At 48.3% G+C, this 69,280-nt stretch overlaps 10 protein-coding genes across 13 annotated transcripts; 8 read left to right on the forward strand and 2 right to left on the reverse strand.

The window, feature by feature from the left end:
* Positions 1-279: 279 nt before the first annotated feature.
* On the reverse strand, positions 280-1,054 carry LOC122207083 (keratin-associated protein 4-2-like). The gene has a single exon (XM_042916843.1). It carries the CDS (start codon positions 1,041-1,043, stop codon positions 402-404), a length of 642 nt encoding a protein of 213 aa, XP_042772777.1. The 5' UTR covers positions 1,044-1,054; the 3' UTR covers positions 280-401.
* Positions 1,055-7,268: 6,214 nt separating this feature from the next.
* On the reverse strand, positions 7,269-13,733 carry LOC122207075 (keratin-associated protein 4-3-like). 4 transcript variants are annotated; one of them, XM_042916833.1, is made up of 3 exons: positions 13,593-13,733; positions 12,829-12,832; positions 7,269-7,903 (listed from the first exon to the last, which is right to left on the reverse strand). In XM_042916833.1, exons 1-3 carry the CDS (start codon positions 13,727-13,729, stop codon positions 7,391-7,393), a joined length of 654 nt encoding a protein of 217 aa, XP_042772767.1. In that variant the 5' UTR covers positions 13,730-13,733; the 3' UTR covers positions 7,269-7,390. The 4 variants fall into 4 exon arrangements, with proteins under 4 accessions (XP_042772767.1, XP_042772766.1, XP_042772765.1 ...); XM_042916832.1 differs by having other exon boundaries at positions 12,829-12,836; positions 13,567-13,733; XM_042916831.1 differs by lacking the exon at positions 12,829-12,832 and having other exon boundaries at positions 7,269-7,911; positions 13,552-13,733.
* Positions 13,734-28,292: 14,559 nt separating this feature from the next.
* On the forward strand, positions 28,293-33,763 carry LOC122207073 (keratin-associated protein 9-2-like). The gene is given in 4 exon segments (XM_042916826.1): positions 28,293-28,984; positions 29,106-29,133; positions 29,234-29,421; positions 33,234-33,763. Coding segments are annotated over 4 exon segments (825 nt in total). The 5' UTR covers positions 28,293-28,794; the 3' UTR covers positions 33,653-33,763.
* A 2,515-nt stretch (positions 33,764-36,278) lies between these two features.
* On the forward strand, positions 36,279-38,152 carry LOC122207076 (keratin-associated protein 9-1-like). The gene has a single exon (XM_042916834.1). The coding sequence runs from the start codon at positions 37,312-37,314 to the stop codon at positions 37,972-37,974; it is 663 nt and encodes a 220-aa protein (XP_042772768.1). The 5' UTR covers positions 36,279-37,311; the 3' UTR covers positions 37,975-38,152.
* A 2,446-nt stretch (positions 38,153-40,598) lies between these two features.
* Positions 40,599-42,472, forward strand: LOC122207080 (keratin-associated protein 9-1-like). Its single transcript, XM_042916839.1, has one exon. It carries the CDS (start codon positions 41,632-41,634, stop codon positions 42,292-42,294), a length of 663 nt encoding a protein of 220 aa, XP_042772773.1. The 5' UTR covers positions 40,599-41,631; the 3' UTR covers positions 42,295-42,472.
* A 2,444-nt stretch (positions 42,473-44,916) lies between these two features.
* Positions 44,917-46,722, forward strand: LOC122207081 (keratin-associated protein 9-1-like). Its single transcript, XM_042916840.1, has one exon. The coding sequence runs from the start codon at positions 45,950-45,952 to the stop codon at positions 46,610-46,612; it is 663 nt and encodes a 220-aa protein (XP_042772774.1). The 5' UTR covers positions 44,917-45,949; the 3' UTR covers positions 46,613-46,722.
* A 2,513-nt stretch (positions 46,723-49,235) lies between these two features.
* Positions 49,236-51,041, forward strand: LOC122207079 (keratin-associated protein 9-1-like). Its single transcript, XM_042916837.1, has one exon. The coding sequence runs from the start codon at positions 50,269-50,271 to the stop codon at positions 50,929-50,931; it is 663 nt and encodes a 220-aa protein (XP_042772771.1). The 5' UTR covers positions 49,236-50,268; the 3' UTR covers positions 50,932-51,041.
* A 2,508-nt stretch (positions 51,042-53,549) lies between these two features.
* LOC122207078 (keratin-associated protein 9-1-like) lies at positions 53,550-57,813 on the forward strand. The gene has a single exon (XM_042916836.1). It carries the CDS (start codon positions 54,591-54,593, stop codon positions 55,251-55,253), a length of 663 nt encoding a protein of 220 aa, XP_042772770.1. The 5' UTR covers positions 53,550-54,590; the 3' UTR covers positions 55,254-57,813.
* Positions 57,814-57,871: 58 nt separating this feature from the next.
* LOC122207077 (keratin-associated protein 9-1-like) lies at positions 57,872-59,575 on the forward strand. Its single transcript, XM_042916835.1, has one exon. The coding sequence runs from the start codon at positions 58,913-58,915 to the stop codon at positions 59,573-59,575; it is 663 nt and encodes a 220-aa protein (XP_042772769.1). The 5' UTR covers positions 57,872-58,912.
* A 2,612-nt stretch (positions 59,576-62,187) lies between these two features.
* LOC122205869 (keratin-associated protein 9-1-like) lies at positions 62,188-63,891 on the forward strand. The gene has a single exon (XM_042914483.1). It carries the CDS (start codon positions 63,229-63,231, stop codon positions 63,889-63,891), a length of 663 nt encoding a protein of 220 aa, XP_042770417.1. The 5' UTR covers positions 62,188-63,228.
* The last annotated feature ends 5,389 nt before the right edge of the window (positions 63,892-69,280 follow it).

The raw sequence follows: 69,280 nt of genomic DNA on the forward strand, positions 1-69,280 counted from the left end.
AAGGAAAAAAGAATGAGACACGATTCTTTATATTTAATGCCTGGGAAGTTAAGATTTATTTGCTATATAGAAACATCTCCATACAGAACATCTGGCAGTAACAGATACATCAGTTGGGATGATATGTTATCGTATATCAGGGAAAATACAACCTTTGTACTGACTTGGGATGGACATCATAAGAAAGAGGTGGGAGGGAATTGGGCGGTGGGGTGGTATATTCCAAGGCCAACCAGTTGAAAAATCACCGGGAACTGAGGTTTTACAGTTGGCCTCACATGATTCAGCTCCCAGTTGGACGACATGAAGGAGATTGGCTGATGAAAACAGCAGGGTGCAGGTCAGGGCACTGAGCAGCAGCAAGAGCCACTAGAGCAGGTTGGTGGGTGGTGGCAGGGGGTCTAGCAACAGCTGGGGCGGCAGCAGCTGGACACACAGCAGGTGGGGCGGCAGCAGGTGGTCCGGCAGCAGGTGGTCTGGCAGCAGGTGGGGCGGCAGCAAGGCTGGCAGCAGCTGGAGCCACAGCAATTAGAGCCACAGCAGCTGGAACCCCCACAGCAGGGGCGGCAGCAGCTGGACACACAGCAGGTGGGGCGGCAGCAGGTGGTCCGGCAGCAGGTGGTCTGGCAGCAGGTGGGGCGGCAGCAAGGCTGGCAGCAGCTGGAGCCACAGCAGCTGGAACCCCCACAGCAGGGCCGGCAGCAGCTAGAGATGCAGCAGCTGGGGCGGCAGCAGCTGGAACCACAGCAGCTGGAACCACAGCAGCTGGGGCGGCAGCAAGTGGTCCTGCAGCAGGTGGTCTGGCAGCAGGTGGGGCGGCAGCAAGGCTGGCAGCAGCTGGAGCCACAGCAGCTGGGGCGACAGCAGGTGGTCCTGCAGCAGGTGGTCTGGCAGCAGCTGGGGCGGCAACAAGTCTGCTGACCACAGCCCTGGTCAGAGCAGACGGAGCCACAACAGGAGTTGACCATGGTGTCAGAGGGTGGAGGTTCTGGGATGGTTTCCAGGAGAGTGAGGGGCTTGAGTCTGACGTCTCCTCGTGCCATGGCCTCTTATATACTGCCCGTCCATGGTGAGTTGTCAACACATCTTCCTTGTGTTTGTTTACCTAATATTTAAGTAATTATGATATTTTACTTCATTGTTTGTCTATGTAATGGTTTAAACTCGAGGGAAACAATATTTGCTTTTCTAGATTTGATGAATTCTATCTGGTCTACTTTTCCTTCTGACTTATACCCTGTGGCATCTTCCGGACCAGTCTTTCCTCATGTTTCTCCCAGAGGGCTTCATGTGATAGGTGGCACTTGCAATTACATCTTTCTGTTCCCTGCTACATCCCCCAGCAGGATGGGATGATGGCAATCCTGCTTTTGGTTGTGCATTTCTTCCAGTGATCAGTGGGGAGGAAATCACATCCGAGGAGGATGTAGTAGGCATGCGAGAAGCGGAAAAGTTCCAATTTTGTGGGTCATTGTTGATCAGTGAGGAAGGGAGCAGCTGCCTATGAGCATGTGATGTTGCTGACCTCTACCACTGGAATGGGTTTTCTTGGATGTTTCTAACTTTGGATCATGCTGTCTACCCCCAATTATGGCAGACAGTTACCTTTATGGTTCCCGTCACTGTCATGATTTGTAGTTCATTGAGCATTAATGTTGCCATCATGTATTTTGTGTTGCATTTCTCTGGATGGTTTTGAGATTCTGGAAGACACAGCCTCCTTTTTATTCTTATCTCATTCTTAATTAAAAATATTCTTCAACGGAGCAAAGCAGATGTTGAATAATCAGAATGTGCCTATCCTCAGAACTTATCTTTGTAGTTAGGAAATCTGTAGCACACTTTTGTTTGGATACATTCAAAATGTTCGTGGATTTTAGTCAATTCAAGTTCATTTAGTTACTGTTTCTAATTATTCTCCATTTAGTGATAATCCAACTTGAGTATGCAGCAAATCATCTGAAGGGCTTATTAAATATGGTTGGGACAAATCCCAGAGGATCTGAAGACAGGGGGAGCCTGAGGTTCAGCATTTCTAACCAGTACCCAGCTGGTGTTGATCCTGAATGCCCAAGGACCACACATAGAGACCTACTCCTTTCTTCTGTTTGTTGAAGCTTTGAGGACATGCCTCTATCAAGTTCATTCCTGTTTATGAAGCCACCTTGTTGAGTGGATTATCTGAGATACACACATTGCAGTTATTGATGTCACAAATATGATTTTGGGTCTCTTCCCCAGGAATTTACAGACTGCTGAGAAGCCCCACTGCACACACACATATAGATAACTGCAACATAATATGGAGAGATACATCAAAGGAGTTCACAGTTGTGTAATTTAAAAGAATTGTGTTTAAGGCAAATCAGCCAGGATAACGTTTTGCTAAAGACTTAGGTTTATTCATAAATTAATAAGTCACGGTTTCTTGTTTACCTTTTATGATGTATTTTACAAATTAAGTGGAGTTTACACAGACTGAAATACACAAATTCTAAGTTTAGTCATCTGTAGTGTTAAGTTTTGATACACAGAAGCAGGACCTTGCAATCCCCACATCTTTCAAATGAACATTTCCATTATATCAGAAAGTTCCATATTAAAGTCCCCAATACCATAGAGGCAGTCAGTGTTTTAATATATTTTTCATTATAGATTTGTTTTGATATAGACTTTCCAATAATATGTAGTATATACAGCAAAACCTTGGACTGCTAGTAACTTGTTCTGCAAAAGTTCTGCAAAATGAGCAAACATTTCTAATAAATTTTAACTTGATAAAGGAGCGATGTCTTGCAACACAAGTAGTATGTGATGCCAAATTTCACATACTCACAACTGAGCCCAATGGTTCTTGAAATTCACTTTGATACAGGAGTACTTTGGATTACATGCATGTTTCCAGAATGAATTATGCTCACAAACCAAGGTTTTACTGTATACTAGTACTATAGTGTATGTAATACCTCTTCTTTTTGATACTGTTAACTTGTCTTATACCTGTGAGAATCATAAACGTTGATGCATATATCACTAGTTCATTCAGTGTTGTACTAGAGAAGTACCAAGACTTACCTTAACTATTACCAATAAAATTCATGGTAGGGAAACCAGCATTCCTTAGGCTTGTCTTTCATTTTATTAAAAAACAAGTTTTTTAATGTTTATTTATTTTTGAGAGAGAGAGAGGCAGAGTGTGAGCAGAGGAGGGGCAGAGAGGGAAGGAGACACAGAATTGAAAGCAGGCTCCAGGCTCTGAGCTGTCAGCATAGGGTCCGGTGTGGGGCTCGAACCCATGAACTGTGAGATCGTGACCTGAACTGGAGTCCGACGCTCAACTGACTGAGCCACCCAGGCACCCCACGCTTGTTTTTCATTTTAAATCTTCAATAGAGTATGCATTTCAGTTCACCCTAAATTTTTCAAAAAACGATTTCATGTTATGTAAAATGCACATAAACTGAAAAACATACAAAATATAAGCATGAATGATAAAAAATAGTTATGGAGCAAACATCTATGCACCCATAGCTTGACTCAAGAAATAGAACATTGTTACAACTAAGAAGACTTTTGAAATGCCTTCTCTTAACCACAGTCCTTTTTCTACCCTACAGATGAGTACTGTACTGACTTTTCAAGTAACCCTTTAATGTATTTTCCTTACAGTTTTATGACCTAGGTATACACACCTAAAAATATAGTTTCATTTCCCATGTTTCTGAATTTGTATATGAATGAAATCTTACTGTAAATGTGTTTTAACTCTTTCACTCAGTATTATGTAAGAGTTCTGATAGGCAGACTCCAAGAAGACCCAATGATTTCTACCTCTTGGTGTTCAGGGTCTCATGTAACTCCTTCCCCTTAAGTAACTGGCTTCTAAGCCACAAGATATGACAGCATCATCAAGTGATTGAGTTATAAAAGATTGTGACTTTCATCTTAATGCGAACTCTTTCTCTCTCTGTCACTGGCTTTGATGAAGCCAGGTCCTATGTGGGAGAGATCCTTGCAGCAAAGAACTGAGCACAGTCTCCATTCAACAACGAGCAAGGAATTGAAGTCCTCCCTCCTATAGCCTGTGAGGAAATGAATTCTGCTGATGACCAGATAAGTGAACTTGGAAGTGGATTCTTCCCCAGGCAAGGCTTCAGATGAGACCCCAGCGCCAGCCAGCACCTTGAGTGCAGCCTTGTGAAATCCTATGAAATAGAGAGTCTGGGTAGGCCATACCTGGATTTTGGATCCACAGAAACAGAGAAAATAAACGAGTGTTACTCTAAGCTGCTAAATTTTGAGGTAATGTTACATAACAATAGATAACCAGTACAGATTTACCTAGGACCACGGCACACACAGTTGAGAAGGGAGGGATCAAAAGGTACAGAGAGAAATAGAAATGCTAAAATGGATATAGTCATAAGGTCACAAAGCCCACATAGCCATTCCCTAGGAGAGTCTGGGGTACTCTGTTTACCATGCTAGTAAGGAATCATCAAGTACCAATGTCAGCAGCATCTTTGGGAAAGGAGTGCCTATTCTCTAAAGTTAGAGGTTGTGGTAGGGAATACTGTGACCAAAGTATGCTCCCTAAGAGTAATGGGGATGGTCATACCTCTGAATGACAGAGTCCATGCAGCAGCACTTAATTGTAGGAAGTAATGTGGGTATAATTATGTGCTTGCCAACAAGGTTGGAATGACAAAGGGGGCAGAATGATATGTGACTCTCAGGGATCTATCAATATGGATAATAGAGCATGATGTCCCTCATATAGGATATAGGCAGCCAACTCAGATACACCTTTATAGAAAGAGAGAGAGAGAGAGAGAGAGAGAGAGAGAGAGAGAGAGAGAGAAATTAAAAGAACATAAAAATAAAAGAACAAAGGCTGAGGTCATTGATCCCATGGAAAGTCATGATTCCTGACACAGTTTGCAGACCTCAAGTTATACTTTTCACAGACCTGGAAACAATTAACACAAAGATAGAGATGGCTAAGATGAGGTCCTCTCGAGACTGAAGACCATAGGAAGTGTACATCATAGAATTTTTAGTCCTTGCCCAAGGAATCTACAGCCATTGTCTCAGAGCAAGCTGAAATACTCATGTTTGCAGGCTGTTGGACACGGGATCTGAGTTGAACTCATTGCTGGATACCCACAATCCTTCATGGCCCCTATTTGAATACACTGATCTAGATGTGAGAGTTAAAGGAGCAGTTTCCCCACTACCTTCATCCCAATAATCCCCTGGGAGGGGGGGGGGGGGGAATTTGTGCCTCCTTCTACCATAATTGTAGGCTGTGTGCCTCTAGAGGTCTCAGCTCTAAGACAGGAAAGCTCATTGGAAGGCACGTGGGTAGATCTGATTGGAAGTAAAATTCTGGCTACCACCTCATCCCTTTGGGTTTCTAGTGCCAGGAAGGCAGCAGTCAATGTTAGGAGCTACAGGAGCCACAGGGAATATATTTAGCATTCAGGTGATCTGCAGGGACATTTGTGGTATTCCTATTCCCGGCATTAACTGCAGATGGGCAAATAGTATAGCCTAAAGAGGACACAGGAATGATGGGTTCAGGACTCTCAGGAATGGGGAACTTGGTACTGAACCAGGCAAGTCAGCTAAGGAGCAGAGAAGCCGCCCGTTAACTCTCATATTCTAGGTTTTGATAGAAACTGTGGCAAACGACCAGGAGCAAGGTTACTGAGAGAAATGCATAGATACGGGCAGAACCAGGAGTAGGTATATGATATCCCATTCTGATTCTCTTTGCCATACATGCCCTTATCCACAAGGTAGTGCGAGTGTGGGCTACGCGTGGTTCACACTGACCACGCACTATCTGCAGGTAACTGTCTCAGGCTCTGGGGTGGGGGCCACCTGGATTCTTCCTCTCCATCCTTTCCACTCACCAAAGGATGTTGACAGGTAGTGATAGGTGACGTAGGAGCACAAAGGCCCAACCACTTTTTCCACTAAGATGAGCAAGTCCGTGGCCCAGTACACACCCCTCATGTGTGGGTCAGAATACAGGGGTGAGTTGAACTGAAAGCACCCTTTGTCTTAGCTTCTTTTACTGCCCTGTGCTGACTCCGCTTTACACTGGGTCTCCTGAGAGCACCTCCTTCCTTCTGCAGTACTTATGCAGGAATACCCGTTGTCGGCTCTGGTGTTTTGAATGCAACGTGAGAATCACAGTTTGGTGCGGTCCGCCTCAAGCATAGCCTCCTTGAGAGAGACACTTCCTAATATGGCGAGCTGTTTTATTCGTGGGAGTGTCTGCGGTCCTTTGGGATATATGATGTTCCAAGAATTGGACACAGGAAGTCTAAAACCAAGTGTGCACAAACTGTGAGAAGCAACAGCATCCTATGAAAAGATTCAGTGGTTCAGCGGAGAATAAGGTCGAGAGCCCACAGTGTCACCCAGTGACCGTTCATATCATAGGGAAATGTTTGAAGGCACTGTTACTGAGACTTGGAACACTGGTGTCAGGTCGACCGCAGGGTCGGAGCTCAAAACAGAGGCTTGAAACCAAGTAGATTGTCTGGGAAGTGGTCCCAAGTAGTGCTCTAGGGATACTGTGAAGTGATCCAGGGAAGGGTAGAAACCAATCCAGGTTGATTTCAACAGCAGGTGAGTCCTGTGGGCATGGGGGGTTCGTTCAGTGCTACTGAGGCCCTCTGGTCTCACATGTCCCACTAGAGGGGATAGAGGCTAGAGCACTTATCCTCCAACTACTGGCCACCGTTTGAACACTTCTCCCAGGCACGTGCCTTCCCTGTTGTGTCCTTTGCGATCTGCTCCTTCATGTGGACTGAGCCCTCCGCAGAGAGTTCCAGGCGCTTGCTGTAAGCCACCATCCTACACTGTTAGTGTGGGAGGACTGAGGTGATAGAAGTGAAAATCCTGAAATGGCCTGCTATGATCTCCTCGTTGTGCAGAGAATTAGAAGACCTGGCAGCTAAGGGTGACCATTCACGAAGGAAAAAAGAATGAGACACGATTCTTTATATTTAATGCCTGGGAAGTTAAGATTTATTTGCTATATAGAAACATCTCCATACAGAACATCTGGCAGTAACAGATACATCAGTTGGGATGATATGTTATCGTATATCAGGGAAAATACAACCTTTGTACTGACTTGGGATGGACATCATAAGAAAGAGGTGGGAGGGAATTGGGCGGTGGGGTGGTATATTCCAAGGCCAACCAGTTGAAAAATCACCGGGAACTGAGGTTTTACAGTTGGCCTCACATGATTCAGCTCCCAGTTGGACGACATGAAGGAGATTGGCTGATGAAAACAGCAGGGTGCAGGTCAGGGCACTGAGCAGCAGCAAGAGCCACTAGAGCAGGTTGGTGGGTGGTGGCAGGGGGTCTAGCAACAGCTGGGGCGGCAGCAGCTGGACACACAGCAGGTGGGGCGGCAGCAGGTGGTCCGGCAGCAGGTGGTCTGGCAGCAGGTGGGGCGGCAGCAAGGCTGGCAGCAGCTGGAGCCACAGCAATTAGAGCCACAGCAGCTGGAACCCCCACAGCAGGGGCGGCAGCAGCTGGACACACAGCAGGTGGGGCGGCAGCAGGTGGTCCGGCAGCAGGTGGTCTGGCAGCAGGTGGGGCGGCAGCAAGGCTGGCAGCAGCTGGAGCCACAGCAGCTGGAACCCCCACAGCAGGGCCGGCAGCAGCTAGAGATGCAGCAGCTGGGGCGGCAGCAGCTGGAACCACAGCAGCTGGAACCACAGCAGCTGGGGCGGCAGCAAGTGGTCCTGCAGCAGGTGGTCTGGCAGCAGGTAGGGCGGCAGCAAGGCTGGCAGCAGCTGGAGCCACAGCAGCTGGGGCGACAGCAGGTGGTCCTGCAGCAGGTGGTCTGGCAGCAGCTGGGGCGGCAACAAGTCTGCTGACCACAGCCCTGGTCAGAGCAGACGGAGCCACAACAGGAGTTGACCATGGTGTCAGAGGGAGGTTTGGGGTGGGTTTCCAGGAAGGTGGGTTTGGAAGATTTGAACATCTGCTTCCCCAAGGTCACCTTTTATACCTTGCTTGGTGGCCAGTGTCTCACATGCAACACTCTTTTCTTTTCATTGTTTGTCCTAATAGTAGCCAATTATCAAATTAGCCAGTTTTCATTTTCAGGTTAAGGTTTTCAAGATAGATGGATAACATGATTTCATTTTCCTGATACATGACTCATCCCATCTGCTTTTCCTGAATCATCTTTAATGTGTTTGTCTTGCTTTAGCTACCTAAAAGAAAGCTGTCACCTGATTTATGTCTAGAGGTATATGTGTTTATCTAATTGTGCTTAGCAAATCATATGTACTCTTGGGAGATAATGGTTCTTAGAGGCCCACATTTGTTTTGGTGACCTGGGAATATCAGGGTGCATTTCAGTCTGATGGCCCATTCATAGTGGGTCATTTATGCTGGGAACTTTTGAGTATGGATTAGGGGATCACTGTCATGAGGATAAGAATCTTAGGACACACCTCCTCCCCATTGTGATCATGCCCCATTATCTAGACTTCCTGCTTGGAAAGAAATAACTTTTCTAAGAAGTAAAACTAGGTCACAAATTTTGATATATCTTGTTTTCTCTCAGGTCTATCAAGGCATACTTAAAATACAAAAAATTCCACATGGTCAATGTTTCCATTTTGTTGAGTTTGGATATATGCCTAGACCCATAATACCAACACCACGATTGAGGTAATAAATATTATCTGTCATCGCCCAAAGATTTATTTGTCCTCTTGCTCTGCATGTTATGTGTGGTAAGAACACTTAGCATGAGATCTACCCTCTTAACAAGTTTGTCAGTGCACCCTGTTGTATTGTGAGCTATATGTACATTGTGTTTCTGTAGATCTCTAAAGCTTACTCATCCTGTATAAGTATAATTTTATATTCATTAAAGAACTACCCATTTCCTCTTCCTCCCTGGAAACGACCATTGTACTCTTTGCTCCTATGGACTTGATGATTTTATGTGTAATCATGCAGTATTTACTTGTCCTTCTGTGACTTACTTCACTTAGCCTAATGTCTTCTAGGTCCATCCATATTGCTGCAAATAATGGGATTTCCTTATTTTTATAAGGGTGATGATATTCCATTATGTGGCTATTTCATATTTTTTAAATCCATTTGTCTGTCAGTGGACATATGGGTTATTTCCATATCTTCACTATTGTGAATAATGCTGTTATAAACATGGGAGTGCAGATACCTCCTCAAGATCCTGATTTCACTTCTTTCAGATACATACCCAAAAGTAGGTTGCTGATTTATACAGTAGTTCTATTTTTCATTTTTTAGGAACCTCTATACTGTTTCCCATAGTGGCTGCGCCATTTTACATCCCAACAGTGTAAAACGGTTCTAATTTCTCCACATCCTCACCAATACTTGCTATCTTTGGTGGGGTGTTACAGATGTGAGGTGGTATTTCATTTTTCTCCACAAACAAACCTCCAGAATTCAGCTTTAGGGCTTCTTAGGGGAAGTCAGCTGCAGAGATAGAAGCCCTCTATCTACCTGTATCATAAGGTTCAAGTCCCTTAACTTCTGCTTTGTTGGGCTGACTTTTCTTCTGACTTTGACTTCTTGTTTTTCTGTCTTTGTCAGGGCATGTTGACTTATCTCTGTTTCCAAGATTTACTTGTCAATACAAGTTAGATTGCCCAGTGTCCTTGCCTTTTACTGTAATTCATATCTTACCATCTTGCTGTCTCTTTAAATTGCTGGGCTCTGAAGATACCCTATATTTTTCTGCTTCATTACTTAGATTGTTGATCAGATTTCACTTTCTAGGTCTTTATTTCCAAGAAAGAGACATAAAATGAATATCCAGGTTAGACAACACCAACCTATTTATTCATAGTGGGATGGAGTAAAAGCTTAAAGGTTACAAAATTCCCAACCAAATGACTAGCAGACTAGTGTTTCAAAAAAATAGGGGCACTGCCAGTTCATCAGCTGGCTCTTCAAATACATTTTCCCCGTGGAGAACAAGGGAACCCAGAGAATGAGGAGAACACTGGAAAACCTTGTCTTTGAATTATGTTCTTCCAAATATATGTCATTTTCAACTTTAGGATGGTTTTTGAGTAGTCATTTCATTCTTGGACTGGTCTTTCTGAAAACGGAACCATGGACATCTCAACTTTGTTGAGTCTTTCCGTAAAATATGTTTATCAAATCATGAAGTTGGGAAAGATTGAATATATTGAATGCCAGAATCATGATTCCAAGTGACTTGGACGTCCTAGCATAAGAGGCAAAATCTAGCACAAGGAAATCTCAGAGCCTTTCTTAGATCTAAAAGAGTAGTTACCAATGCAACATGGCACATGGGATCGAGGAGGAGTAAATATATCTAAACTTCTTGGGAGAATTTATTTGAACTGCCTACATATCCTAAGGTTGTATGTACCCTTAGCAGCTCTTCCTTGGGTATATTATTACCAGAATGAGCCATGTTACTAGTGGTATTGGGTAGCAAAAGAGATTCAGAATTGCTGCTCTTCAGATAACCACTGGACATCTATAAGCATAGATTGAAGCAGTTTGTAATGAAAAAGACATAGGTGTTTACATGATATTGTAACCTCAGAACAAGTCCACATTTAATGCCATTAAATGCTGAATGCAGACATTAATACATTAACGCAAGTGTGGTATTTTAAAAGGAAGAAGACACAGTTCTACTCCTTTCTGAGCATTCAGAACACATCTGAAAATGTGTTCAGTTCTTGCCTACATTTAGAATAATAGAGATAAATTGTGGTATATTAAAAGCAAAATTGCTAAGATGGTGACATCGTGATCAATGAAGAGCAGGTGAAAAAACTTGGGAAAATTGGCTTAAAGAAAAGAAAAGTGGAGCAAAGGCATGGCTGTGCAGCATGGAGGAGCTGTATGTGAGAGATTGGACTTGCCCCAAATGAATGTCATGGGCTGACACAGGATAAGTGGGTGGCTCATAGAGAAAAAAAAATTTATACTCACCATAAAGTTTTATGAAATGGCTTCCTCCATACATAGCAGGGGGACGTAAGTGTAAGCTGGTGTTGCAGAGGAAGACTCGTGAACCAGATGGAGGAGATTGGGTGAAATGACTTTGAGGATTCCTTTCTACCATAAGGGACCTATAAGTCTAATCAATCAAATTCTTTACGGTGCTTCTTTTTTTTTTTTTTTCGTGGCCATTATGCCCTGGCCCTAATTTCCAAGCTGACACAACCAAGCTAAAAACCCAGGCTCACACATACAAGTGCACATAAAACTGGTAAAATCTGAACAAGTTCTGTAGATTGTGCTAATGTTAGTTTCTGAGTTTTGGTGTGTACTATAATTCTATAAGAAGTGACCATTGGGGGAAATTGGATAGAGAGTACCCAGAATTTTGCTGTACTGTTTTTCAACTTCTTGTGAACCTATAGTTATTTCAAAATAAAATGTAAAATAAAGCTCAGTGGAGGTAAAAGGGAGCATACTTTTGTCTACCATGTACCTTTATCTTATTAAATCTTTGTCACAACTGTCTTTTTTCCTTCAATCAATAAAATATATATTTGAGAAATGAAGAGATTCTTGTAGGTATGAGATAAAATTTGAAAATTCCAGTTTGCTGCCTTGAAGTCAGACACATAGAGTTTAAAAAAATTTTTAAAACAAGTGTAAAAACACTTAAGTGTATCTTAAGTGTAAGAACACTTAAGATATACCTTCTTAGAAAATTTTAAGTATATAAAACAGTATTGTCAGCTGTCAGCACTATGCTATATAGTAGATCTCCAGAAGTTACTTATCTTGCATAACTGAAACTTTGTACTCTGACCAGCATCTTCCCATTTATTCCTTTCCTCAGCCCCTGGCATCACCATTCTGCTCCCTGCTTCTATTTGATTATTGAGTTTGATTATTTTATGCATGTAAGATCATGCAGTATTTGTCTTTCTGTATTTGACTTATTTCATTTAGCATAATGTCCTCCAAGTCCACCCATGTTGCAAATGGCAGGATTTCCTCCTTTTAAAGCTGAATAATACTCCATTCTATATATACACTATTTTTTCTTTATCTGTTCATCTATAGATGAATGCTTAGGTTGTTTCCATATCTTGGCTATTGTGAATATTATTGCCATAAACATTGGAGTACAGGTATTCCTCTGAGGTTCTGATTTCAGTTACTTTGGATACATACTCAGAAATGGGATTGCTGGATTGTATGGTAGTTCTGTTTTTTAATTTTTTAATTTTTTAATGTTTATTTATTTTTGAGAGAGAGAGAGCAGATGAGGGGCAAAGAGAGAGGGAGACACAGAATCTGAAGCAGGCTCTAGACTCTTAGCTGTCGGCACAGAGACCAATGAGGGGCTCGAACTCACAAACCACAAGATCATGGACCTGAGGTGAAGTCGGATGCCTAACCAACTGAGCCACCTAGGAGCCCCTGTGTTTTAATTTTTGAGGAACCTCCATATTTTTTTCCATTATAGCTGTACCAACTTAACATTTTCACCTACAGTGTACCAGAATTCCCTTTTCTCAACATCCCTATCAACACTTGTCTTTTTTTTTTTAATAATAGCCATCCTAATAGGTATCAGGTGATATCTCATTGTGATTTTGATTTGCATTTCCCTGATGATTAATGGTGTGTGACAATTTTATAGGTGTGTATCATCATCCTTTCTTTGGAGAAAAGCAATCCTAAATTGAGAGTTTAAGTAACACGTCCAAGGCCACAGTTAGTATGTGGTACAGTCAAAATTCAGACCTAAGTCTAATTCCCAAGTCCATGGGCTATCTACACTGAGCTGCCTCTGTTTAAATTGGTTTAAATCAATTCATGGATTATAGTTTTCTAAGGACTCTTTTTTGTTGGCAGTTGTAATCCATAGCTCTCATGTTATATGTATTAGGTTCAAAGATGCCTCCCTTTAAACCTTTTCTTGTTTCTGCTAACACTTAATTGTGACCTGGATAAAAATCTCATTGGTGAGTACCAGTTTAATTTTTCTGTTGTAGGGTCCCCTGAGAATATGTGCTCCTATGTCACATGAAAAAGAGCAATATGCATTGAACATTTCATTAATAAGAAATAATGAGAGATGAGCAATATCAGTGCCTTCCAATACTAAAAAGTTTTATTTGGGAGCCTCAAGAAATTCCACATGAACATAGATTCCATTGAGAAACATTGGAAAGAAAAAAAACCTAGAAGAGGAACATTTAAAGACTTTTATATTTAGAATCAGAATTAGAAATTCTAAAAAATCAGCTGCATAATCTGACCATAAATTCTGATTCATTTGGCAATAAGGTATTTCTACATAAGAGAATAAGTGACATAGAGACCAGAGGTTTCCAGATCAGTCCATGGGTCTGTTTGTAAGTTCATGACATCAGGAAGTGCCATGTGTTTTGTTAAATTAGATGCTTTCTTCCTGGACTGAAGGATGGGGGCAAGGAGGTTCCAGTCCAGAGCAGGATGTTCAGCAGCAAGAACTGCCATAGCAGCTGGGGCAGCAGCAGGTGCAGGTGGTCTGGCAGCAAGAGGGGTGGCAACAGCTGGACACACAGCAGCTGGGGCAACAGTAGGTGGTCCTGCAGTGTGTGGTCTGACAGCAGCTGGGGCAGCAACAAGTCTCCTGGCAGAGGCCATGGCCACAGCTCTGGTCAGAGCAGATGGAGCCACAACAGGAGTTGACCATGGTGTCAGAGGGCAGAGGCTCTGGTTGGGTTTCCAGAAGAGTGTATTCCTTGAATCTAGAAGACTTCTTGCTCCAGGCCCCCTTTTACACCCTGCTGAGGGACCTCTTTCCATGTTACTGTTTACCCTAACAAGTAAGCAATCGTTTAATTAGGTAATTACATTTTCCAAGTTGGATGGAAAACATTGTTTCCTTTGCCTGATTAGGATTTATCCCATTATCTCCTCCCCTGTCACATCTTGGCTGTCTTCCTTTGTATGAATCATCTTGGCTCAGATTCTAAGCTGAATATGTTGACTCTCTCTCCATCTGCCCTTTCCTCCTGAATCATCCCTGGTAATTCTGTCCTTGTAGGCACCATCTATGTTTACAGACAGAGAAGCTTCTTCCAGAGAGCAGTTGTCATGGTGAACCTTGACATGGAGTAGTCCAGGTTTCACTCTTCCTCATCTGTGGGTCTTATCATGCTTGCAATTTTTGCAGCATTTCTTATGGAAAAAAGATTTAGTCATAGGTTAAATCCAGATATAAGAAAATCTCAGAAGAATGGAATCTTAACCTGAGAAGTCAAAGTAAAATCCATCAGTGTGGTCAGTTGTTAGCAAAAACAGTTGTGGGCACATGCAGAATTCTCAAGATACTCAGACTGTGTTCTAATCCCATTTCCTGGACTTGCTGTTTTTAAAGAACAAATATGTATCTGGAATGGACATATAGCCCTTCAGGAATCACCACCACTAGAAGTGATAAGAGAACCTAATATATGCAAAAAAATTTATATTTATATATAAAATAGAATATACAGTATAGCCCCAATTATGTAAAAACATAGAGAAATATTGAAATTATTACAAATATTAATTTTATTAACATTTAATTACAGATATTAAAAATGATATTAACAGTATTTCTGGTTGGTGGACTTACAGAAACTGTTAATTTTCTCCTTAACACTTTTATCTTCTACTTTTCTTTGATGACTTTTCTTTTGTAAAGAAAAGAAAAGAAAAGAAAAGAAAAGAAAAGAAAAGAAAAAAGAAAAGAAGGAAGGAAGAAAAGAAGAAAGAAAGAAAAAAGAAAGAAAAAGAAAGAAAGAAAGAAAGAAAGAAAGAAAGAGAAAGAAAGAAAAAGAAAGAGAAAGAAAGAAAGAAAGAAAAAGAAAAAGAAAACCTTGTCGTGCAATTACACCACTATTTAGAGATCTCTAATGTGACCCTCTAGGACTGGGGGTTGGAAGATACCAGATCAGGATGATACTGTCAGGGAGGAAGAATTTCCTTTTCCCCTCAAGGTCCTTCTAGCTGGACTAAGAAACAAGTTGACAGAGGCACCTGGGTGGCTCATTCGGTTAAGCTTCTCACTCTTGGTTTCAGCTCAGGTCATGATCTTACACTTTCATGTGTTCGAGCCCCATGTTGGGCTCTGCACTGGCAGTGCAGAGCCTACTTGAGATTCAGTATCCCTCTCTCTCTGTCCCTCCCCAACTTGTGTTGTCTCTGTCTCTCTCAAAATAAAAATTAAAAAAAAAAATTTGTTTGAAAAGAAACAAGTTGACATGAAACAGATTAACAGGAGAAAATCAATTTTAATAGCATACATCTGGGGACACTGAAATTCCAAAGATCATGAGGCAGCATGATGCTTCTATGAGCTAAGGAGAAGGGTGGGAGTCTGAGGATACAAATGGGGAAAAGACCATTATCCGGAAGGTGAGAGATGTTTACAAAGCAAAGTTGCCCTATTATGTTGATAAGCTTCTTAGCTATCTTCATTAATAATTCTCTTCCTGATAAAAGCAGGCAGTTGACGGGAGGTAAAGAGTGTTTCCTGAATCTGCTGGGTTTTGATTGGTTTTAACTCAAGGTTCATGCCAAAGTGGCCCCTTTGGGGACAGTCTGCCCTCAGCACCTATACTTCTCAATATCATCCAGGTCTCAGCTCAAATCATCCCCTTCACAAGAGAAACCACCTCTGACCTCACAATCGCAAGGATTTCTCAGTCCCTCTCATCATATTGTACTCTTTGTGTTTCACTTGTCTTCCTAGAACTTACCTTTATTTGAAAGCACAATCATGTGCTTATTGTCATGTGTTGCCCTCTAGAATATCAACTCTTGGTATTACATTCTCAGTAGCTTGAATATTGCTCTGATATATAGTAAGCATTCAGTAAGTATTTGCTGAATGAATGAATAAATATAGCACATGATTCCGTTGGGCAGGGTCATCGCGTGTGTGTATACATATTTAAACATAGAAATATTTATATAAACACGGGAAAAGGTCAGGAATGATATCTATCAATCTAGGGATAGGAAGAAAGTCATTAGGGAGACTTTTACTTTATACTTTATAAATTTTCTTCATGTTGGTTTATTAGAAATACTTTTGCCTTCTTTTCAGTGTTTTCAAATAAAATCAAGTTTTTTAAAACAAACAGGAGATTTGGCTTAGCCAAGAAACACATCTCATGAACTATGGATTCTTGTTATAACCTCTTCCAGATTTTGTGTGACCCTACCAGGCATGGGGCAAGGCCTCATGATAACAGGCTATTGACTCTCTGGTGCCCTTAGGATGTATTCCAAACTTCTCAACACCCTTCACACACCTACTTTCCAACCCCATCTACAGTCACTCTCTCATCTTCCTCATTGCCCTAAGCTCTAGTCCACACTTTTCAGATTCAACCCTTTGCAATTCTGTCCAAGACCCTAGAAAACCTATTCCTTATTTTCTACCTCACAAGAACATAGCTCAAATGCCACTCTCTGATAGCTTCTCTTACTCCTTCAAACAGTTATTTGGTGTTATTTCTTTGATATTCCCATAGAGTTCAATTCATCTTGGCTACAGAGCTGCAACCATGTTGTTCTTGTTTGAATCCTCCACATCTAGCAAAGTCCTTGGCTCATAGTATATTCTCAATAAAAGGTTTTGGAGCTTGAGAAAACATTAAAATAACTTTAAAGATCTTTTAAGTTGTATTATGATACTAAGTTATAAAATGTCTGCATAGAAACAATATAATGAAATTTCACTAATTGAAAAATAAGAGAGCAGACTGGCCTAATTTAGCTGGCTAGAACTTTTTAAAATATTGCCTTTAGGGGCACTTTTAGGTGGCATCTTTAGGGATTTAGTTGGTTAAGTGTCTGATTCTTGATTTCAGCTCAGGTCATGATCTCATGGTTTGTAAGATCGAGCCCTGCACTGGGCTCTGCACTGACAGTGTGGAGCCTGCTTGGGATTCTCTGTCTCTCTCTCTCTCTGTCCCTCCTCCACTCACACTCTATCTCTCTCTCAAAATAAATAAATAAATAAATAAATAAATAAATAAATAAACTTAAAAAAATACTACCTTTTAGCTTCTTTCCAATACATTTAAAGTGTAATTAAGAGTCATAGCTAAAGAATGCTTCTAAGTGATAGGATCAAGGCATAGGTACAGAATGATATGATTCATTTGCAGTTAGCATTGAGTAAGTCCACACTGTGTTAAATATATCTTCTGTAATTAAATTCACTGTTCTCAGTTTGCCTTACAAACAATCATTTTACAGAAGATGCCAAGTTTCAGGTGGGCGCAGGCCAGGAAGAATTAGCCTGCACATGTCACTGATGGAATGTGTCCAAATTAGTGATATTTTATTGTGTGAATGTCATAGCAAGAGATTTAAAGGGTGTAGGAGACATTTAGGACATTGTTCTAATCCTTTTCTCATGGTTCTGGTAATGTGTCAGCCACATAATGGATAATTGCCCCAATACATGACACTCCCAGGAATGTATAATGTCCTTAGAATAGAATTACTTTCCTGAGAGTGAAAGCGAATCACTGGTCCCATAGTCTTTAATGTTTAGGATGTGCACATGGTCATGTAGGGATTGTGTTGGGGCCTACAAAGCCCCAAGTGACTCACAGTTCAAATCACAATAGCAGGCCCATGTTTGCAGACAAGCTACATGTTGGTTAGAAATGTTCTCCTTGGGGTGCCTGGGTGGCTCAGCTGGTTAAGCATCCAACTCTTGGTTTTGGCTCAGGTCACAATATCACAGTTTGTGGGTTCGAGCCCTGCATTGGGCTGTACTCTGCCGGTGACGAGTCTGCTTGGAATTCTCTCTCTCTCTCTCTCTCTCTGCCCCTCCCTTGCTTGCTCTGTCTCTCTCTCTCTCTCTCTCAAAACAAATAAATAAAACTAAAAAAAATGTTCTTCTGGAAAGGTCTTTGTTGGGTTTGGTAGAATCATAAAACTAGAGTCTTGTAGAGCTGTAGATTGTCACTCACTGATATATGTAGCAAACAGCAGTTGAAAGCTTCCCTATTTTGTTCCAGGCACTATGCATGAATGTCCGTACTACTTGTTCTTTAAGACTCAAGTGTCATTACCTCATCCAACAAACTCTGCTTGATACTCTCCACTCAAACTGCCTTTCCCTCTTCTAATACCCTGGAGGTATCTTTAAAAATTTTTTTTTTTAATTTACACTTACTTATTTTTGAGAGACAGAGTGAGACAGAGCATGAGTGAGTGGGGGGCAGGGGGGGTGGTGGGCAGAGAGAAGAGACACAGAATCTGAAGCAGCCTCCAGGTTCTGAGCAAGTATTCAGCACAGAGCCTGATGTGGGGCTCAAACCCGAGAACTGTGAGATCATGACCTGAGCTGAAGTCAGACACTTAACTGACTGCGCCAGGCACCCCTGGAGGTATCTTATAGCCCCCATGCCTAGCTTGCAGCATGGCCAAGAGCTAGTTCCATATACACATTTGTTAAATAAATCATATAGTCTCCACCTTTGAGAAACTCAGTGTGGACAGAGAAAGAGATGAATAAAGAGACAGTTCTAGTCCAAAGAAAAATTCTTTATGGAGAACCAAGTGCTCCTGTAGACTGTCTCAGGATAGGAGAAATAACTGTCTAAAAGTGATGCAGAAAAGGGACATTAGATTTAGACCTCAAAGAGCAAAAGGGGACAGATGGAGAATGAATTTGAGACAGAAATGCTGACATGTACAAAGGGGCAGAGACATGGGAGAGCATGGTGTGTTCATGGAGTGGGAAGTGATTTTGGAGAGCTAGAGTTACAGGGGTACTCTAGCATTCCTGTACTTTAAAATAACCTTAGGATGTGGGGAGCTGACTTTGGCTCAGGTCATGATCTTGTGGTCCGTGGGTTCAAGCCCCATGTCGGGCTTTGTGCTGACAGCTTGGGGCCTGGAACCTGCTTCAGATTCTGTGTCTCCCTTCCTCTCTCTCTCTCTCTCTCTCTCTCTCTCTCTCCCTCAAAAATAAATAAACATTTTTAAAAAATTTAAAAAAACATTAAAATAACCTTAGGATGTGATGTATACTTTGGGGGATGTTGGAATGTCACAGAGCAACACTGATGGGGCAGGAGACATAGATTTTTCTCTTTAGCTTGAATCATGTAAGGGTAAGAAACTGAAGCATGAATGAAATCTGCATATGGTGTATGAATGGCGAATAACTCTTGCCAAAAATTTTCTTCACCCAGTGGCCATTCTCTTGAAGCTAGGGTAAGTAGAAAAAAATGAAGCATTGCTGGTTCACTAAAGACTCAAAGAGATGAGTTTTCTTTGTGTTATCTGATGCTTTTTTGTTGTTAAAATAAGTTTAGAAATTCTGTTATGTAGTGATCCAGGTCTAAATTCTTGTCTGTATCTGTATACAAAATCAGTTATTCAGGAGCTAGTTATAAACACAGGAGAAGTAAGTCTGTTTTATTTCTGTGATGAGAAAAGTGAATATTGAATTTAAAAATGGGATAATCAGTAGAAGAGAAAAATCTAAGAAAATGTCATCAATAAAAACTGAGAATTAAGATGATCTACTCAGAGTCATATAACCTTGGCTAATAACGTCTTTCTTACTGAGTGATGGGAGATGGTGTTGAATGCCTGGTAGTCACTTACAGAGTGCCTCATGCAGAGTGATGGTCTTAGGGAAAATGTGGGAGAGAAATCAGAAACTAGACACACAGCCATCACAACTCATTTGAGTAACATCACCCAGGACTCTGTGTCCTGGTGCCTTGCATAAAAGAAGCTTTTGATTCTGTAATGATGTTGATGGGGAAGGTGCAAGTGTGGGATAGGGCATTCAGCAACAAGAGGATCCATAGCAGCGAGGGCAGCAGCAGGTGGTATGGAAACAAGTGATCTGGTGGCATCTGGGTATCCAGCAGCTAGGGTGGTAGCGACTGGACATATCACATTTAGGGTGGCAGTAGCTGGGGCACCAAGAGGTCCCCTGGCAGAGGCTGTGCCACAGCCCCGGTCAGAGCAGATGGAACCACAATAGGAGCTGACCGTGGTGTCGGATGGTGGAGGTTCATCATTTCCAGATGAGTGAGTTCCTGAGTTTGGTTATCTCCTTCCACAGTGCCCTCTTTGTACTCAGCTGAGATGCTGCTCCTCAAAAATAAAACTCAACCAGAATCTCCAACCTAACTTTCCTTACTCTTTCCCATAAATACATTTCACCCACCATACTAACTTATTTCCTATGGCATTTGTTGTTTCACCCAGGAATCTCTGGCTCTTGTCTTCTCATTGTCCCAATCCATGAATTAATATTGATATACTTCTACTCCTTAACTGGTTATACTGTTTTCCTGATACTTTTAAAGTAAAGATTGCCTTCATAAGAATACAAACACTCTGCTTTTACCCAGTTCTCTCCTTCACTTTGTCTTGTCTTACGTGTTTGTGAGCTGTATGCCTTCTCCTGAGTTTTCAAACTTGACACATTTTATTTCTATGAATCAATCCTTATTTATTATTCTTCTCCAGTATTACCAACACACTCTACTGGCACGTATCTTCCTATTAAATTCAAGATTCCATTGTGAGTTCCATGAGGGGTGAGAACTGGGTCTCATCCCACATGTGTACTTCCCAGAACCCAATAGCACAAGGACCTTGCTAGGTGGCCTAAAATTCAATTATAGTAAAAAGGACATTCTTGTTTTCTCTTGATAAACTTGATGGGAGAGAGGTGGACAGTCTGGTTTGGGGAAAATTTAATTATTTGCATTTTCTCTAATGTAGGCTTTGATTGATATGTGCAAAATCAGTTTTCTTTGTAGGGCAGAAACCCAAACTTATCTTCAGTTCATAATCAACATTAAAAAATAATTAAGGACCACAAATGTTTCTGACACAGAGTAAGCATTTATTGAGACATAATTATTCTATCTCACATAATTCGTTGCAAAGGCCAAGCATGCACAACAATCATAAGATTAGGAACCTGTCCCCATGAAGTAAGGTAGATATTTGACTGAATGTCAAGGTAATAGGCATAGAACTTGGAGGGTTTGCATGGTATTTAGTTGCTTGGTGGCATGACCAATAAGATAAATAAATACAGTGACAGATCAGAACATGGCCAGATGCTGTGGACAAAAGAAATGAGAATAAGACGAGTACATTGGCATGATGGTGCTCAACTCAGGGCTGGTGGTGAGGAGCAAAGTCAACGATAAGAGGATCCACAGCAAACAGGGCAACAGCAGGTCATATGGCCCCAGGGGGCCCCAGGGAGTCTGACAACCTGCTGAGTGGAAGCAGCTGGAGTCATAGCAGGTAAGGTGGCAGCAGCTGGACACATAGCAGCTGGGTCAGCAACACGTCTCCTGGTAGAGGCCATGGCCAAAGCCCTTGTCAGAGCAGACAGAGCTACAACAGGAGCTGACCCTGGTACGAAATGGTGGATGTTCTGTGTGGGTCTCCAGGACAATGAGATTCTCAAGTGGAAATCTTCTTCTCCCAAACTCTACTGAAGAGCTGTCATCATCACATCCAGGGTTATTTTCTTGCTATTGTTTATCATGTTTATTTTTTATGTTTATTTATTTATTTTTGAGAGAGAGAGAGAGAGCACAAGCATGGGAGGAGCAGAGAGAGAGGGAGGGAGGGAGAGAGAGAGGGGGGAGGGAGGGAGGGAGAGAGAGAGAGAGAGAGAAGAGAGAGAGAATCTGAAACAGGTTTAAGGCTTTGAGCTGTGGTCAGCTGAGAGCCTGATGCTGGGCTCGAACCCATGCACCATGAGATCATGACCTGAGCTGGAGTCAGATGCTTACCTGACTGAGCCACCCAGGTACCCCTTGTTTACCATGTTTAAAAAGAACTTATCAGACATTGTGATTGTGGCATGACTCTCATGCAGAGGTCACTTTGCATTTAAAATGGATGCTTATGGGGAGCTTAGGTGGCTCAGTCAGTTGAACGACTGACTCTTGATTTCAGCTCAGGTTGTGGGATCAAGCCCTGCATTGGGCTCCACACTGAGAGTGGAGCCTGCTTAAGATTCTCTCTCTTCCTCTGCCCCTCTTCCCTGCCCACTCTCTTAAAAACAATAATAATAAATTTTAAAAAGTAGAATGGATGCTTACACAGTTTTCATGTAATTTATCCCTAAAAGCATCACTTGCCTTTCTTTTCTGTTTCAGCATCATCTCATCTGTTTGTCTTATCCTTTTAATATGTATCATTGGATATTCTGAGCATACTTGGAGTCACTCTTTGGCCTTCCAATCATTTAACCTCTTATATCCAAAAGAGACACAGAACCACATTTCCTCCTATCAGGACAACACTTAAAACAGACACAAACGTGGATATGCTATTGCACAAAAAAAAAAAAAAAAAAAAAAAAAAAGGAAAAGGAAAAAGAAAAAGGAAATGAGACCCCACTCCACTGTAGCACCATGGCTGGTGGTAAAACCAGCCCAGCACACCTGTAACTTAGTGAAGAAGCTAAGAAATACAACTGGGTTTAAGGCATGTGGCTTCAAGTTTATCTCATTCAAAATTGAATTGGTCATTCTCTCACTTTTTCTAAACCAACACCCCAATTATCCAGTCCTATTACAAATTACTTATTTTTGGTCCAAGTTTTCAAGCTAATAAAGTTACTAGAGTTCTCCTTTCTTCAAATGATCGTGTATTGATTCTCTCTATGCTGGAGCCATTCTCAGGACATAGACACAGAAGCAAATAATATCCACCCCATCCTTTTGCCACTAGGACTCCATTCTGACTTGCTGAACAACAGCAGATTATTTGACAGGGTGGATTGGTAAGGCCATTACCCATATGCTGGGTCTGCAAACAGGAGGTTTATACACCTTCATCCACATTTATCCACCTTTATCCGCTTCAGCAACATATGCCAGCAACAGAGGCACCTGCAGATGCATCCAAAATACTAGCCTTGGTTAAGTCAGAGCAAATGAAGCTCCATCAAGAGCCACATTGTTGCCACTGAAAGGAAAAGGCTCTTTTCCTTAAAAGGTTACAAGTGTAGAAATTGGGAAGTGTCCAAAATATTGTGCGCTTACTCTGCTTTGCTCCATTTATACACAGGATGGAGTAATTGTCCCTTTTGTTCCTGCATGAATACATTTTATGTTTATTTTAATTTTTTATTGAAGTATGATTAACATACATTGTTATATTAGTCTCAAGTGTACAATATGATGTTTCAACAATTCTACACATTATTCAGTGCTAATCACGGTAAATGTACTCTTTTTAATTTTTAAAAAATTTTTATTATTTTTTGTTTTTAGAGAGAGTGCAAACTGGGGAGAGGGGCAATGGGAGAGAGAGAATCTTAAGCAGGCTCCACCCTCAGCGCAGAGCCCAACATGACCCTGGGATCATGACCTGAGCTGAAGTTGAGTTGGATGCTCAACCCAACTGAGCCACCCAGGCACCCCACGGTAAATTTACTCTTAATCCACTTTATCTATTTCACCCACATCCCCATCCACTTCCCCTCTGGAAAATGCCACTTTGTTCTCTGTATTTAAGGGTCTGTTTTTTCATTTGTCTTTTTTTTCCTTTGTTCATTTGTTTGTATCTTTTATTCTTTATGTCAGTGAAATCATATGGTTTGTGTCTTTCTCTATCTGATTTACTTCATTTACCATTATATCCTCTAAATCCATCCATGTCGTTGAAGATGGCAAGATCTTGTTCTTTTTTCTGGCTGAGTAATATTCCATGTTTTAAACATACCACATCTTCCTTATTCATTCATCTATTGACGGACACTTGGGATGCCTCCATATTTTGGCTGTTGTAAATAATGGTGCGATAACTATAAGGGTGCATATATCTTCTCAAGTTAGTGTTTTCATATTCTCTGGGTAAATACTCAGTAGTGGAATTACTAGATCATATGGTAATTCTATTTTTAATTTTTTTGATGAGTCTCCATACTGTTTTCCACGGGGGTTGCACCAATTTGCATTCCCACCAGTAGGGCATGAGGGTTCTTTCTCTCCACATCCTCACCATCACTTGTTATATATTTTCTTTTTGGTTCTAGCCATTCTGATAGGTGTAAGGTGATATCTCATTGTGGTTTTGATTTCCATTTCTCTGATGATTAGTGATGTTGAGCATCTTTTCTTGTGTCCATTGGCCATTTGTATGTCTTCTTGGAAAAATATTTATTGGCATTTGTTCTTTTAAACTGCACTTCAAAGCAAATATTATAGTTGTCAAACTTCTTTGAAACCCTTCTCTTTACCATTAAATGTAAATATACTATCTGCAGAGAAAGCTTTTTTATCAGATTTGGAGCTCAGCATGTAAAAGACTGTCAGTTATACTCAAATCAGTCCCCTGATGCAGGAAACAAGATACCTAATGAAGTTGTTGCTACTAATACATTTATCAATTACTGAATTTTGTGACACAGATGTACATCTTGTGAAAATATGGCTTTAGTTAAAAATGTGTTAAAGTATGTTTTGAAATCATCACCTGTGTTTCATCTATTATCAGAAGTATATCCCTAAATAGTTAGTGCCAAAGGAAAAAAAGTAGGTGGTGACAGTGGTTCTGACTTCTCCACATTAGCTTGAATTGTCAGGTGACCAGAGGATGTATTCTGTCTTAAAAAATAGTGATTCATAATTAAATGATGCTGTTATTGCCTACTGCCTCTTCCACTTCTGAAAATAAGTTCCTAAGGGTTATTAATTAACTAGGGGAACAGTCCTACCATTTACATTCAGAAGTTCATAATCTTTAAGGGACTCTTTCTCCTTGGGTAATTCTCCATGTATCTAGAAAAATACATTATAAATGATACCAGGAAAATTCTGATCATTGGTTCCAAATTTGGAACCAGTGTATGAAAGGCCTAGTGGAGAAGATAATTTCAGTGGCTTAAAAATTTATCTCTGCTCAGAAACCCAACTCTGCACATCTGAGACCATGATCTACTCTGGCTGCAGCTCCTGCTGCCAGCCTTTGTGCTACAGGACCACCTTCTGTTGGACCAGTGGTGCAGACAAACTGTTGTGGGGCCAGCTGCAGTGGACAAACCCACAGTGGGGCCAGCTGCCATGGAGCCAGCTGCTGCCAGCCTTGTTGCCACCCAACCTGCTGCAACACCACCTTCTATAGGACCTCATGCTGTCACATATGCTGTGTGTCCAAACCTACTGCCAGCCTTCCTGCTGCTAATTGCTTTGCCGAGAGGCACCATCTGCATAAAACACCAATTTGTCATTTGGGAAACAAAGTCACTGCCAATATTGCTGAAAGCCTGCGCACAGTCAACAACATTACAGGCTTGTGAATCACCTTGAGGAAGTGTGGACCATTTCTAGCTGAGTCTCATCTTCCTTCATCTTTGGATCATGTGCCAACTTCATGCATACTAATATGGAGTCATGACCTCTGCCTTGACTCCACAGTCAAGATTGTCACCCTCTCCCTTTCAATAACATACAGAAAGAAATTCTAGTGACTCACACATAGGTGTCTAAAACTACTCAAAGTCTTCAAATCATGTTTCCTTTTTCAGTGTACTCATGGTTCTTATATCCTTCTTTCTTCTTCTTGTGATCCATGTAAATGTCTCCTGAGACACAGGGAGTCTTCACCTTTATTTCTCAAAAAAGCCTGTACCATTCGCGTCCCATATGATGTTCATTTCTTTGTACAGTGTTCCCAATGTAGGTATTTGTACACAGGATACATACCAAATGCAGTACCCATTTGGAGCCTCATACAGTGTCTCACAAATTATTATCTCCATTTTCATACGAACAAACTTCCAGTCGCCTGTCTCAAGCTGATATGCACAGACTCAGAACCCAGACTGTGTCTCCTGCCCTTGATGAAGCGCACATATGTTCATTCTCTCCAGATGAGTTAGAAAGTACCCTGAGTCTCAAGAGTAGCAAGATGTTCATTTGAGTGTCTTTTTGGCCAAGGAAGTAATATTCTCTTGTGTATGCAAGTGACATCTGGGAATAACTTGTGGATATCAATGTCCAACAATTCAGCTGACAGTAGCCACATGTGGGAGCAGCAGGACCTGCCCTTTGAAGCTCTTGTGAACGTAGGAGTTTTGTTGCTTTAGACTCCTAGCTCCGCAGCACTCCCCTGCATCAGACACAGGCGAGCATGCAGTGTTCCCACAAGAAACACATGGAGCTGACCACATTGTATTTGGTTCTTGGGAATCACATTCTTGCTTGGCTTCCTGGTCCTCAGGGCCTATTAGCAGAGTAAAAAAGAATCAGGTAGTTTTGCCAAACCTATTTATCTCCCCAACTGTAAGGTGGTTTGTCATCATGATCAAAGTATTCCCAAGGCAATTAAAGAAGAATTATGTCAGGGACTGAGAGATCATGCAATGGTCATGTATGACTTTGAGTAATTCATAACTTCTGAACCATCAAAGGCAAAGGAACTCCCTCCGGTATTTTGTGAAGGAACTGTGAATAACAGAGGGGGAAAAAATGATGCCTGCTCTGTGAGGGTGAGGAGAATGTGAGGAAGAAAAAAGAGACAACAACGTGGGCATTCCTAGGAGTCAAGAACGAAGTCTGCTGCTTCTGGTCCTGAACTACTGGTGCCAACTCAGCACTCAGGGCTGTGAGGCCGATTCAGGCTCTGAGAGGAATAGGAGACAGGGCCCCGGGTCACTTCCTGGGAGCAGTGGAGGGACCTCTGATGAGCTTCGAAGGCCCCTATCCAGGACACATGCCACCATTGGAGACTAGGTACCCAGGATGCTCTGGAGAGACTGCCAAGGCCAAACGTGCCTACCGCTGCTGGTTCTCAAGAGCTCGATGTTTGCAAAATAAGATGAAAAACTGACATGACCTATGTTTCCGAATATTTGCTGGATGTCGACTAAATGCTTCATGAGCATTCCCTTTAACTCTTGGAGGAACTTACAAAGTAGGTATTAAAGTTCCCATTGTGGAAGTGAGGAAATTGAGACTGAGTGGGGTAAAGGAAGGTCAGAGTTTTGTTTCTTCCAGAAGCTACTTGGAAGAAAAATGTCCAGGAATTTGGATTTTGCAGGGAGGTCATATTGCACTGGTCTGAGTGCAGGTAAGTGTCAAGGGAAAAGGCACTTTGAAGCCAGAATCACAGGTAGCAACTAAAGCTTTAACCTGAAAGATATATCAGAAACGGTACAACTCCAAACAGGCACACAGACGCGTGCGCACACACACACACACACACACACACACACACGCGCGCGCGCACACACACATGCACACACACATGCACACACACATATACAGACACAGACACAGATACTGAGATTCTCCTATATCAGCAATGAGAGAGCTGGAATCTTTATAAACCAGGTCTCGAGAAGCACAGATGGAGTGTTCTTTCTCTGAGTGACATACTCAGGCAGGCTGACATTATGCTGTGCATGAAGAGCCCTTAGGCAAGGATTGAGGAGTCAGAGCTGGTAGGCAGAAGTTGTCCCAAACACACCAATACCCAAGAGATAGGTTTGGTGAATTCAAGACATCATTGACAATCCATGGTTTTTAACATTCATCCCACTATTTTATTAACTGGCTTGGTGGATAGACAAAGTAATTGGAAGAAACAGAAGAAGATGGTGAAATATGAATGGGGGGGGGATGAGAAGAAGTAGGAATAAAAGGAGAAGGGAGGGAGGAAGAAAGAAGGCATAGAAGGAAGGAGGGAGGGAGGAAGAGAGGGACAAAGGGAAGACAAGGAAGAAAGAAACTAAAGAATGAAGGAAGGAAGGAGGGAAGGAAAGAAGGCACGGTAGGAGGAAGGAACCTGCATGGACAGACATGCAGGGAGGAAGGGAGAAAGGCAGAAAAAGAAACACAGCCTGACAAAAAAAAGAAAGAGCAAAGATAAATAAAGATGTAATCAGCTACATGAGGATTCTGATGAGGCTAGCTAACAAGGTTAGGACTACAGTGCCCAACTCACCAAGTTTTGCCCATAATGCCCCCGCCTTTCTGCCCCTGAAAGCCCCACATTCTGTGAAAGCATTCGATCCTAGGTATAACCGGGGGTCCTGTTCAACAAGGACGTATATTGACTGATGCTTGCTTAGTCCCAGACTGCTGCTGCTGCTTCTCCCCACCTGCTTTGCTTCTGCCTTGCCATGTGGCAGAAAAAACACCAGACATCGGCTACGCAAGGGTCTTTGATTGAACTGAGATACGCAGGTGGGGTTGGGTGCTACAGGAGACAGATATGCCTGTGGGAGTCTTGAATCCGGATTCTATGGGGAAACGGAACTGGCCTCAGGGATCTACCACATTTGTCCCAGTGAACATATCAGCATCATGCCCCTCATCTCAGAGATACTCGCAATCCACATTCAGTCTAAGGGCAAAGACTGGGGAGGGAACACTGCTGTGACCCTAGCCACCCCAGCAAACGTGATCACACGATGGATGCCATGATCACTGAAACAAGAACGATGCTGCTGATATGCCCACCTTCCTCTCGTTGGAAAATGTTTCTGTGAGTTATTCTCAAATAGGAAACCATTAAACACATATTTGTAACGATTCCTGACATTTAGGAAACAACTTCCTCATTTATGATTCCCCAAGTGACTATGGAAAACGATGTAAACACCAACAAGGAAAGTCCTTCCCATTGGTCTAAACTTCGGGGGTCGAGCGCATAAAGCCCCAGATCCAGAGGAGGGACCAGAATCTGACAACCTCACCTCCGGACAGGACCTGCCCACCCTCCACCCCTGACACCATGACCCACTCGTGCTGCTCCTCTTGCTGCCAGCCTACGTGCTGCAGGACCACCTGCTGCCGGACCACCTGCTGCCAGCCGACATGCTGTGGGTCCAGCGGCTGTGGGTCCAGCTGCTGCCAGCCTTGCTGCCGCCCAACTTGCTGTCACACCACCTGCTGCCGGACCACCTGCTGCCAGCCCAGCTGCTGTGGGTGTAGCGGCTGTGGACACAACGGCGGTGGGTCTAGCGGCTGTGGGTCGAGCTGCTGCCAGCCTTGCTGCCGCCCAACTTGCTGTCACACCACCTGCTGCAGGACCACCTGCTGTAGGGACCACTTGCTGCCAGCCCAGCTGCTGTGGGTCCAGCGGCTGTGGACACAACTGCGGTGGGTCTAGCGGCTGTGGGTCGAGCTGCTGCCAGCCTTGCTGCTGCCCAACTTGCTGTCGCACCACCTGCTGCCACCACCTGCTGCCAGCCCAGCTGTTGTGGGTCCAGCGGCTGTGGGTCCAGCGGCTGTGGACAAAACTGCTGTGGGTCCCGCTGCTGCCAGCCAGGTTGCTGAACCCCCGTGTACTGCACGAGAACCTGCTACCACCCCACCTGCTGCTGCCTGCCTGGGTGCCTAGCCCAGGGCTCTGGATCCTGCTGCCAGCCTTCCTGCTGCTGATTGCCTCGCCAAGAACCACCATCTGACTTGCCACTTGGGAATCGGTCACTGCCAAGCGTTGCGGAAAGCCAGCCCGCAGTCCCCAACATCTCGGTTATTCTTCCGCCTGTCTGCCATCTTGTGAATCAGCCTGATGAAGTGTGGACCGCTTCTCCCTGATTCGCTTCTTCTTTCCTTCCTCTGGGTCATGTGCCAGCTTCAGCCAACCTGATACAGAGTTAGGATCTCTGTTTGCTCTCCGTAGTCAAGAACTTTATCCTGTCCCTCTAAATACGTCAGCGCAACAACTCCTCAGGAATGACCTATAACTCGTGGAAACTGCTGAAAGCCCACACGGGTATGTTTTCTTTCTCGGTGTACTCATGAAGCTTGTACGCCTCTTGCTGCCTGTCATGTTCCCTTTCAATGTCTCCCTAGACGCGGGGAGTCTCGCCTGTATCTCTTAATAAACCCTAATCATTTGGAATCCCGTATTGTCTTTGTGGTTTTTTGTACGTACATTTTACATCACATGCAGTGTCCGTGTGGAGCCACACACAGTCCTCCACAAGTCATTATGCGCATTTTCAGCTGAGGAGATTTCACAGTGGAGTGTCCCACAGCTGACATGGACACGCTCGGATCCAAGACTGTGGTTCGGGCGCTTGCTGAAGCGCACTTACGTTCAGATCTCCAGACGTGGTAGCAAACGCCCTTAGTCTCAGCACCAGCAAGATGTCCATCCGAGGCCTTCTTTGAGCGCACAAGTGTTATTCTCCCGGACAGGCGGGCCATCACTGGCACTAAGTTGTAGACATCAGTGTCGTACAACTCAGCCGCAGCAGCCATACGTGAGGACAGCGGGACCCGCCCTTTAGAGCCCTGGGGAACCCAGGATGCTCCTGTTGCCTTGGGTGGCATCCAGGCCCTCAGCACTCTTCTGCCTCACATACAGGTGAGCCTGCGGTGTCCTCGTGAGCAACAGAGGCAGCTGAACACGCTTGTGTTTGGGTCGTGGAAATCACATTCTTGTTTGGCCTCCTTGTCCCCAGGACCTAATGGGATATAGTAAAATGGCATCTTGTGATTTTCGGCCAAACCTATGTCTCTCCCCTCCTGTGAGGCAGTTTGTCATCGTGATCAAAATGCTGCCCAGAGAGTTGATGAAGCATGGTGTCAGGGCCAGAGAGATCGTGCAATGGGCATGTAGGACTTTGAGTAATCCATGAGCTCTGAACCACCTAAGGAAACAGAATAAGCTCTGGTATATTGTGGAGGAAGTGTGAGCAACCGAGGGGGGAAAAATGATGCCTGCTCCGTGGGGGTGAGGAGAATGTGAGGAAGAAAAAAGAGACAACAACGTGGGCATTCCTAGGAGTCAGGAACGAAGTCTGCTGCTTCTGGTCCTGAACTACTGGTGCCAACGCAGCACTCAGGGCTGTGAGGCCGATTCAGGCTCTGAGAGGAAGAGGAGACAGGGCCCCGGGTCACTTCCTGGGAGCAGTGGAGGGACCTCTGATGAGCTTCGAAGGCCCCTATCCAGGACACATGCCACCATTGGAGACTAGGTACCCAGGATGCTCTGGAGAGACTGCCAAGGCCAAACGTGCCTACCGCTGCTGGTTCTCAAGAGCGCGATGTTGGCAAAATGAGATGAAAACCTGACACGACCCATGTTTCCGCGTATTTGCTGGATGTTGACTAAATCCTTCGTGAGCATTCCCTTTAATTCTTGGAGGGATTTGCAAAGTAGGTATTACGGTTCCCATTGTAGACGTGAGGAAATTGAGACTGAGTGTGGTAAAGGAATGTCAGAGTTTGGTTCTCCAGAAGCTCCTCCTTCAGTAAAGAGTCCAGGAATGTGGATTCTTTGGGGAGGTCATATCACACTGGTCCGCGTGTAGGGAAGTGTCCCAGGGAAGAAACACTTTGAGGCCAGCATCACAGTTTGCAACCAAAGCTTTAATCTGAAAGGTATCTCAGAAACGGTACAACTCGCAAACAGGCACACAGACGCGTGCGCACACACACACACACACACACACACACACGCGCGCGCGCACACACACATGCACACACACATGCACACACACACACACACACACACAGGCTGAGATTCTCTTATTTCAGCCACGAGGGAGCTGGAGTCTTTATAAACCCACGCTCCAGAAGCAAGGGTTGAGTGTGTTTTCTCCGTGTAGCATGCTCAGGCAGCCTGACATTCTGCTGCGTGTGAAAAGGGCACTTAGGCATTGAGGTGCAGAGCTGGTAGGCAGAAGTTGTCCCAAACACACCAATACCCAAGAGATAGGTTTGGTGGCTTCAGACGTCTTTGGCAGACTATGGTTGTCACCATTCATTCCACTATGTTCTTAATTAGCCGGGCGGATGGAGAAAATCATTGGAAGAGACAGAAGAAGAGGGTGGAATATGAATGGGGGGGGATGAGGAGAGGAGTAGGGGGAAAAGGAGAAGGGAGGGAGGAAGAAAGGAAGCATAGAAGGAAGGGGGGAGGGAGGAAGAGAGGGAGAAAGGGAAGAGAAGAAAGAAAGAAACTAAAGAATGAAGGGAAGGAAGGAAGGAAGGAAAGAAGGCACGGTGCGAGGAAGGGACCTGCATGGACAGGCATGCAGGGAGGAAGGGAGAAAGGCAGAAAAAGAAAGACAGCCTGACAGAAAAAAGAAAGAGCAACCATAAATAAAGATGTAATGAGCGACGTGAGGACACTGACGAGGCTAGCTAACAAGGTTAGGGCTAGAGTCCCCAACTCACCTGGTTTTGCCCATCCTGCCCCCGCCTTTATGCCCCTGAAAGCCCCACCTCGGGTGAAAGCATTCGACCCTAGGAAAATCAGGGGTCCTGTTCAACAAGGACGTATATTGACTGATGCTTGCTTAGTCCCAGACTGCTGCTGCTGCTTCTCCCCACCTGCTTTGCTTCTGCCTTGCCATGTGGCAGAGAAAACACCAGACATCGGCTACGCAAGGGTCTTTGATTGAACTGAGATACGCAGGTGGGGTTGGGTGCTACAGGAGACAGATATGCCTGTGGGAGTCTCGAATCCGGCTTCTGTGGGGAAACGGAACTGGCCTCAGGGATCTACCACATTTGTCCCAGTGAACATATCCGCATCATGCCCCTCACCTCAGAGATACTCGCAATCCACATTCAGTCTAAGGGCAAAGACTGGGGAGGGAACACTGCTGTGACCCTAGCCACCCCAGCAGAACGTGATCACACGATGGATGCCATGATCACTGAAACAAGAACGATGCTGCTGATGTGCCCACCTTCCTCTCGTTGGAAAATGTTTCTGTGAGTTATTCTCAAATAGGAAACCATTAGACACTTATTTTGTAACGATTCCCAGCATTTAGGAAACCGCTTCCTCGTTTATGATTCCCCCAGTGACTATGGAAAACGATGTAAACACCAACAAGGAAAGTCCTGCCCATTGGCCTAACCTTCGGGGGTCCAGCGCATAAAAGCCCCAGAACCGGAGGAGGCACCAGAATCTGACAACCTCACCTCCGGACAGGACCCGCCCACCCTCCACCCCCGACACCATGACCCACTCGTGCTGCTCCTCTTGCTGCCAGCCTACGTGCTGCAGGACCACCTGCTGCCGGACCACCTGCTGCCAGCCCAGCGGCTGTGGGTCCAGCGGCCATGGGTCCAGCTGCTGCCAGCCTTGCTGCCGCCCAACTTGCTGTCACACCACCTGCTGCCGGACCACCTGCTGCCAGCCCAGCTGCTGTGGGTGTAGCGGCTGTGGACACAACGGCGGTGGGTCTAGCGGCTGTGGTTCAGGCTGCTGCCAGCCTTGCTGCTGCCCAGCTTGCTGTCACACCACCTGCTGCCGGACCACCTGCTGCCAGCCCAGCTGCTGTGGGTGTAGCGGCTGTGGACACAACGGCGGTGGGTCTAGCGGCTGTGGTTCAGGCTGCTGCCAGCCTTGCTGCTGCCCAGCTTGCTGTCACACCACCTGCTGCCGGACCACCTGCTGCCAGCCCAGCTGCTGTGGGTCCAGCGGCTGTGGACACAACTGCGGTGGGTCTAGCGGCTGTGGGTCGAGCTGCTGCCAGCCTTGCTGCTGCCCAACTTACTGTCGCACCACCTGCTGCCGGACCACCTGCTGCCAGCCCAGCTGTTGTGGGTCCAGCGGCTGTGGGTCCAGCGGCTGTGGACAAAACTGCTGTGGGTCCCGCTGCTGCCAGCCAGGTTGCTGAACCCCCGTGTACTGCACGAGAACCTGCTACCACCCCACCTGCTGCTGCCTGCCTGGGTGCCTAGCCCAGGGCTCTGGATCCTGCTGCCAGCCTTCCTGCTGCTGATTGCCTCGCCAAGAGCCACCATCTGACTTGCCACTTGGGAATCGGTCACTGCCAGGCGTTGCGGAAAGCCAGCCCGCAGTCCCCAACATCTCGGTTATTCTTCCGCCTGTCTGCCATCTTGTGAATCAGCCTGATGAAGTGTGGACCGCTTCTCCCTGATTCGCTTCTTCTTTCCTTCCTCTGGGTCATGTGCCAGCTTCAGCCAACCTGATACAGAGTTAGGATCTCTGTTTGCTCTCCGTAGTCAAGAACTTTATCCTGTCCCTCTAAATACGTCAGCGCAACAACTCCTCAGGAATGACCTATAACTCGTGGAAACTGCTGAAAGCCCACACGGGTATGTTTTCTTTCTCGGTGTACTCATGAAGCTTGTACGCCTCTTGCTGCCTGTCATGTTCCCTTTCAATGTCTCCCTAGACGCGGGGAGTCTCGCCTGTATCTCTTAATAAACCCTAATCATTTGGAATCCCGTATTGTCTTTGTGGTTTTTTGTACGTACATTTTACATCACATGCAGTGTCCGTGTGGAGCCACACACAGTCCTCCACAAGTCATTATGCGCATTTTCAGCTGAGGAGATTTCACAGTGGAGTGTCCCACAGCTGACATGGACACGCTCGGATCCAAGACTGTGGTTCGGGCGCTTGCTGAAGCGCACTTACGTTCAGATCTCCAGACGTGGTAGCAAACGCCCTTAGTCTCAGCACCAGCAAGATGTCCATCCGAGGCCTTCTTTGAGCGCACAAGTGTTATTCTCCCGGACAGGCGGGCCATCACTGGCACTAAGTTGTAGACATCAGTGTCGTACAACTCAGCCGCAGCAGCCATACGTGAGGACAGCGGGACCCGCCCTTTAGAGCCCTGGGGAACCCAGGATGCTCCTGTTGCCTTGGGTGGCATCCAGGCCCTCAGCACTCTTCTGCCTCACATACAGGTGAGCCTGCGGTGTCCTCGTGAGCAACAGAGGCAGCTGAACACGCTTGTGTTTGGGTCGTGGAAATCACATTCTTGTTTGGCCTCCTTGTCCCCAGGACCTAATGGGATATAGTAAAATGGCATCTTGTGATTTTCGGCCAAACCTATGTCTCTCCCCTCCTGTGAGGCAGTTTGTCATCGTGATCAAAATGCTGCCCAGAGAGTTGATGAAGCATGGTGTCAGGGCCAGAGAGATCGTGCAATGGGCATGTAGGACTTTGAGTAATCCATGAGCTCTGAACCACCTAAGGAAACAGAATAAGCTCTGGTATATTGTGGAGGAAGTGTGAGCAACCGAGGGGGGAAAAATGATGCCTGCTCCGTGGGGGTGAGGAGAATGTGAGGAAGAAAAAAGAGACAACAACGTGGGCATTCCTAGGAGTCAGGAACGAAGTCTGCTGCTTCTGGTCCTGAACTACTGGTGCCAACGCAGCACTCAGGGCTGTGAGGCCGATTCAGGCTCTGAGAGGAAGAGGAGACAGGGCCCCGGGTCACTTCCTGGGAGCAGTGGAGGGACCTCTGATGAGCTTCGAAGGCCCCTATCCAGGACACATGCCACCATTGGAGACTAGGTACCCAGGATGCTCTGGAGAGACTGCCAAGGCCAAACGTGCCTAGCGCTGCTGGTTCTCAAGAGCGCGATGTTGGCAAAATGAGATGAAAACCTGACACGACCCATGTTTCCGCGTATTTGCTGGATGTTGACTAAATCCTTCGTGAGCATTCCCTTTAATTCTTGGAGGGATTTGCAAAGTAGGTATTACGGTTCCCATTGTAGACGTGAGGAAATTGAGACTGAGTGTGGTAAAGGAATGTCAGAGTTTGGTTCTCCAGAAGCTCCTCCTCCTCAGTAAAGAGTCCAGGAATGTGGATTCTTTGGGGAGGTCATATCACACTGGTCCGCGTGTAGGGAAGTGTCCCAGGGAAGAAACACTTTGAGGCCAGCATCACAGTTTGCAACCAAAGCTTTAATCTGAAAGGTATCTCAGAAACGGTACAACTCCAAACAGGCACACAGACGCGTGCGCACACACACACACACACACACACACACACGCGCGCGCGCACACACACATGCACACACACATGCACACACACACACACACACACACACACACAGGCTGAGATTCTCTTATTTCAGCCACGAGGGAGCTGGAGTCTTTATAAACCCATGCTCCAGAAGCAAGGGTTGAGTGTGTTTTCTCCGTGTAGCATGCTCAGGCAGCCTGACATTCTGCTGCGTGTGAAAAGGGCACTTAGGCATTGAGGTGCAGAGCTGGTAGGCAGAAGTTGTCCCAAACACACCAATACCCAAGAGATAGGTTTGGTGGCTTCAGACGTCTTTGGCAGACTATGGTTGTCACCATTCATTCCACTATGTTCTTAATTAGCCGGGCGGAAGGAGAAAATCATTGGAAGAGACAGAAGAAGAGGGTGGAATATGAATGGGGGGGGGGATGAGGAGAGGAGTAGGGGGAAAAGGAGAAGGGAGGGAGGAAGAAAGGAAGCATAGAAGGAAGGGGGGAGGGAGGAAGAGAGGGAGAAAGGGAAGAGAAGAAAGAAAGAAACTAAAGAATGAAGGGAAGGAAGGAAGGAAGGAAAGAAGGCACGGTGCGAGGAAGGGACCTGCATGGACAGGCATGCAGGGAGGAAGGGAGAAAGGCAGAAAAAGAAAGACAGCCTGACAGAAAGAAGAAAGAGCAACCATAAATAAAGATGTAATGAGCGACGTGAGGACACTGACGAGGCTAGCTAACAAGGTTAGGGCTAGAGTCCCCAACTCACCTGGTTTTGCCCATCCTGCCCCCGCCTTTATGCCCCTGAAAGCCCCACCTCGGGTGAAAGCATTCGACCCTAGGAAAATCAGGGGTCCTGTTCAACAAGGACGTATATTGACTGATGCTTGCTTAGTCCCAGACTGCTGCTGCTGCTTCTCCCCACCTGCTTTGCTTCTGCCTTGCCATGTGGCAGAGAAAACACCAGACATCGGCTACGCAAGGGTCTTTGATTGAACTGAGATACGCAGGTGGGGTTGGGTGCTACAGGAGACAGATATGCCTGTGGGAGTCTCGAATCCGGCTTCTGTGGGGAAACGGAACTGGCCTCAGGGATCTACCACATTTGTCCCAGTGAACATATCCGCATCATGCCCCTCACCTCAGAGATACTCGCAATCCACATTCAGTCTAAGGGCAAAGACTGGGGAGGGAACACTGCTGTGACCCTAGCCACCCCAGCAGAACGTGATCACACGATGGATGCCATGATCACTGAAACAAGAACGATGCTGCTGATGTGCCCACCTTCCTCTCGTTGGAAAATGTTTCTGTGAGTTATTCTCAAATAGGAAACCATTAGACACTTATTTTGTAACGATTCCCAGCATTTAGGAAACCGCTTCCTCGTTTATGATTCCCCCAGTGACTATGGAAAACGATGTAAACACCAACAAGGAAAGTCCTGCCCATTGGCCTAACCTTCGGGGGTCCAGCGCATAAAAGCCCCAGAACCGGAGGAGGCACCAGAATCTGACAACCTCACCTCCGGACAGGACCCGCCCACCCTCCACCCCCGACACCATGACCCACTCGTGCTGCTCCTCTTGCTGCCAGCCTACGTGCTGCAGGACCACCTGCTGCCGGACCACCTGCTGCCAGCCCAGCGGCTGTGGGTCCAGCGGCCATGGGTCCAGCTGCTGCCAGCCTTGCTGCCGCCCAACTTGCTGTCACACCACCTGCTGCCGGACCACCTGCTGCCAGCCCAGCTGCTGTGGGTGTAGCGGCTGTGGACACAACGGCGGTGGGTCTAGCGGCTGTGGTTCAGGCTGCTGCCAGCCTTGCTGCTGCCCAGCTTGCTGTCACACCACCTGCTGCCGGACCACCTGCTGCCAGCCCAGCTGCTGTGGGTGTAGCGGCTGTGGACACAACGGCGGTGGGTCTAGCGGCTGTGGTTCAGGCTGCTGCCAGCCTTGCTGCTGCCCAGCTTGCTGTCACACCACCTGCTGCCGGACCACCTGCTGCCAGCCCAGCTGCTGTGGGTCCAGCGGCTGTGGACACAACTGCGGTGGGTCTAGCGGCTGTGGGTCGAGCTGCTGCCAGCCTTGCTGCTGCCCAACTTACTGTCGCACCACCTGCTGCCGGACCACCTGCTGCCAGCCCAGCTGTTGTGGGTCCAGCGGCTGTGGGTCCAGCGGCTGTGGACAAAACTGCTGTGGGTCCCGCTGCTGCCAGCCAGGTTGCTGAACCCCCGTGTACTGCACGAGAACCTGCTACCACCCCACCTGCTGCTGCCTGCCTGGGTGCCTAGCCCAGGGCTCTGGATCCTGCTGCCAGCCTTCCTGCTGCTGATTGCCTCGCCAAGAGCCACCATCTGACTGGCCACTTGGGAATCGGTCACTGCCAGGCGTTGCGGAAAGCCAGCCCGCAGTCCCCAACATCTCGGTTATTCTTCCGCCTGTCTGCCATCTTGTGAATCAGCCTGATGAAGTGTGGACCGCTTCTCCCTGATTCGCTTCTTCTTTCCTTCCTCTGGGTCATGTGCCAGCTTCAGCCAACCTGATACAGAGTTAGGATCTCTGTTTGCTCTCCGTAGTCAAGAACTTTATCCTGTCCCTCTAAATACGTCAGCGCAACAACTCCTCAGGAATGACCTATAACTCGTGGAAACTGCTGAAAGCCCACACGGGTATGTTTTCTTTCTCGGTGTACTCATGAAGCTTGTACGCCTCTTGCTGCCTGTCATGTTCCCTTTCAATGTCTCCCTAGACGCGGGGAGTCTCGCCTGTATCTCTTAATAAACCCTAATCATTTGGAATCCCGTATTGTCTTTGTGGTTTTTTGTACGTACATTTTACATCACATGCAGTGTCCGTGTGGAGCCACACACAGTCCTCCACAAGTCATTATGCGCATTTTCAGCTGAGGAGATTTCACAGTGGAGTGTCCCACAGCTGACATGGACACGCTCGGATCCAAGACTGTGGTTCGGGCGCTTGCTGAAGCGCACTTACGTTCAGATCTCCAGACGTGGTAGCAAACGCCCTTAGTCTCAGCACCAGCAAGATGTCCATCCGAGGCCTTCTTTGAGCGCACAAGTGTTATTCTCCCGGACAGGCGGGCCATCACTGGCACTAAGTTGTAGACATCAGTGTCGTACAACTCAGCCACAGCAGCCATACGTGAGGACAGCGGGACCCGCCCTTTAGAGCCCTGGGGAACCCAGGATGCTCCTGTTGCCTTGGGTGGCATCCAGGCCCTCAGCACTCTTCTGCCTCACATACAGGTGAGCCTGCGGTGTCCTCGTGAGCAACAGAGGCAGCTGAACACGCTTGTGTTTGGGTCGTGGAAATCACATTCTTGTTTGGCCTCCTTGTCCCCAGGACCTAATGGGATATAGTAAAATGGCATCTTGTGATTTTCGGCCAAACCTATGTCTCTCCCCTCCTGTGAGGCAGTTTGTCATCGTGATCAAAATGCTGCCCAGAGAGTTGATGAAGCATGGTGTCAGGGCCAGAGAGATCGTGCAATGGGCATGTAGGACTTTGAGTAATCCATGAGCTCTGAACCACCTAAGGAAACAGAATAAGCTCTGGTATATTGTGGAGGAAGTGTGAGCAACCGAGGGGGGAAAAATGATGCCTGCTCCGTGGGGGTGAGGAGAATGTGAGGAAGAAAAAAGAGACAACAACGTGGGCATTCCTAGGAGTCAGGAACGAAGTCTGCTGCTTCTGGTCCTGAACTACTGGTGCCAACGCAGCACTCAGGGCTGTGAGGCCGATTCAGGCTCTGAGAGGAAGAGGAGACAGGGCCCCGGGTCACTTCCTGGGAGCAGTGGAGGGACCTCTGATGAGCTTCGAAGGCCCCTATCCAGGACACATGCCACCATTGGAGACTAGGTACCCAGGATGCTCTGGAGAGACTGCCAAGGCCAAACGTGCCTAGCGCTGCTGGTTCTCAAGAGCGCGATGTTGGCAAAATGAGATGAAAACCTGACACGACCCATGTTTCCGCGTATTTGCTGGATGTTGACTAAATCCTTCGTGAGCATTCCCTTTAATTCTTGGAGGGATTTGCAAAGTAGGTATTACGGTTCCCATTGTAGACGTGAGGAAATTGAGACTGAGTGTGGTAAAGGAATGTCAGAGTTTGGTTCTCCAGAAGCTCCTCCTCCTCAGTAAAGAGTCCAGGAATGTGGATTCTTTGGGGAGGTCATATCACACTGGTCCGCGTGTAGGGAAGTGTCCCAGGGAAGAAACACTTTGAGGCCAGCATCACAGTTTGCAACCAAAGCTTTAATCTGAAAGGTATCTCAGAAACGGTACAACTCCAAACAGGCACACAGACGCGTGCGCACACACACACACACACACACACACACACGCACACACACATGCACACACACATGCACACACACATGCACACACACACACACACACACACAGGCTGAGATTCTCTTATTTCAGCCACGAGGGAGCTGGAGTCTTTATAAACCCACGCTCCAGAAGCAAGGGTTGAGTGTGTTTTCTCCGTGTAGCATGCTCAGGCAGCCTGACATTCTGCTGCGTGTGAAAAGGGCACTTAGGCATTGAGGTGCAGAGCTGGTAGGCAGAAGTTGTCCCAAACACACCAATACCCAAGAGATAGGTTTGGTGGCTTCAGACGTCTTTGGCAGACTATGGTTGTCACCATTCATTCCACTATGTTCTTAATTAGCCGGGCGGATGGAGAAAATCATTGGAAGAGACAGAAGAAGAGGGTGGAATATGAATGGGGGGGGGGATGAGGAGAGGAGTAGGGGGAAAAGGAGAAGGGAGGGAGGAAGAAAGGAAGCATAGAAGGAAGGGGGGAGGGAGGAAGAGAGGGAGAAAGGGAAGAGAAGAAAGAAAGAAACTAAAGAATGAAGGGAAGGAAGGAAGGAAGGAAAGAAGGCACGGTGCGAGGAAGGGACCTGCATGGACAGGCATGCAGGGAGGAAGGGAGAAAGGCAGAAAAAGAAAGACAGCCTGACAGAAAGAAGAAAGAGCAACCATAAATAAAGATGTAATGAGCGACGTGAGGACACTGACGAGGCTAGCTAACAAGGTTAGGGCTAGAGTCCCCAACTCACCTGGTTTTGCCCATCCTGCCCCCGCCTTTATGCCCCTGAAAGCCCCACCTCGGGTGAAAGCATTCGACCCTAGGAAAATCAGGGGTCCTGTTCAACAAGGACGTATATTGACTGATGCTTGCTTAGTCCCAGACTGCTGCTGCTGCTTCTCCCCACCTGCTTTGCTTCTGCCTTGCCATGTGGCAGAGAAAACACCAGACATCGGCTACGCAAGGGTCTTTGATTGAACTGAGATACGCAGGTGGGGTTGGGTGCTACAGGAGACAGATATGCCTGTGGGAGTCTCGAATCCGGCTTCTGTGGGGAAACGGAACTGGCCTCAGGGATCTACCACATTTGTCCCAGTGAACATATCCGCATCATGCCCCTCACCTCAGAGATACTCGCAATCCACATTCAGTCTAAGGGCAAAGACTGGGGAGGGAACACTGCTGTGACCCTAGCCACCCCAGCAGAACGTGATCACACGATGGATGCCATGATCACTGAAACAAGAACGATGCTGCTGATGTGCCCACCTTCCTCTCGTTGGAAAATGTTTCTGTGAGTTATTCTCAAATAGGAAACCATTAGACACTTATTTTGTAACGATTCCCAGCATTTAGGAAACCGCTTCCTCGTTTATGATTCCCCCAGTGACTATGGAAAACGATGTAAACACCAACAAGGAAAGTCCTGCCCATTGGCCTAACCTTCGGGGGTCCAGCGCATAAAAGCCCCAGAACCGGAGGAGGCACCAGAATCTGACAACCTCACCTCCGGACAGGACCCGCCCACCCTCCACCCCCGACACCATGACCCACTCGTGCTGCTCCTCTTGCTGCCAGCCTACGTGCTGCAGGACCACCTGCTGCCGGACCACCTGCTGCCAGCCCAGCGGCTGTGGGTCCAGCGGCCATGGGTCCAGCTGCTGCCAGCCTTGCTGCCGCCCAACTTGCTGTCACACCACCTGCTGCCGGACCACCTGCTGCCAGCCCAGCTGCTGTGGGTGTAGCGGCTGTGGACACAACGGCGGTGGGTCTAGCGGCTGTGGTTCAGGCTGCTGCCAGCCTTGCTGCTGCCCAGCTTGCTGTCACACCACCTGCTGCCGGACCACCTGCTGCCAGCCCAGCTGCTGTGGGTGTAGCGGCTGTGGACACAACGGCGGTGGGTCTAGCGGCTGTGGTTCAGGCTGCTGCCAGCCTTGCTGCTGCCCAGCTTGCTGTCACACCACCTGCTGCCGGACCACCTGCTGCCAGCCCAGCTGCTGTGGGTCCAGCGGCTGTGGACACAACTGCGGTGGGTCTAGCGGCTGTGGGTCGAGCTGCTGCCAGCCTTGCTGCTGCCCAACTTACTGTCGCACCACCTGCTGCCGGACCACCTGCTGCCAGCCCAGCTGTTGTGGGTCCAGCGGCTGTGGGTCCAGCGGCTGTGGACAAAACTGCTGTGGGTCCCGCTGCTGCCAGCCAGGTTGCTGAACCCCCGTGTACTGCACGAGAACCTGCTACCACCCCACCTGCTGCTGCCTGCCTGGGTGCCTAGCCCAGGGCTCTGGATCCTGCTGCCAGCCTTCCTGCTGCTGATTGCCTCGCCAAGAGCCACCATCTGACTGGCCACTTGGGAATCGGTCACTGCCAGGCGTTGCGGAAAGCCAGCCCGCAGTCCCCAACATCTCGGTTATTCTTCCGCCTGTCTGCCATCTTGTGAATCAGCCTGATGAAGTGTGGACCGCTTCTCCCTGATTCGCTTCTTCTTTCCTTCCTCTGGGTCATGTGCCAGCTTCAGCCAACCTGATACAGAGTTAGGATCTCTGTTTGCTCTCCGTAGTCAAGAACTTTATCCTGTCCCTCTAAATACGTCAGCGCAACAACTCCTCAGGAATGACCTATAACTCGTGGAAACTGCTGAAAGCCCACACGGGTATGTTTTCTTTCTCGGTGTACTCATGAAGCTTGTACGCCTCTTGCTGCCTGTCATGTTCCCTTTCAATGTCTCCCTAGACGCGGGGAGTCTCGCCTGTATCTCTTAATAAACCCTAATCATTTGGAATCCCGTATTGTCTTTGTGGTTTTTTGTACGTACATTTTACATCACATGCAGTGTCCGTGTGGAGCCACACACAGTCCTCCACAAGTCATTATGCGCATTTTCAGCTGAGGAGATTTCACAGTGGAGTGTCCCACAGCTGACATGGACACGCTCGGATCCAAGACTGTGGTTCGGGCGCTTGCTGAAGCGCACTTACGTTCAGATCTCCAGACGTGGTAGCAAACGCCCTTAGTCTCAGCACCAGCAAGATGTCCATCCGAGGCCTTCTTTGAGCGCACAAGTGTTATTCTCCCGGACAGGCGGGCCATCACTGGCACTAAGTTGTAGACATCAGTGTCGTACAACTCAGCCACAGCAGCCATACGTGAGGACAGCGGGACCCGCCCTTTAGAGCCCTGGGGAACCCAGGATGCTCCTGTTGCCTTGGGTGGCATCCAGGCCCTCAGCACTCTTCTGCCTCACATACAGGTGAGCCTGCGGTGTCCTCGTGAGCAACAGAGGCAGCTGAACACGCTTGTGTTTGGGTCGTGGAAATCACATTCTTGTTTGGCCTCCTTGTCCCCAGGACCTAATGGGATATAGTAAAATGGCATCTTGTGATTTTCGGCCAAACCTATGTCTCTCCCCTCCTGTGAGGCAGTTTGTCATCGTGATCAAAATGCTGCCCAGAGAGTTGATGAAGCATGGTGTCAGGGCCAGAGAGATCGTGCAATGGGCATGTAGGACTTTGAGTAATCCATGAGCTCTGAACCACCTAAGGAAACAGAATAAGCTCTGGTATATTGTGGAGGAAGTGTGAGCAACCGAGGGGGGAAAAATGATGCCTGCTCCGTGGGGGTGAGGAGAATGTGAGGAAGAAAAAAGAGACAACAACGTGGGCATTCCTAGGAGTCAGGAACGAAGTCTGCTGCTTCTGGTCCTGAACTACTGGTGCCAACGCAGCACTCAGGGCTGTGAGGCCGATTCAGGCTCTGAGAGGAAGAGGAGACAGGGCCCCGGGTCACTTCCTGGGAGCAGTGGAGGGACCTCTGATGAGCTTCGAAGGCCCCTATCCAGGACACATGCCACCATTGGAGACTAGGTACCCAGGATGCTCTGGAGAGACTGCCAAGGCCAAACGTGCCTAGCGCTGCTGGTTCTCAAGAGCGCGATGTTGGCAAAATGAGATGAAAACCTGACACGACCCATGTTTCCGCGTATTTGCTGGATGTTGACTAAATCCTTCGTGAGCATTCCCTTTAATTCTTGGAGGGATTTGCAAAGTAGGTATTACGGTTCCCATTGTAGACGTGAGGAAATTGAGACTGAGTGTGGTAAAGGAATGTCAGAGTTTGGTTCTCCAGAAGCTCCTCCTCCTCAGTAAAGAGTCCAGGAATGTGGATTCTTTGGGGAGGTCATATCACACTGGTCCGCGTGTAGGGAAGTGTCCCAGGGAAGAAACACTTTGAGGCCAGCATCACAGTTTGCAACCAAAGCTTTAATCTGAAAGGTATCTCAGAAACGGTACAACTCCAAACAGGCACACAGACGCGTGCGCACACACACACACACACACACACACACACGCGCGCGCACACACACACACATGCACACACACATGCACACACACACACACACACACACACAGGCTGAGATTCTCTTATTTCAGCCACGAGGGAGCTGGAGTCTTTATAAACCCACGCTCCAGAAGCAAGGGTTGAGTGTGTTTTCTCCGTGTAGCATGCTCAGGCAGCCTGACATTCTGCTGCGTGTGAAAAGGGCACTTAGGCATTGAGGTGCAGAGCTGGTAGGCAGAAGTTGTCCCAAACACACCAATACCCAAGAGATAGGTTTGGTGGCTTCAGACGTCTTTGGCAGACTATGGTTGTCACCATTCATTCCACTATGTTCTTAATTAGCCGGGCGGATGGAGAAAATCATTGGAAGAGACAGAAGAAGAGGGTGGAATATGAATGGGGGGGGATGAGGAGAGGAGTAGGGGGAAAAGGAGAAGGGAGGGAGGAAGAAAGGAAGCATAGAAGGAAGGGGGGAGGGAGGAAGAGAGGGAGAAAGGGAAGAGAAGAAAGAAAGAAACTAAAGAATGAAGGGAAGGAAGGAAGGAAGGAAAGAAGGCACGGTGCGAGGAAGGGACCTGCATGGACAGGCATGCAGGGAGGAAGGGAGAAAGGCAGAAAAAGAAAGACAGCCTGACAGAAAGAAGAAAGAGCAACCATAAATAAAGATGTAATGAGCGACGTGAGGACACTGACGAGGCTAGCTAACAAGGTTAGGGCTAGAGTCCCCAACTCACCTGGTTTTGCCCATCCTGCCCCCGCCTTTATGCCCCTGAAAGCCCCACCTCGGGTGAAAGCATTCGACCCTAGGAAAATCAGGGGTCCTGTTCAACAAGGACGTATATTGACTGATGCTTGCTTAGTCCCAGACTGCTGCTGCTGCTTCTCCCCACCTGCTTTGCTTCTGCCTTGCCATGTGGCAGAGAAAACACCAGACATCGGCTACGCAAGGGTCTTTGATTGAACTGAGATACGCAGGTGGGGTTGGGTGCTACAGGAGACAGATATGCCTGTGGGAGTCTCGAATCCGGCTTCTGTGGGGAAACGGAACTGGCCTCAGGGATCTACCACATTTGTCCCAGTGAACATATCCGCATCATGCCCCTCACCTCAGAGATACTCGCAATCCACATTCAGTCTAAGGGCAAAGACTGGGGAGGGAACACTGCTGTGACCCTAGCCACCCCAGCAGAACGTGATCACACGATGGATGCCATGATCACTGAAACAAGAACGATGCTGCTGATGTGCCCACCTTCCTCTCGTTGGAAAATGTTTCTGTGAGTTATTCTCAAATAGGAAACCATTAGACACTTATTTTGTAACGATTCCCAGCATTTAGGAAACCGCTTCCTCGTTTATGATTCCCCCAGTGACTATGGAAAACGATGTAAACACCAACAAGGAAAGTCCTGCCCATTGGCCTAACCTTCGGGGGTCCAGCGCATAAAAGCCCCAGAACCGGAGGAGGCACCAGAATCTGACAACCTCACCTCCGGACAGGACCCGCCCACCCTCCACCCCCGACACCATGACCCACTCGTGCTGCTCCTCTTGCTGCCAGCCTACGTGCTGCAGGACCACCTGCTGCCGGACCACCTGCTGCCAGCCCAGCGGCTGTGGGTCCAGCGGCCATGGGTCCAGCTGCTGCCAGCCTTGCTGCCGCCCAACTTGCTGTCACACCACCTGCTGCCGGACCACCTGCTGCCAGCCCAGCTGCTGTGGGTGTAGCGGCTGTGGACACAACGGCGGTGGGTCTAGCGGCTGTGGTTCAGGCTGCTGCCAGCCTTGCTGCTGCCCAGCTTGCTGTCACACCACCTGCTGCCGGACCACCTGCTGCCAGCCCAGCTGCTGTGGGTGTAGCGGCTGTGGACACAACGGCGGTGGGTCTAGCGGCTGTGGTTCAGGCTGCTGCCAGCCTTGCTGCTGCCCAGCTTGCTGTCACACCACCTGCTGCCGGACCACCTGCTGCCAGCCCAGCTGCTGTGGGTCCAGCGGCTGTGGACACAACTGCGGTGGGTCTAGCGGCTGTGGGTCGAGCTGCTGCCAGCCTTGCTGCTGCCCAACTTACTGTCGCACCACCTGCTGCCGGACCACCTGCTGCCAGCCCAGCTGTTGTGGGTCCAGCGGCTGTGGGTCCAGCGGCTGTGGACAAAACTGCTGTGGGTCCCGCTGCTGCCAGCCAGGTTGCTGAACCCCCGTGTACTGCACGAGAACCTGCTACCACCCCACCTGCTGCTGCCTGCCTGGGTGCCTAGCCCAGGGCTCTGGATCCTGCTGCCAGCCTTCCTGCTGCTGATTGCCTCGCCAAGAGCCACCATCTGACTTGCCACTTGGGAATCGGTCACTGCCAGGCGTTGCGGAAAGCCAGCCCGCAGTCCCCAACATCTCGGTTATTCTTCCGCCTGTCTGCCATCTTGTGAATCAGCCTGATGAAGTGTGGACCGCTTCTCCCTGATTCGCTTCTTCTTTCCTTCCTCTGGGTCATGTGCCAGCTTCAGCCAACCTGATACAGAGTTAGGATCTCTGTTTGCTCTCCGTAGTCAAGAACTTTATCCTGTCCCTCTAAATACGTCAGCGCAACAACTCCTCAGGAATGACCTATAACTCGTGGAAACTGCTGAAAGCCCACACGGGTATGTTTTCTTTCTCGGTGTACTCATGAAGCTTGTACGCCTCTTGCTGCCTGTCATGTTCCCTTTCAATGTCTCCCTAGACGCGGGGAGTCTCGCCTGTATCTCTTAATAAACCCTAATCATTTGGAATCCCGTATTGTCTTTGTGGTTTTTTGTACGTACATTTTACATCACATGCAGTGTCCGTGTGGAGCCACACACAGTCCTCCACAAGTCATTATGCGCATTTTCAGCTGAGGAGATTTCACAGTGGAGTGTCCCACAGCTGACATGGACACGCTCGGATCCAAGACTGTGGTTCGGGCGCTTGCTGAAGCGCACTTACGTTCAGATCTCCAGACGTGGTAGCAAACGCCCTTAGTCTCAGCACCAGCAAGATGTCCATCCGAGGCCTTCTTTGAGCGCACAAGTGTTATTCTCCCGGACAGGCGGGCCATCACTGGCACTAAGTTGTAGACATCAGTGTCGTACAACTCAGCCACAGCAGCCATACGTGAGGACAGCGGGACCCGCCCTTTAGAGCCCTGGGGAACCCAGGATGCTCCTGTTGCCTTGGGTGGCATCCAGGCCCTCAGCACTCTTCTGCCTCACATACAGGTGAGCCTGCGGTGTCCTCGTGAGCAACAGAGGCAGCTGAACACGCTTGTGTTTGGGTCGTGGAAATCACATTCTTGTTTGGCCTCCTTGTCCCCAGGACCTAATGGGATATAGTAAAATGGCATCTTGTGATTTTCGGCCAAACCTATGTCTCTCCCCTCCTGTGAGGCAGTTTGTCATCGTGATCAAAATGCTGCCCAGAGAGTTGATGAAGCATGGTGTCAGGGCCAGAGAGATCGTGCAATGGGCATGTAGGACTTTGAGTAATCCATGAGCTCTGAACCACCTAAGGAAACAGAATAAGCTCTGGTATATTGTGGAGGAAGTGTGAGCAACCGAGGGGGGAAAAATGATGCCTGCTCCGTGGGGGTGAGGAGAATGTGAGGAAGAAAAAAGAGACAACAACGTGGGCATTCCTAGGAGTCAGGAACGAAGTCTGCTGCTTCTGGTCCTGAACTACTGGTGCCAACGCAGCACTCAGGGCTGTGAGGCCGATTCAGGCTCTGAGAGGAAGAGGAGACAGGGCCCCGGGTCACTTCCTGGGAGCAGTGGAGGGACCTCTGATGAGCTTCGAAGGCCCCTATCCAGGACACATGCCACCATTGGAGACTAGGTACCCAGGATGCTCTGGAGAGACTGCCAAGGCCAAACGTGCCTAGCGCTGCTGGTTCTCAAGAGCGCGATGTTGGCAAAATGAGATGAAAACCTGACACGACCCATGTTTCCGCGTATTTGCTGGATGTTGACTAAATCCTTCGTGAGCATTCCCTTTAATTCTTGGAGGGATTTGCAAAGTAGGTATTACGGTTCCCATTGTAGACGTGAGGAAATTGAGACTGAGTGTGGTAAAGGAATGTCAGAGTTTGGTTCTCCAGAAGCTCCTCCTCCTCAGTAAAGAGTCCAGGAATGTGGATTCTTTGGGGAGGTCATATCACACTGGTCCGCGTGTAGGGAAGTGTCCCAGGGAAGAAACACTTTGAGGCCAGCATCACAGTTTGCAACCAAAGCTTTAATCTGAAAGGTATCTCAGAAACGGTACAACTCCAAACAGGCACACAGACGCGTGCGCACACACACACACACACACACACACACACGCACACACACACATGCACACACATGCACACACACATGCACACACACACACACACACACACACAGGCTGAGATTCTCTTATTTCAGCCACGAGGGAGCTGGAGTCTTTATAAACCCACTCTCCAGAAGCAAGGGTTGAGTGTGTTTTCTCCGTGTAGCATGCTCAGGCAGCCTGACATTCTGCTGCGTGTGAAAAGGGCACTTAGGCATTGAGGTGCAGAGCTGGTAGGCAGAAGTTGTCCCAAACACACCAATACCCAAGAGATAGGTTTGGTGGCTTCAGACGTCTTTGGCAGACTATGGTTGTCACCATTCATTCCACTATGTTCTTAATTAGCCGGGCGGATGGAGAAAATCATTGGAAGAGACAGAAGAAGAGGGTGGAATATGAATGGGGGGGATGAGGAGAGGAGTAGGGGGAAAAGGAGAAGGGAGGGAGGAAGAAAGGAAGCATAGAAGGAAGGGGGGAGGGAGGAAGAGAGGGAGAAAGGGAAGAGAAGAAAGAAAGAAACTAAAGAATGAAGGGAAGGAAGGAAGGAAGGAAAGAAGGCACGGTGCGAGGAAGGGACCTGCATGGACAGGCATGCAGGGAGGAAGGGAGAAAGGCAGAAAAAGAAAGACAGCCTGACAGAAAGAAGAAAGAGCAACCATAAATAAAGATGTAATGAGCGACGTGAGGACACTGACGAGGCTAGCTAACAAGGTTAGGGCTAGAGTCCCCAACTCACCTGGTTTTGCCCATCCTGCCCTCGCCTTTATGCCCCTGAAAGCCCCACCTCGGGTGAAAGCATTCGACCCTAGGAAAATCAGGGGTCCTGTTCAACAAGGACGTATATTGACTGATGCTTGCTTAGTCCCAGACTGCTGCTGCTGCTTCTCCCCACCTGCTTTGCTTCTGCCTTGCCATGTGGCAGAGAAAACACCAGACATCGGCTACGCAAGGGTCTTTGATTGAACTGAGATACGCAGGTGGGGTTGGGTGCTACAGGAGACAGATATGCCTGTGGGAGTCTCGAATCCGGCTTCTGTGGGGAAACGGAACTGGCCTCAGGGATCTACCACATTTGTCCCAGTGAACATATCCGCATCATGCCCCTCACCTCAGAGATACTCGCAATCCACATTCAGTCTAAGGGCAAAGACTGGGGAGGGAACACTGCTGTGACCCTAGCCACCCCAGCAGAACGTGATCACACGATGGATGCCATGATCACTGAAACAAGAACGATGCTGCTGATGTGCCCACCTTCCTCTCGTTGGAAAATGTTTCTGTGAGTTATTCTCAAATAGGAAACCATTAGACACTTATTTTGTAACGATTCCCAGCATTTAGGAAACCGCTTCCTCGTTTATGATTCCCCCAGTGACTATGGAAAACGATGTAAACACCAACAAGGAAAGTCCTGCCCATTGGCCTAACCTTCGGGGGTCCAGCGCATAAAAGCCCCAGAACCGGAGGAGGCACCAGAATCTGACAACCTCACCTCCGGACAGGACCCGCCCACCCTCCACCCCCGACACCATGACCCACTCGTGCTGCTCCTCTTGCTGCCAGCCTACGTGCTGCAGGACCACCTGCTGCCGGACCACCTGCTGCCAGCCCAGCGGCTGTGGGTCCAGCGGCCATGGGTCCAGCTGCTGCCAGCCTTGCTGCCGCCCAACTTGCTGTCACACCACCTGCTGCCGGACCACCTGCTGCCAGCCCAGCTGCTGTGGGTGTAGCGGCTGTGGACACAACGGCGGTGGGTCTAGCGGCTGTGGTTCAGGCTGCTGCCAGCCTTGCTGCTGCCCAGCTTGCTGTCACACCACCTGCTGCCGGACCACCTGCTGCCAGCCCAGCTGCTGTGGGTGTGGCGGCTGTGGACACAACGGCGGTGGGTCTAGCGGCTGTGGTTCAGGCTGCTGCCAGCCTTGCTGCTGCCCAGCTTGCTGTCACACCACCTGCTGCCGGACCACCTGCTGCCAGCCCAGCTGCTGTGGGTCCAGCGGCTGTGGACACAACTGCGGTGGGTCTAGCGGCTGTGGGTCGAGCTGCTGCCAGCCTTGCTGCTGCCCAACTTACTGTCGCACCACCTGCTGCCGGACCACCTGCTGCCAGCCCAGCTGTTGTGGGTCCAGCGGCTGTGGGTCCAGCGGCTGTGGACAAAACTGCTGTGGGTCCCGCTGCTGCCAGCCAGGTTGCTGAACCCCCGTGTACTGCACGAGAACCTGCTACCACCCCACCTGCTGCTGCCTGCCTGGGTGCCTAGCCCAGGGCTCTGGATCCTGCTGCCAGCCTTCCTGCTGCTGATTGCCTCGCCAAGAGCCACCATCTGACTTGCCACTTGGGAATCGGTCACTGCCAAGCGTTGCGGAAAGCCAGCCCGCAGTCCCCAACATCTCGGTTATTCTTCCGCCTGTCTGCCATCTTGTGAATCAGCCTGATGAAGTGTGGACCGCTTCTCCCTGATTCGCTTCTTCTTTCTTTCCTCTGGGTCATGTGCCAGCTTCAGCCAACCTGATACAGAGTTAGGATCTCTGTTTGCTCTCCGTAGTCAAGAACTTTATCCTGTCCCTCTAAATACGTCAGCGCAACAACTCCTCAGGAATGACCGATAACTCGTGGAAACTGCTGAAAGCCCACACGGGTATGTTTTCTTTCTCGGTGTACTCATGAAGCTTGTACGCCTCTTGCTGCCTGTCATGTTCCCTTTCAATGTCTCCCTAGACGCGGGGAGTCTCGCCTGTATCTCTTAATAAACCCTAATCATTTGGAATCCCGTATTGTCTTTGTGGTTTTTTGTACGTACATTTTACATCACATGCAGTGTCCGTGTGGAGCCACACACAGTCCTCCACAAGTCATTATGCGCATTTTCAGCTGAGGAGATTTCACAGTGGAGTGTCCCACAGCTGACATGGACACACTCGGATCCAAGACTGTGGTTCGGGCGCTTGCTGAAGCGCACTTACGTTCAGATCTCCAGACGTGGTAGCAAACGCCCTTAGTCTCAGCACCAGCAAGATGTCCATCCGAGGCCTTCTTTGAGCGCACAAGTGTTATTCTCCGGGACAGGCGGGCCATCACTGGCACTAAGTTGTAGACATCAGTGTCGTACAACTCAGCCACAGCAGCCATACGTGAGGACAGCGGGACCCGCCCTTTAGAGCCCTGGGGAACCCAGGATGCTCCTGTTGCCTTGGGTGGCATCCAGGCCCTCAGCACTCTTCTGCCTCACATACAGGTGAGCCTGCGGTGTCCTCGTGAGCAACAGAGGCAGCTGAACACGCTTGTGTTTGGGTCGTGGAAATCACATTCTTGTTTGGCCTCCTTGTCCCCAGGACCTAATGGGATATAGTAAAATGGCATCTTGTGATTTTCGGCCAAACCTATGTCTCTCCCCTCCTGTAAGGCAGTTTGTCATCGTGATCAAAATGCTGCCCAGAGAGTTGATGAAGCATGGTGTCAGGGCCAGAGAGATCGTGCAATGGGCATGTAGGACTTTGAGTAATCCATGAGCTCTGAACCATCTAAGGAAACAGAATAAGCTCTGGTATATTGTGGAGGAAGTGTGAGCAACCGAGGGGGGAAAAATGATGCCTGCTCCGTGGGGGTGAGGAGAATGTGAGGAAGAAAAAAGAGACAACAACGTGGGCATTCCTAGGAGTCAGGAACGAAGTCTGCTGCTTCTGGTCCTGAACTACTGGTGCCAACGCAGCACTCAGGGCTGTGAGGCCGATTCAGGCTCTGAGAGGAAGAGGAGACAGGGCCCCGGGTCACTTCCTGGGAGCAGTGGAGGGACCTCTGATGAGCTTCGAAGGCCCCTATCCAGGACACATGCCACCATTGGAGACTAGGTACCCAGGATGCTCTGGAGAGACTGCCAAGGCCAAACGTGCCTAGCGCTGCTGGTTCTCAAGAGCGCGATGTTGGCAAAATGAGATGAAAACCTGACACGACCCATGTTTCCGCGTATTTGCTGGATGTTGACTAAATCCTTCGTGAGCATTCCCTTTAATTCTTGGAGGGATTTGCAAAGTAGGTATTACGGTTCCCATTGTAGACGTGAGGAAATTGAGACTGAGTGTGGTAAAGGAATGTCAGAGTTTGGTTTTCCAGAAGCTCCTCTTCAGTAAAGAGTCCAGGAATGTGGATTCTTTGGGGAGGTCATATCACACTGGTCCGCGTGTAGGGAAGTGTCCCAGGGAAGAAACACTTTGAGGCCAGCATCACAGTTTGCAACCAAAGCTTTAATCTGAAAGGTATCTCAGAAACGGTACAACTCCAAACAGGCACACAGACGCGCGCGCACACACACACACACACACACACACACACGCACACACACACATGCACACACATGCACACACACATGCACACACACACACACACACACACAGGCTGAGATTCTCTTATTTCAGCCACGAGGGAGCTGGAGTCTTTATAAACCCACTCTCCAGAAGCAAGGGTTGAGTGTGTTTTCTCCGTGTAGCATGCTCAGGCAGCCTGACATTCTGCTGCGTGTGAAAAGGGCACTTAGGCATTGAGGTGCAGAGCTGGTAGGCAGAAGTTGTCCCAAACACACCAATACCCAAGAGATAGGTTTGGTGGCTTCAGACGTCTTTGGCAGACTATGGTTGTCACCATTCATTCCACTATGTTCTTAATTAGCCGGGCGGATGGAGAAAATCATTGGAAGAGACAGAAGAAGAGGGTGGAATATGAATGGGGGGGATGAGGAGAGGAGTAGGGGGAAAAGGAGAAGGGAGGGAGGAAGAAAGGAAGCATAGAAGGAAGGGGGGAGGGAGGAAGAGAGGGAGAAAGGGAAGAGAAGAAAGAAAGAAACTAAAGAATGAAGGGAAGGAAGGAAGGAAGGAAGGAAGGAAAGAAGGCACGGTGCGAGGAAGGGACCTGCATGGACAGGCATGCAGCGAGGAAGGGAGAAAGGCAGAAAAAGAAAGACAGCCTGACAGAAAAAAGAAAGAGCAACCATAAATAAAGATGTAATGAGCGACGTGAGGACACTGACGAGGCTAGCTAACAAGGTTAGGGCTAGAGTCCCCAACTCACCTGGTTTTGCCCATCCTGCCCTCGCCTTTATGCCCCTGAAAGCCCCACCTCGGGTGAAAGCATTCGACCCTAGGAAAATCAGGGGTCCTGTTCAACAAGGACGTATATTGACTGATGCTTGCTTAGTCCCAGACTACTGCTGCTGCTTCTCCCCACCTGCTTTGCTTCTGCCTTGCCATGTGGCAGAGAAAACACCAGACATCGGCTACGCAAGGGTCTTTGATTGAACTGAGATACGCAGGTGGGGTTGGGTGCTACAGGAGACAGATATGCCTGTGGGAGTCTCGAATCCGGCTTCTGTGGGGAAACGGAACTGGCCTCAGGGATCTACCACATTTGTCCCAGTGAACATATCCGCATCATGCCCCTCACCTCAGAGATACTCGCAATCCACATTCAGTCTAAGGGCAAAGACTGGGGAGGGAACACTGCTGTGACCCTAGCCACCCCAGCAGAACGTGATCACACGATGGATGCCATGATCACTGAAACAAGAACGATGCTGCTGATGTGCCCACCTTCCTCTCGTTGGAAAATGTTTCTGTGAGTTATTCTCAAATAGGAAACCATTAGACACTTATTTTGTAACGAATCCCAGCATTTAGGAAACCGCTTCCTCGTTTATGATTCCCCCAGTGACTATGGAAAACGATGTAAACACCAACAAGGAAAGTCCTGCCCATTGGCCTAACCTTCGGGGGTCCAGCGCATAAAAGCCCCAGAACCGGAGGAGGCACCAGAATCTGACAACCTCACCTCCGGACAGGACCCGCCCACCCTCCACCCCCGACACCATGACCCACTCGTGCTGCTCCTCTTGCTGCCAGCCTACGTGCTGCAGGACCACCTGCTGCCGGACCACCTGCTGCCAGCCCAGCGGCTGTGGGTCCAGCGGCCATGGGTCCAGCTGCTGCCAGCCTTGCTGCCGCCCAACTTGCTGTCACACCACCTGCTGCCGGACCACCTGCTGCCAGCCCAGCTGCTGTGGGTGTAGCGGCTGTGGACACAACGGCGGTGGGTCTAGCGGCTGTGGTTCAGGCTGCTGCCAGCCTTGCTGCTGCCCAGCTTGCTGTCACACCACCTGCTGCCGGACCACCTGCTGCCAGCCCAGCTGCTGTGGGTGTGGCGGCTGTGGACACAACGGCGGTGGGTCTAGCGGCTGTGGTTCAGGCTGCTGCCAGCCTTGCTGCTGCCCAGCTTGCTGTCACACCACCTGCTGCCGGACCACCTGCTGCCAGCCCAGCTGCTGTGGGTCCAGCGGCTGTGGACACAACTGCGGTGGGTCTAGCGGCTGTGGGTCGAGCTGCTGCCAGCCTTGCTGCTGCCCAACTTACTGTCGCACCACCTGCTGCCGGACCACCTGCTGCCAGCCCAGCTGTTGTGGGTCCAGCGGCTGTGGGTCCAGCGGCTGTGGACAAAACTGCTGTGGGTCCCGCTGCTGCCAGCCAGGTTGCTGAACCCCCGTGTACTGCACGAGAACCTGCTACCACCCCACCTGCTGCTGCCTGCCTGGGTGCCTAGCCCAGGGCTCTGGATCCTGCTGCCAGCCTTCCTGCTGCTGATTGCCTCGCCAAGAACCACCATCTGACTTGCCACTTGGGAATCGGTCACTGCCAAGCGTTGCGGAAAGCCAGCCCGCAGTCCCCAACATCTCGGTTATTCTTCCGCCTGTCTGCCATCTTGTGAATCAGCCTGATGAAGTGTGGACCGCTTCTCCCTGATTCGCTTCTTCTTTCTTTCCTCTGGGTCATGTGCCAGCTTCAGCCAACCTGATACAGAGTTAGGATCTCTGTTTGCTCTCCGTAGTCAAGAACTTTATCCTGTCCCTCTAAATACGTCAGCGCAACAACTCCTCAGGAATGACCGATAACTCGTGGAAACTGCTGAAAGCCCACACGGGTATGTTTTCTTTCTCGGTGTACTCATGAAGCTTGTACGCCTCTTGCTGCCTGTCATGTTCCCTTTCAATGTCTCCCTAGACGCGGGGAGTCTCGCCTGTATCTCTTAATAAACCCTAATCATTTGGAATCCCGTATTGTCTTTGTGGTTTTTTGTACGTACATTTTACATCACATGCAGTGTCCGTGTGGAGCCACACACAGTCCTCCACAAGTCATTATGCGCATTTTCAGCTGAGGAGATTTCACAGTGGAGTGTCCCACAGCTGACATGGACACACTCGGATCCAAGACTGTGGCTCGGGCGCTTGCTGAGGCGCACTTACGTTCAGATCTCCAGACGTGGTAGCAAACGCCCTTAGTCTCAGCACCAGCAAGATGTCCATCCGAGGCCTTCTTTGAGCGCACAAGTGTTATTCTCCGGGACAGGCGGGCCATCACTGGCACTAAGTTGTAGACATCAGTGTCGTACAACTCAGCCACAGCAGCCATACGTGAGGACAGCGGGACCCGCCCTTTAGAGCCCTGGGGAACCCAGGATGCTCCTGTTGCCTTGGGTGGCATCCAGGCCCTCAGCACTCTTCTGCCTCACATACAGGTGAGCCTGCGGTGTCCTCGTGAGCAACAGAGGCAGCTGAACACGCTTGTGTTTGGGTCGTGGAAATCACATTCTTGTTTGGCCTCCTTGTCCCCAGGACCTAATGGGATATAGTAAAATGGCATCTTGTGATTTTCGGCCAAACCTATGTCTCTCCCCTCCTGTAAGGCAGTTTGTCATCGTGATCAAAATGCTGCCCAGAGAGTTGATGAAGCATGGTGTCAGGGCCAGAGAGATCGTGCAATGGGCATGTAGGACTTTGAGTAATCCATGAGCTCTGAACCATCTAAGGAAACAGAATAAGCTCTGGTATATTGTGGAGGAAGTGTGAGCAACCGAGGGGGGAAAAATGATGCCTGCTCCGTGGGGGTGAGGAGAATGTGAGGAAGAAAAAAGAGACAACAACGTGGGCATTCCTAGGAGTCAGGAACGAAGTCTGCTGCTTCTGGTCCTGAACTACTGGTGCCAACTCAGCACTCAGGGCTGTGAGGCCGATTCAGGCTCTGAGAGGAATAGGAGACAGGGCCCCGGGTCACTTCCTGGGAGCAGTGGAGGGACCTCTGATGAGCTTCGAAGGCCCCTATCCAGGACACATGCCACCATTGGAGACTAGGTACCCAGGATGCTCTGGAGAGACTGCCAAGGCCAAACGTGCCTAGCGCTGCTGGTTCTCAAGAGCGCGATGTTGGCAAAATGAGATGAAAACCTGACACGACCCATGTTTCCGCGTATTTGCTGGATGTTGACTAAATCCTTCGTGAGCATTCCCTTTAATTCTTGGAGGGGTTTGCAAAGTAGGTATTACGGTTCCCATTGTAGACGTGAGGAAATTGAGACTGAGTGCGGTAAAGGAATGTCAGAGTTTGGTTTTCCAGAAGCTCCTCTTCAGTAAAGAGCCCAGGAATGTGGATTCTTTGGGGAGGTCATATCACACTGGTCCGAGTGTAGGGAAGTGTCCCAGGGAAGAAACACTTTGAGGCCAGCATCACAGTTTGCAACCAAAGCTTTAATCTGAAAGGTATCTCAGAAACGGTACAACTCCAAACAGGCACACAGACGCGCGCGCACACACACACACACACACACACACACGCACACACACACATGCACACACATGCACACACACATGCACACACACACACACACACACACACAGGCTGAGATTCTCTTATTTCAGCCACGAGGGAGCTGGAGTCTTTATAAACCCACTCTCCAGAAGCAAGGGTTGAGTGTGTTTTCTCCGTGTAGCATGCTCAGGCAGCCTGACATTCTGCTGCGCGTGAAAAGGGCACTTAGGCATTGAGGTGCAGAGCTGGTAGGCAGAAGTTGTCCCAAACACACCAATACCCAAGAGATAGGTTTGGTGGCTTCAGACGTCTTTGGCAGACTATGGTTGTCACCATTCATTCCACTATGTTCTTAATTAGCCGGGCGGATGGAGAAAATCATTGGAAGAGACAGAAGAAGAGGGTGGAATATGAATGGGGGGGATGAGGAGAGGAGTAGGGGGAAAAGGAGAAGGGAGGGAGGAAGAAAGGAAGCATAGAAGGAAGGGGGGAGGGAGGAAGAGAGGGAGAAAGGGAAGAGAAGAAAGAAAGAAACTAAAGAATGAAGGGAAGGAAGGAAGGAAGGAAGGAAGGAAAGAAGGCACGGTGCGAGGAAGGGACCTGCATGGACAGGCATGCAGCGAGGAAGGGAGAAAGGCAGAAAAAGAAAGACAGCCTGACAGAAAAAAGAAAGAGCAACCATAAATAAAGATGTAATGAGCGACGTGAGGACACTGACGAGGCTAGCTAACAAGGTTAGGGCTAGAGTCCCCAACTCACCTGGTTTTGCCCATCCTGCCCTCGCCTTTATGCCCCTGAAAGCCCCACCTCGGGTGAAAGCATTCGACCCTAGGAAAATCAGGGGTCCTGTTCAACAAGGACGTATATTGACTGATGCTTGCTTAGTCCCAGACTACTGCTGCTGCTTCTCCCCACCTGCTTTGCTTCTGCCTTGCCATGTGGCAGAGAAAACACCAGACATCGGCTACGCAAGGGTCTTTGATTGAACTGAGATACGCAGGTGGGGTTGGGTGCTACAGGAGACAGATATGCCTGTGGGAGTCTCGAATCCGGCTTCTGTGGGGAAACGGAACTGGCCTCAGGGATCTACCACATTTGTCCCAGTGAACATATCCGCATCATGCCCCTCACCTCAGAGATACTCGCAATCCACATTCAGTCTAAGGGCAAAGACTGGGGAGGGAACACTGCTGTGACCCTAGCCACCCCAGCAGAACGTGATCACACGATGGATGCCATGATCACTGAAACAAGAACGATGCTGCTGATGTGCCCACCTTCCTCTCGTTGGAAAATGTTTCTGTGAGTTATTCTCAAATAGGAAACCATTAGACACTTATTTTGTAACGAATCCCAGCATTTAGGAAACCGCTTCCTCGTTTATGATTCCCCCAGTGACTATGGAAAACGATGTAAACACCAACAAGGAAAGTCCTGCCCATTGGCCTAACCTTCGGGGGTCCAGCGCATAAAAGCCCCAGAACCGGAGGAGGCACCAGAATCTGACAACCTCACCTCCGGACAGGACCCGCCCACCCTCCACCCCCGACACCATGACCCACTCGTGCTGCTCCTCTTGCTGCCAGCCTACGTGCTGCAGGACCACCTGCTGCCGGACCACCTGCTGCCAGCCCAGCGGCTGTGGGTCCAGCGGCCATGGGTCCAGCTGCTGCCAGCCTTGCTGCCGCCCAACTTGCTGTCACACCACCTGCTGCCGGACCACCTGCTGCCAGCCCAGCTGCTGTGGGTGTAGCGGCTGTGGACACAACGGCGGTGGGTCTAGCGGCTGTGGTTCAGGCTGCTGCCAGCCTTGCTGCTGCCCAGCTTGCTGTCACACCACCTGCTGCCGGACCACCTGCTGCCAGCCCAGCTGCTGTGGGTGTGGCGGCTGTGGACACAACGGCGGTGGGTCTAGCGGCTGTGGTTCAGGCTGCTGCCAGCCTTGCTGCTGCCCAGCTTGCTGTCACACCACCTGCTGCCGGACCACCTGCTGCCAGCCCAGCTGCTGTGGGTCCAGCGGCTGTGGACACAACTGCGGTGGGTCTAGCGGCTGTGGGTCGAGCTGCTGCCAGCCTTGCTGCTGCCCAACTTACTGTCGCACCACCTGCTGCCGGACCACCTGCTGCCAGCCCAGCTGTTGTGGGTCCAGCGGCTGTGGGTCCAGCGGCTGTGGACAAAACTGCTGTGGGTCCCGCTGCTGCCAGCCAGGTTGCTGAAGCCCCGTGTACTGCACGAGAACCTGCTACCACCCCACCTGCTGCTGCCTGCCTGGGTGCCTAGCCCAGGGCTCTGGATCCTGCTGCCAGCCTTCCTGCTGCTGATTGCCTCGCCAAGAACCACCATCTGACTTGCCACTTGGGAATCGGTCACTGCCAAGCGTTGCGGAAAGCCAGCCCGCAGTCCCCAACATCTCGGTTATTCTTCCGCCTGTCTGCCATCTTGTGAATCAGCCTGATGAAGTGTGGACCGCTTCTCCCTGATTCGCTTCTTCTTTCTTTCCTCTGGGTCATGTGCCAGCTTCAGCCAACCTGATACAGAGTTAGGATCTCTGTTTGCTCTCCGTAGTCAAGAACTTTATCCTGTCCCTCTAAATACGTCAGCGCAACAACTCCTCAGGAATGACCGATAACTCGTGGAAACTGCTGAAAGCCCACACGGGTATGTTTTCTTTCTCGGTGTACTCATGAAGCTTGTACGCCTCTTGCTGCCTGTCATGTTCCCTTTCAATGTCTCCCTAGACGCGGGGAGTCTCGCCTGTATCTCTTAATAAACCCTAATCATTTGGAATCCCGTATTGTCTTTGTGGTTTTTTGTACGTACATTTTACATCACATGCAGTGTCCGTGTGGAGCCACACACAGTCCTCCACAAGTCATTATGCGCATTTTCAGCTGAGGAGATTTCACAGTGGAGTGTCCCACAGCTGACATGGACACACTCGGATCCAAGACTGTGGCTCGGGCGCTTGCTGAGGCGCACTTACGTTCAGATCTCCAGACGTGGTAGCAAACGCCCTTAGTCTCAGCACCAGCAAGATGTCCATCCGAGGCCTTCTTTGAGCGCACAAGTGTTATTCTCCGGGACAGGCGGGCCATCACTGGCACTAAGTTGTAGACATCAGTGTCGTACAACTCAGCCACAGCAGCCATACGTGAGGACAGCGGGACCCGCCCTTTAGAGCCCTGGGGAACCCAGGATGCTCCTGTTGCCTTGGGTGGCATCCAGGCCCTCAGCACTCTTCTGCCTCACATACAGGTGAGCCTGCGGTGTCCTCGTGAGCAACAGAGGCAGCTGAACACGCTTGTGTTTGGGTCGTGGAAATCACATTCTTGTTTGGCCTCCTTGTCCCCAGGACCTAATGGGATATAGTAAAATGGCATCTTGTGATTTTCGGCCAAACCTATGTCTCTCCCCTCCTGTAAGGCAGTTTGTCATCGTGATCAAAATGCTGCCCAGAGAGTTGATGAAGCATGGTGTCAGGGCCAGAGAGATCGTGCAATGGGCATGTAGGACTTTGAGTAATCCATGAGCTCTGAACCATCTAAGGAAACAGAATAAGCTCTGGTATATTGTGGAGGAAGTGTGAGCAACCGAGGGGGGAAAAATGATGCCTGCTCCGTGGGGGTGAGGAGAATGTGAGGAAGAAAAAAGAGACAACAACGTGGGCATTCCTAGGAGTCAGGAACGAAGTCTGCTGCTTCTGGTCCTGAACTACTGGTGCCAACTCAGCACTCAGGGCTGTGAGGCCGATTCAGGCTCTGAGAGGAATAGGAGACAGGGCCCCGGGTCACTTCCTGGGAGCAGTGGAGGGACCTCTGATGAGCTTCGAAGGCCCCTATCCAGGACACATGCCACCATTGGAGACTAGGTACCCAGGATGCTCTGGAGAGACTGCCAAGGCCAAACGTGCCTAGCGCTGCTGGTTCTCAAGAGCGCGATGTTGGCAAAATGAGATGAAAACCTGACACGACCCATGTTTCCGCGTATTTGCTGGATGTTGACTAAATCCTTCGTGAGCATTCCCTTTAATTCTTGGAGGGGTTTGCAAAGTAGGTATTACGGTTCCCATTGTAGACGTGAGGAAATTGAGACTGAGTGCGGTAAAGGAATGTCAGAGTTTGGTTTTCCAGAAGCTCCTCTTCAGTAAAGAGTCCAGGAATGTGGATTCTTTGGGGAGGTCATATCACACTGGTCCGAGTGTAGGGAAGTGTCCCAGGGAAGAAACACTTTGAGGCCAGCATCACAGTTTGCAACCAAAGCTTTAATCTGAAAGGTATCTCAGAAACGGTACAACTCCAAACAGGCACACAGACGGGCGCGCACACACACACACACACACACACTCACACACACACATGCACACACATGCACACACACATGCACACACACACACACACACACACAGGCTGAGATTCTCTTATTTCAGCCACGAGGGAGCTGGAGTCTTTATAAACCCACTCTCCAGAAGCAAGGGTTGAGTGTGTTTTCTCCGTGTAGCATGCTCAGGCAGCCTGACATTCTGCTGCGCGTGAAAAGGGCACTTAGGCATTGAGGTGCAGAGCTGGTAGGCAGAAGTTGTCCCAAACACACCAATACCCAAGAGATAGGTTTGGTGGCTTCAGACGTCTTTGGCAGACTATGGTTGTCACCATTCATTCCACTATGTTCTTAATTAGCCGGGCGGATGGAGAAAATCATTGGAAGAGACAGAAGAAGAGGGTGGAATATGAATGGGGGGGATGAGGAGAGGAGTAGGGGGAAAAGGAGAAGGGAGGGAGGAAGAAAGGAAGCATAGAAGGAAGGGGGGAGGGAGGAAGAGAGGGAGAAAGGGAAGAGAAGAAAGAAAGAAACTAAAGAATGAAGGGAAGGAAGGAAGGAAGGAAGGAAGGAAAGAAGGCACGGTGCGAGGAAGGGACCTGCATGGACAGGCATGCAGGGAGGAAGGGAGAAAGGCAGAAAAAGAAAGACAGCCTGACAGAAAAAAGAAAGAGCAACCATAAATAAAGATGTAATGAGCGACGTGAGGACACTGACGAGGCTAGCTAACAAGGTTAGGGCTAGAGTCCCCAACTCACCTGGTTTTGCCCATCCTGCCCTCGCCTTTATGCCCCTGAAAGCCCCACCTCGGGTGAAAGCATTCGACCCTAGGAAAATCAGGGGTCCTGTTCAACAAGGACGTATATTGACTGATGCTTGCTTAGTCCCAGACTACTGCTGCTGCTTCTCCCCACCTGCTTTGCTTCTGCCTTGCCATGTGGCAGAGAAAACACCAGACATCGGCTACGCAAGGGTCTTTGATTGAACTGAGATACGCAGGTGGGGTTGGGTGCTACAGGAGACAGATATGCCTGTGGGAGTCTCGAATCCGGCTTCTGTGGGGAAACGGAACTGGCCTCAGGGATCTACCACATTTGTCCCAGTGAACATATCCGCATCATGCCCCTCACCTCAGAGATACTCGCAATCCACATTCAGTCTAAGGGCAAAGACTGGGGAGGGAACACTGCTGTGACCCTAGCCACCCCAGCAGAACGTGATCACACGATGGATGCCATGATCACTGAAACAAGAACGATGCTGCTGATGTGCCCACCTTCCTCTCGTTGGAAAATGTTTCTGTGAGTTATTCTCAAATAGGAAACCATTAGACACTTATTTTGTAACGAATCCCAGCATTTAGGAAACCGCTTCCTCGTTTATGATTCCCCCAGTGACTATGGAAAACGATGTAAACACCAACAAGGAAAGTCCTGCCCATTGGCCTAACCTTCGGGGGTCCAGCGCATAAAAGCCCCAGAACCGGAGGAGGCACCAGAATCTGACAACCTCACCTCCGGACAGGACCCGCCCACCCTCCACCCCCGACACCATGACCCACTCGTGCTGCTCCTCTTGCTGCCAGCCTACGTGCTGCAGGACCACCTGCTGCCGGACCACCTGCTGCCAGCCCAGCGGCTGTGGGTCCAGCGGCCATGGGTCCAGCTGCTGCCAGCCTTGCTGCCGCCCAACTTGCTGTCACACCACCTGCTGCCGGACCACCTGCTGCCAGCCCAGCTGCTGTGGGTGTAGCGGCTGTGGACACAACGGCGGTGGGTCTAGCGGCTGTGGTTCAGGCTGCTGCCAGCCTTGCTGCTGCCCAACTTGCTGTCACACCACCTGCTGCCGGACCACCTGCTGCCAGCCCAGCTGCTGTGGGTGTGGCGGCTGTGGACACAACGGCGGTGGGTCTAACGGCTGTGGTTCAGGCTGCTGCCAGCCTTGCTGCTGCCCAGCTTGCTGTCACACCACCTGCTGCCGGACCACCTGCTGCCAGCCCAGCTGCTGTGGGTCCAGCGGCTGTGGACACAACTGCGGTGGGTCTAGCGGCTGTGGGTCGAGCTGCTGCCAGCCTTGCTGCTGCCCAACTTACTGTCGCACCACCTGCTGCCGGACCACCTGCTGCCAGCCCAGCTGTTGTGGGTCCAGCGGCTGTGGGTCCAGCGGCTGTGGACAAAACTGCTGTGGGTCCCGCTGCTGCCAGCCAGGTTGCTGAAGCCCCGTGTACTGCACGAGAACCTGCTACCACCCCACCTGCTGCTGCCTGCCTGGGTGCCTAGCCCAGGGCTCTGGATCCTGCTGCCAGCCTTCCTGCTGCTGATTGCCTCGCCAAGAACCACCATCTGACTTGCCACTTGGGAATCGGTCACTGCCAAGCGTTGCGGAAAGCCAGCCCGCAGTCCCCAACATCTCGGTTATTCTTCCGCCTGTCTGCCATCTTGTGAATCAGCCTGATGAAGTGTGGACCGCTTCTCCCTGATTCGCTTCTTCTTTCTTTCCTCTGGGTCATGTGCCAGCTTCAGCCAACCTGATACAGAGTTAGGATCTCTGTTTGCTCTCCGTAGTCAAGAACTTTATCCTGTCCCTCTAAATACGTCAGCGCAACAACTCCTCAGGAATGACCGATAACTCGTGGAAACTGCTGAAAGCCCACACGGGTATGTTTTCTTTCTCGGTGTACTCATGAAGCTTGTACGCCTCTTGCTGCCTGTCATGTTCCCTTTCAATGTCTCCCTAGACGCGGGGAGTCTCGCCTGTATCTCTTAATAAACCCTAATCATTTGGAATCCCGTATTGTCTTTGTGGTTTTTTGTACGTACATTTTACATCACATGCAGTGTCCGTGTGGAGCCACACACAGTCCTCCACAAGTCATTATGCGCATTTTCAGCTGAGGAGATTTCACAGTGGAGTGTCCCACAGCTGACATGGACACACTCGGATCCAAGACTGTGGCTCGGGCGCTTGCTGAGGCGCACTTACGTTCAGATCTCCAGACGTGGTAGCAAACGCCCTTAGTCTCAGCACCAGCAAGATGTCCATCCGAGGCCTTCTTTGAGCGCACAAGTGTTATTCTCCGGGACAGGCGGGCCATCACTGGCACTAAGTTGTAGACATCAGTGTCGTACAACTCAGCCACAGCAGCCATACGTGAGGACAGCGGGACCCGCCCTTTAGAGCCCTGGGGAACCCAGGATGCTCCTGTTGCCTTGGGTGGCATCCAGGCCCTCAGCACTCTTCTGCCTCACATACAGGTGAGCCTGCGGTGTCCTCGTGAGCAACAGAGGCAGCTGAACACGCTTGTGTTTGGGTCGTGGAAATCACATTCTTGTTTGGTCTCCTTGTCCCCAGGACCTAATGGGATATAGTAAAATGGCATCTTGTGATTTTGTGCCAAATCTTTTTCTCTTCCCTCCCATAAGGCAATTTGTCAGTTCTTCATAAATCAGGAGCACTGTTTATCCAGGAAGTATATTTATTGATGTTTTCTTTGTCTCAGTGTACTCTGTGGCTTCTATCTTCCTCTTTGATTCTGCTTTCACATTTGGAATAGTTGTTTTTCAGACATCCTCCACTCATGTGTCTTTCATTGAAATGGGATACCAAAATGGACTAGGGTGGTACAAGAGACAGATGACTGTGAAAGGGTTGAATCAGGCTTTTGGGAGGAAACAGACTTAGTCTCAGTCATGATTTTAATTCATTACTGTGAACATATCAACATCATGTCCCTCATTTCAGGAACATCCCAATCTGTGTTCAACCTATGGAGCAACCTGCGGATATCTGCTGACCTCACCTAACAACCACACCCCAGGCCAGTAGGAACAATATCACACGATTAATTTATTGTAGCAAAAGTGTTGCTCCTGATGTGACCACCTTGGTTTTATCTGGGTATTTAGTTTCTTTCGTTCTCTCTTCTTTTTTTTTTTTTTATCATAGGCATTGTGCCCAACATGGAGCCCAATGTAGGTCTTGAGCTCATCTTCCTGAGATTAATACCTTAGCTGGGATCAAGAGTTGGACATTTATCCAATTAAGCCAACCTGTAACCCTATATCTGAAAATTTTTCTATGAGTCATTCTCAAATAGGAAACACATTAAACACTTATTTTCTGAAAATCATAACATTTTGGGAACAGCTTCCTCATTTTTTCCACACCTCCCCCAGTGATCTTCGAAATCAATGTAAACAATAACAACAAGAAGAAAAGCCATTCCCACGATCCAAACTTCAGGGGTCTAGGGCACAAAAGCCTCAGAACAGGAAGGAGCACTAGAATCTGAGAAACTCACCTCTGAACAGGACCTGCCCACCCTCTACCCCTGACACCATGACCCACTCATGTTCCTTCTCTTGCTCCCAGCCTACCTTCTGCAGGACCACCTGCTGTGGATCCAGTGGCTGTGGGTCCAGCTGCTGCCAGCCTTGCTGCTGCCCCAGTTGCTGCTGTACAGCCTGCTCCCAGCCAGATTGCTCTGTCCCCGTGTACTGCAAGAGAACCTACTACCACCCCACGTGCTCCTGCCTGCCTGGGTGCCTAGCTCAAGGTTGTGCATTCAGCTGTTGTCAGCCTACTGCCGCCCAACCTGGTACCACAGCCCCTGCTGCAGGACTACCTGCTGCTGCACTGTGTGTGTGTCCAGCTCTTTCTAGCCTTCCTGCTGCTGATCGACTTGTTGTAGACACACCACTGACCAAAGATATATTTCTAGACCAGTTTACCAAAGTTGCTGTTCCTGTAAGAACTTTCTCCCTAAACTTTACTGGGAACACATGCTTATTCTGCACTTTCATCATCTTTTACTGCAATGCTTGTGATTCTATTAAGGGAATGAAGTCTACTTAAATTTAATCTTATTCTTATTTTCTCTTGATCACTGTAAGAATTGCTGATCTACTCCAACTGGTCAACTCCAGATGCTGGTCAACATCTGTTGATTCATGGTTTCAGCCTTGGAAAAGTGACCATCACTTTTCACTTCTATGGCATTTAAATTGTCTTTGTATTTTATTTTTTGTTTAAATTTTATTTAGTTAACATATAGTGAAATATTGGTTTCAAGAACAGAATTCAGTGATTCACCACTTACATACAACATCCAGTGCCCATCACAGCAAGTGCCCTCCTTAATACCTGTTAGCCATCAAGCCTATCTCCCTCCCGCCTGCCTCTGTCAGACCATAGTTTGTTCTCTATCATTAAGAGTCTCTTGTGGTTTATTTCTCTCTCTATTCTCTTTTTTACCCTCCTCAATGTTCATGTGTTTTATTTCTTAAATTCCACATATGAGTGAAATTATATGGTATTTGTCATCCTCTGAATATTTCACTTAGCAGAGTACATTCTAGATCCATCCACATCATTGCAAATGGCAAAATTTCATTCTTTTTGGTGGCTGAGAAATATTCTATTGTATATATATACCACATCTTCTTTATCCATTCATCAATCGATGGACATTTGGGTTCTCTCCATAGTTTGCCTATTGCTGATAATGCTGCTATAAACATTAGGGTGCATGTACCCCTTCAAATTTGTATTTTTGTGTCTTTTGGGTAAATACCTAATAGTGCACTTGCTGGGTCATAGGGTAGTTCTATGTTCAGTTTTTTAAGGAACCTCCATACTATTTTCCAGAATGGCAGCATCAGTTTGCATTCCCACAAACACCTGTTGTTTCTTGTGTTAAGTCTAGCCATTCTGACAGGTGTGAGGTAATATCTCATTGTGGTTTTTATTTGTATTTCCCTGATGGTGAGTAATGTTGAGCATCTTTTCATGTGTCTGTTAGCCATCTGGATGTCTTTTTTTTTTTTTGAGAGAGAGAGACAGAGACAGAGACAGAGAGACGGAGCACAAGCAGGAGACGGGCAGAGAGAGAGGGAGACACAGAATCCGAAGCAGGCTCCAGGCTCTGAGCTATCAGCACAGAGCCCAATGTGGGCCTCAAACTCATAAACCGCAAGATCATGACCTGAGCTGAAGTCAGTAGCTTAACTGACTGAGCCACCCTAGCACCCCGGATGTCTTTTTTAGAAAAGTGTCTCTTCATGTTTTCTGCCCATTTCTTATCTGGATTATTTGCTTTTTGGTGTTGAGTTTGCTAAGTTCTTTATGGATTTTGGATATTAACCCTTTATCAGATATATCATTTGCAAATATCGTCTCCATTCTGTAGTCTGCCTTTTAGTTTTGTTGGTTGCTTCCTTCACTGTGCAGAAGGTTTTTATCTTGATGAAGTCCCAATAGTTCATGTTTGCTTTTGTTTCTCTTGCCTTTGGTAACGTGTCTAGTAAGAAATTGCTCTGACTGAGGTCACAGAGGTTGCTGCCTTTGTTCTCCTCTAGGATTTTGATGGTTTCCTGTATCATAGGCCAGTATCCCTGATGAACATGGATGCAAAAATTCTCAACAAGATACTAGAGAATCTAGTTCAATGGTACATTAAAAGAATTATTCACCATGATCAAGTGGGATTTGTTCCTTGTTTGCAGGACTGGTTCAGTATTCACAAATCAATGTGACACACCACATTAGTAAAAGAAAGGATAAGAATCATAAGAATCATCTATCAGCGATAGATGCATAAAAAGCATTTGACAAAATACATCCATTCTTTATAAAAACCCTCAACAAAGTAGGGTTAGATGACACATACCTCAATGTCATAAAGGCCGTATATAAACTACCCACAGCTAATACCATCCTAAGTGAGGAAAAACTGAGAGCCTTTCCCCTATGGTCAGAAACAAGACAAGGATGTCCACTCTCACCATTACTATTTAACGTAGTGCTGGAAGTCTTAGCCTTAGAAATCAGACACAAAAAGAAATAAAAAGCATCCAAATCAGCAAGGAGGACATCAAACTTCCACTGTCACAGATGACATGATACTCTATGTAGAAAACCCAAAAAACTCCACCAAAAAATTGCTAGAACTAATATGTGAATTCAGCAAAGTCACAGGATATAAAATCAACATGCAAAAATCTGTTGTATTTCTATACACCAATAAATAAGCAGCAGAAAAAGAAATCAAGGAATCTATTCTATTTGCAATTGCACCAAAAACAATAAGATATCTAGTAATAAACCTAACCAAAGAGGTAAAAAATCTGTATTCTGAAAACTATAGACCACTTATGAAAGAAATTGAGGACATAAATAAACGGAAAAGCATTCACTGCTCACATATTGGAAAGACAAACACTGTTAAAATGTCTATACTACCAAAAGCAATCTACACATTTAATGCAATCCCTATCAAAATACCACCAGCATTTTTCAAAGAGCCAGAACAAACAATCCAAAAATTTGTATGGAACCACAGAAGACCCTAAATAGCCAAAGCAATCCTGAAAAAGAAAAACAAAACTAGAAGCATCACCATTCCAGATTTCAAGCTATATTACAAAGTTGTAGTCATCAAGATAGTATGGCACTGGCACGAAAACAGACACATAATGCAACAGAATAGAAAACCCAGAAATGGACCCACAACTATATGGTCAACTAATCTTTGACAAAGCAGGAAAGAATATCCAATGGAAAAAAGACAGTCTCTTCAACAAAAAGTGTTGGGAAAACTGGATGAG

This window comes from Panthera leo, chromosome E1, assembly GCF_018350215.1.
Source record: "Panthera leo isolate Ple1 chromosome E1, P.leo_Ple1_pat1.1, whole genome shotgun sequence".
Classification (NCBI taxonomy): Eukaryota; Metazoa; Chordata; class Mammalia; order Carnivora; family Felidae; genus Panthera; species Panthera leo.

Coding starts and splice junctions, on each gene's coding strand:
- LOC122207083 (XM_042916843.1), bottom strand. CDS start 1,043: ATGGCACGAGGAGACGTCAGACTCAAGCCCCTCACTCTCCTGGAAACC.
- LOC122207075 (XM_042916830.1), bottom strand. CDS start 13,729: ATGGTCAACTCCTGTTGTGGCTCCATCTGCTCTGACCAGAGCTGTGGC. Junction 7,894..13,530: donor CTGCTGCTGCCCCAGCTGCT/ATGGCAGTTCTT, acceptor AGACTTGTTGCC/GCCCCAGCTGCTGCCAGACC.
- LOC122207076 (XM_042916834.1), top strand. CDS start 37,312: ATGACCCACTCGTGCTGCTCCTCTTGCTGCCAGCCTACGTGCTGCAGG.
- LOC122207080 (XM_042916839.1), top strand. CDS start 41,632: ATGACCCACTCGTGCTGCTCCTCTTGCTGCCAGCCTACGTGCTGCAGG.
- LOC122207081 (XM_042916840.1), top strand. CDS start 45,950: ATGACCCACTCGTGCTGCTCCTCTTGCTGCCAGCCTACGTGCTGCAGG.
- LOC122207079 (XM_042916837.1), top strand. CDS start 50,269: ATGACCCACTCGTGCTGCTCCTCTTGCTGCCAGCCTACGTGCTGCAGG.
- LOC122207078 (XM_042916836.1), top strand. CDS start 54,591: ATGACCCACTCGTGCTGCTCCTCTTGCTGCCAGCCTACGTGCTGCAGG.
- LOC122207077 (XM_042916835.1), top strand. CDS start 58,913: ATGACCCACTCGTGCTGCTCCTCTTGCTGCCAGCCTACGTGCTGCAGG.
- LOC122205869 (XM_042914483.1), top strand. CDS start 63,229: ATGACCCACTCGTGCTGCTCCTCTTGCTGCCAGCCTACGTGCTGCAGG.